Genomic DNA, 72089 nt, shown 5'->3' on the forward strand with positions numbered 1-72089 from the left:
GTGCGATCGGAGAGGATGGGGCTGGAGGAAGCCCCAGGTATTTATAAAATATTTTAAGTTTTCAGCTTTGAGTCCCTTTAAAGAGAATCTGTATTGTTAAAATCGCACAAAAGTAAACATACCAGTGTGTTAGGGGACATCTCCTATTACCCTCTGTCACAATTTCGCAGCTCCCCGCCGCATTAAAAGTGGTTAAAAACAGTTTTAAAAAGTTTGTTTATAAACAAACAAAATGGCCACCAAAACAGGAAGTAGGTTGATGTACAGTATGTCCACACATAGAAAATACATCCATACACAAGCAGGCTGTATACAGCCTTCCTTTTGAATCTCAAGAGATCATTTGTGTGTTTCTTTCCCCCTGCATCTCTCATGCACTGAAGTTTCAGGCTGTTCTTTTCTTCCTGCAAACAGCTTTGCCCTTGTCTGTAATTCTTCAATATGTGAAAGCCCAGCCAGCTCAGAGGACAATTTATCCAGCTTGTAAAAGATAAGAGAGAAGAGAGAAGCTGCTCTAATCTAAATAACACACAGGCAGTGTGCAGAGAGGGGCCTGGAAGGGGGAGTTCATAGCAGAACCACAACACTGAAGAACTTGGCAGCCTTCCAGACACAGGCTGACAAGTCTGACAAGAGAAAGATACATTGATTTATTACAGAGACAGTGATGGTATAAAGTGCTGCAGTAAGCCAGAACAAATTAGAATAGCTTTTGGAACTTGTAGGATGATAAAAAACAGGATGCAATTTTTGTTACGGAGTCTCTTTAAGCTGCCCCGACTTTTTTTGTTGTGGTTTTTTTTAATTTTTTTTGCTGACATCAAATTCAAGATGAAAACAGCATTTTCAAAATACAGCATCTTTCACTTTCAACATTTGCTATGTTGTCTTTTTAGTATTTTCAATATAAGTGAGGGTTTGATGATTTGTAAACTATTCTATTACATTTTTATTAATATTTCTCAGTGTCACAACTTTTTTGGAAACTAGGTTGTGTCATAGCGCCCTTATAAGCGAGTGCAGCCTCCACTTCCTGCCATACACAGTGATGCAGGGAGCGCTAAGAACAAAGTATAATTACCTGTTTGCATTATCCAGGTCTTCTCCTTTTAAATGATTTCTCTGCTTCTTAGCAAGTCTACTGTTATCATCACATGACCAGTGGCATAACCTACCGATGAACATGCTGATGAGTAGAACAGACACTAAACAGTAGAAGAAAATCTGAATTAAAAGGACCCTGAGCTGTGATTAAAAAAATGAAATCGGGACTTACCTGTTTCTTCCTCCAGCCCACCGTAGCCCACGAGGTCCCTCTGTGTCCTCTGAGTGCCCTCTGGCGGCTCCGGTAGGTGCGCGAAAGTCGAGCATGTGCAGAACAGGGACCCGAGTGTCCATCACCTGTGGCCCACACGTCGCCATAAGGTCATGCGCATGCGCAGTACTAGAAACAGTGTACCGCACATGTGCACACGCATGATGACGCCACAGGTGATGGATGGCCGGGTCCCTGTACTGTGCATGCGTGACTTTTGCCGAAGTTGCATACCTACCAGAGCCGCCAGCGGGACCACGGAGGGGACCAAGAGGACACAGAGGGACCTTCTGGGCTACGGCGGGCTGGAGGAAGCCCCAGGTAAGACCCGATTTATTTTTAATCCCTGCTCAGGGTCCCTTTAACTGTAAGGCATCCTGTGCACCCCTCCAAGCCCTATAGCAGCTGCTAGGGCAATTTCTACACTACTGAGCATCTACTATTCACTTGAATAAATATTTTGCTGTTAGTTTATCCAGTGGGATGTTCACCTTCAAATGTGATTATTTTTAATTTCAGATCCCAAAATCTATGTGCAGTGATTACTGTGAACCTGGATTTCGGAAGTCATTTGGCCAGTCATTGCATACTTGCTGCTTTGACTGTTTACCTTGTCCAGAAGGACTAGTCTCCCCATTCCCTGGTGAGTGGTTTTGTTTCTAGATAAATATACCAAAACACAAGATTAAAGGTGGCCACACATCAAGCGACTTGGCGGGCGATCGACCATCCGATTTGATTATTATAATCGTATCAGATAGAAATCGGTGCCACCAAATGAATGACCGATCGACAATGCAACCAATTTCATGCTGAAATTGGTCGCTTGAATCAATCGGACATGCTGCAAGATGTCGGGTGATGGTAGTAACAGCAAACAATGGGTACCAGCGATGAACACGACGAAACCCCCGATGCTGTCCCCCCCAATGGACAATGTGCTCCCTCAGTGCCCAGTGCACTATATATTACCTGTTTGCTGCTGCCTCCGGGAGCCATCCTCAATCCATACACGTGCCCCAGGCGGTTGTCGGTGTACACATGGGCACGTGTGTGATGTCACACATGCGCCCATGTTACTCCGGCAACAACGTAGGGTGTGTGTATGGACGGAGGAGCCAGCGGCAGACAGGGACAGATAATGTACAGTGCACTGGGCAGCGGGGGGGGGGGGGGGGGGATATTGACCATTGGGGGCAGCGGCAAGGCAGCATGGCAGCATCACAAGGCTGATTCCAGATCAATTTCAGCATGAAATTAATCGGGAATCGGCCTGCGGTGTATGGCCTGGCAACAGATCTCTCTCCAATCAGATTCGTTCAGAGAGAGATCTGTTTCCTGGTCGATCTGCCCATACATCGTCTGAAGTATGGGAACCTTATAAGAGCCTGAAAGTACTTTGACTCACATCAGGAAAATTTGTATAGTTTCTTGCTTGCAATTTTCCTTTACTGGTACATAATTTTTGGCAGCATAATACTGGGTTGATTCTTTCCCCTTTCAACTCCTTGGAACTTTATAAATTCAGATCACAAGCAGAGACCATCATTCTTAATGACTAAAATTACTGAGAATTAATGGTGGGAAATACGTCTACTGCGTCCTTATGCAGAGGAAAACAGCCATCTGACTGGATTGTGTTCTTCCCTTCCCTTGCTTTGTAGAAAATGGACCAAATCAAGTCCCATCCCGGTTTAAATTGATTAGTCCGCATGAGTAGCTATGCGTTAAATATTCAATGCGAAAAATGCATTCATATGCAAAATAATTGCGTTCACCAGCCAGTATACTGCACACGTGCTGCTATTCATTAAATATTAACCACTTAATGACAACCAGACTTAACAAAAAATGTCCTGCTAGAGCCTCTTAATGGCTCCAGGACGTTTTCATAAGTCAAACAGTGCTGCTGCCGCTGTGCTATTAGCAAGGTCCGTTCACACGCTCTACAAAAGTCACCGCAAACAAATAACCAACCAAATTTACCGGCGGCAAAGACAAACAATGAGCATTCCCAACAACATTGTCCGCACAACAATATTGCAGGTGACCAACTCATTAAAAAGTGGAGATGACACAAGGCACGACATGCATCTGTTGAGCAATGTTGTTTAAACGACATTGTACACAGTAATCTGAATTGACCTGCTGGATTGATTGGGCAAAAATGCCCGATATTGGTTGCTTGTCATTGGGCTACTTTTTTAACACAATTATTATCCGATTATTAGGCAAAATCTGTTGTTTACATAGCTTTAGAAACAATGCTGGTCTAACCAGAAGGTGAAGGATGAGAAAAACAAAAACAAATTCATTATTCATTTGATGTTCCTAATTAAAAACAAAAATACAAATAAAAATCTATTTTTCAGTACTATGCCTAAAAAAGATAACAATTTTAATAAAAAAAAAATTTGATCACTTGACCTTACTTTTTTTTTTTTTTTTCAGATTCTGAACTCTGTATCCCATGTAGTTCCAGTGAATGGCCTAATGAAGATAAAACACGATGTATTACAAAGAGCATAACCTTTTTCTCCTTCAAAGACACACTAGGCATTATCTTTGTAATCAACACCATTGGTTTATCTTTGGCATCCATGACCACTCTAGGAATATTTATAAAATATCGGGAAACAGCAATTGTCAAAGCCAACAACAGGTCCCTAAGTTACGTTCTCCTCGTTTCACTTACATTTTCTATCCTTGGAAGCCTTCTATTCATTGGCGAGCCAAATAAGTGGACTTGTCGTCTGAGACAGGTCATTTTTGGAATCACTTTTGCAACCTCCATGTCCTCCATCCTTGCGAAGACATTAACAATGGTGGGGGAATTTCTTGCCAGCCGAATAGAATACATTAGAAGATGGATTGGCGTCAAAACTCCCTACTTTATTACCGCTATTTGTCCTGGTGTTCAGATTCTTATCTGTGTTTGCTGGTTACTCTGCTCCCCTCCTTTCCCAGACTCTCTGAATTCTGCCAAAAACGAGATTATTCTTCACTGTAATGAAGGGACAACTTCTTTTTTCTATTTGGTTTTATCGTATTTGTTCGTTTTAGCCAATATATGCTTTATTTTCGCCTTTTCAGCCAGTTTGTTGCCCAACACCTTTAACGAAGCCAAATACATCACTTTCGGCGTGTTGTCTTTCTTCATCGTCTGGATATTGTTCCTGCTATGCTACATGGGTTCCAAAAACAAGGCAGCAGATATTTTGGAGATATTTGCAATACAAGTTTCAAGTAGTGCATTGCTAGCCTGTGTTTTTGCTCCAAAACTGAAAATAATGATCTTGCAGCCCCAGGTGTTCAAAAGACAAATCCCAATTATAATAATACAAGAATACAATCAGTAATCCACAAAATTAAGGAAGTGGACGATGAATACATATTTCAGTTATTACATGCTGAAGATTGGGCCATCAAGACTGGAAATGATCAAATGCTGTATGATCATAAGTGACTTGCCATTAAAAATGCATGTAAAAGAATCAATATTTCCTGAGCTGTTGCAAAAATATGGACTTTTTACCAGGGGCGTAGCAATAGCCATAGAAGCTGCTATAGGGCCTTGGAGCAGAGGGGGCCCAGGTGGTACTTGATGAATTGACTATTATCTTTCTTGTGTTCCTCCAGGCTCTGACCATCAGTGCCCATGGACTATATGCAGTATGGATTGCACAAGAATGTAAATTGCCAATTAAATCATATCAATAGGGTAGGGCAGGTGTTATAGCTAAAGATTGCCTCTATCTGAGGGCCCCATGAAAGTTTTGCTATGGGGCCCTATAATCTCTAGCTATGCCAATGCTTTCTACTAAGCTCATTTGTTTTTCATTAAACTTTTCGTCTAGATTTCAGTAGCCCATATTTCGACAGGCACCATTTACAGAAGTCATATTCCTGTGTTTTCTCTTATTTTATGATCAGTTTCTAGGTTCAGGTTTGCTTAAGGCTGCATACACACTAAGACGTTACAGGCGCACGTTAGTAACGCTCCCCCAACGCACAGCAATGTAACACAAGTGGGCTGTTCACACTGCCCACGTTGCATTACATGTAACGCTGCACGTTCTCCCGAAAGTGCAGCATACTGTAGCGTTACAGCGGCTTAAGCCGCGTTAGACTGTTTGCACATGCTCAGTCATGTTGGGGAGGAGCGGAGAGCGGCCAGGCACATGGCTAATTAATATTCACTGCACGTAGTGTTTACTTCCTGGTGCGGCCGCTCTGTGCGGCGATTGGCCGGCGGGACCACGTGATGCCGCATGCGTCCAAGAGTACACATCACGGCATCACGGATGCCAGAGTGAGCTGCACAACGCGGCTCACTCTGACGTCCACATCGAAGAGCACCAGGCCTTGCGTTAGGTGCACATTATGCGACCTTAACATAGCACCTAACGCAACATCTTAGTGTACAAGTAGCCTAAAGGGACATCACACTACAGCGAAAAATTGTAAAATTTAAAATATGTGTAAACATAGATAAATAAGAAGTACATTTTTTCCAGAGTAAAATGAGCCATAAATTACTTTTCTCCTATGTTGCTGTCACTTACAGTAGGCAGTAGAAATCTGACATAAGTGACAGGTTTTGGACTAGTCCATCTCTACATAGGGGATTCTAAGCAAGGCGTTTATTCTTTATAAAGATATTCCCTAAAAAGGATTCATACAAAGATGCTGGCTGGCTTCCCGGCTCCCTACATAGTTTTTTGGCAGTTGGATAGAGCAACTGCCATTCACTAAGTGCTTCTGAAAATAAATATATCCCTGAGAATCCCCTATAAAGAGATAGACTAGTCCAAAACCTGTCACTTCTGTCAGATTTCTACAACCTACTGTAAGTGACAGCAACATAGTAGAAAAGCAATTTATGGCTCATTTTACTCTGGAAAAAATGTACTTCTTATTTGTATATGTTTGTACATATTTTAAATTTTACAGTTTTTCACTGTAGTGCCCCTTTAAGTGAGATAAATCCACAATGTATAGAAGCAGAATCATTCACTGAGTCACCACAGCAGCGGTTCTCCAATGCTGGTCCTGATGACTGCTAACTCATATATTACCTTTTTGCTGGGATAAGCTGCACTATAAGAACATGAACCATTTTGGTGTTTTTGTTTGCACAGTTCATTTCACATCTATCAATTTCAGCTGCATCAGTCACGGCTTTGTTTTCAAAACATAGCCACTTTAGCACTGCTAGGAGGTCCAGTTTAAAATGCTACTTTGAATATGCAGCACAGCCACCCGCATCCATGTAGTCCTACTGACACTGCAATTCTGGTCCAGGAGACAGTCATACATCTGGTCATGTAATTGCAGTGTCTACCAATATTTTTCTAGTGGACGTTTATAATCAGCACAGCAAGAGTTGTTTTTGAAAGTATACGGATAATACAGTTTATAGTGGTTTTGTACACTATTCAAATGAATTGTAAAAAAATGGTATAGCTTCAAAGTGGTTTCAGAGCTAATGGTATGAAGATTACATCATGTCTTAATAAATCAGAAGAAACAGCAAATGTATGGGAAAGTATTGCTTACCCGGGAAGGGTTTGGGTATCCTCAGGTTACCTGAAATTGTTTGTTTTTGGGTTACAGGTTGGGTCAGGTATTGAAAGCCGTTGTAAGAGTTATTTCTCCTTGGCCAGATAATTAAAAGGGCATTAGTGTAGCTACCTGGTTTATATTATAGTGTTCACTTAGGCTTTAAGGGCCTGCTTCCACTAAGTATGAATATGCAGCGTTTCCCCACATCCAAGCCAGATGGGGAAACGCTGCATATTCCGTACAATCACATGCAGTCCAAAATCCCATGAAGGTGCCTGAATGCCATGCGGCAGTTTTTCGTAGCACGCATCTGAGTCCCTATAGCCACGCATGGCACAGCTAAGGTAATTCAGCTTTGCAGCAGCATTGATAACGTGCCCGATTCGGAAACAGACACACCATTCAGTGGAAATAAGCCCTTAATGTGCTCTGCACAGCCTAATGCTACGTACACACATGCGACAACGATCGTTCGTTGTGAACGACGAACGAGCTTTTAATTGATGAAAGAACGACCTAAGTAAAGTTAGTTTTTAAATGTGTGTAATGATCTGATCGTTAGAACGAACGTTACATCACGTAAGGCAACTATTGCGCTTGCGCATAAAAATGAGAAGTTCCATGGAGAAATAGCGAAATGCGCATGTCAAGCCTAGTACGAACGACCGTTTCCAACGATGTACTACTTTTGCAAACGATCGCCGTTGGAAAAAATCCGCCAAGCTAGATAGTTCGTTTTTAACGATCTAGCTCGTCCGTCGTTAGACTTAATGATCATTGGTTGCTTTTTTTTAAACGATCGTTGTTTGAAACGATCGGGGAACGATCGTTTCAAACGACTATAGTCGCATGTGTGTACGCACCTTAACACACAGGAATGGTCATTGAGATGGCAATAATACTAAGCTGGTGCAAATTTTGCATCTTAGATGCAGCAGCTGCAGTCATCTGGTCCATTTTCACGCTGCATATATTTCTATAAAATTAGCATAACCTCTGAATCACCTCCGCATTATCTGAATCTCACTGACCATCCCTAGTGAAGTAGAAGAGACAGGGATTGCAAGTTCTTTGTCTAGTTGTAAATTAATTGTGGACTATTATATCTGTTTCAATTGAAGTTAAAAAGAAATTACAAAAAATAAATAAAACATTAACACTTCTTTATGTGTACAAGTAAGTTTGATTTACTTTTTGGCCTTCCCATAGGACTTATTGTGTATTTTAGCAGAAGGATGAACAAGGTTTGCGGCAGATTGACAGTTTAAAGAGGATCTGTAACCAAGGATTGAACTTCATCCCAGTCAGTAGCCGATACCCCTTTCCCATACCTTTTCTGAATAGCTCATCAGGGGCTCTGCATGGCTAATATTGAGGTGAAACTCCTCCCCCCCTCCCCAGTGTGATGTCAGGACCTATGTCCTGACAGTTTCCTGTCTGTGAGCCTTGTTGCATTGTGGGAAATAACAGCTGTTTTCAACTGCTGTTGCAACCAGTATCTCCCTCTATGCATATGTATGTCTATAAAACACAACAACCTTTTAGCCTAGCACAATGTGGCGGTTTGGTTATAGATAATGGCAGTTGGTGCTTTCCCTGTTTCTTTCATGTCTGCCAGTAGTAAAGAAGATTACATGCAAGCTGATTGTGGATCAAACAATATGAACAAATTACATGGCAAATATCAATCATTTCTAGATCTCGGTTTTATTTTTTGACCTTCTCACTTTGCAATGTATTGATTTATCCCCCCCCCCCCCCCTTTACGCTACAGTTGCTCTTTAAACCCCTTGCAGGTTGGGTGCGAATATGAGATTCGCCAGTAAAACAGGAGGCAGGTCCGATCGAACGATTCAGACTGGTACAGGTCTCTACATTATCTTTTGATGCCTTACTTTTAAGAAACTCAGAATATGCCACAAAAAAAAAAAAAAATTGTCTAAACCCTACTCTTTCCCAGCCTAATCTTATCCTCACGCCATGCATTAACTGCAAGCTCCCCTCTACCAGAACTATTAGTACAGTTAACTTTCCTTAAAGGGACAATAAGAGCAAAAATTAGGCTACTTGGATAATCATGGTAGCATGTAACTAATAGTAGTCTTTTTAAAATGTTGGCTAGCTGTAGGCTAGCAAACATTGCGGTGAGTCCAGAGCGGCAAGATCAGCGGGGACACGTCGTTCATCAGGACATTGAATCAGAGTGGCAGCACAACCTGCTGGACGTAGATTCAAATTGTGTCGCTCCGGAACCAGTTTAAGGGCATGGAGATTCCTTGTTTGTACTGTTACATGTGCAAAGTTAGAATCCTGTGCATTCCCCACTGACAAGCATCACTGTGCACCATACAAAAGTAAAACAAACATGTCTCAATGTCAGCATAAACTTTTTAATGATAAAATACACATATGTAAAACTTGCTCCTAATTGAGAGGATTCATGCGTGAAAGACCAAAGTGAAGCACCGTGGACAGCAATTCCTCGAGATCCAACTGTCACAAACGGGGACAGCTGCCTTGGCAAAGATGGAGCCCCTCAAAGTGCAGTTTGATGTTTTTAAGCCTGGGAGTGGTGGTCCAACAGGTTAAGCCTACAGGTGTTCGGCCCAATTTGTGACAGTTTGGTCTTGTGGAACCAGTGGTCATGGTGTTCCGCTTCGATCTTTCATCCTGGCTTTCACGCATGACTCCACTCTTTAATTGGTTTTACTGAATGTGTGTATATTATCATTAAGATGTTATCACGCCATTAAAGCACGTTTGTATACTTTTGTGCCCTTCAGTTCTCTTTCCAGGTTTATCCTTTGCCTCTAAAGATGTAAAGTTTGTTTGGGCTTCACCGATTTGTATTTACATTACAATTCAGCTTATAGGGTCTGAGAGCAATTTGCATCTGGGGTATCTTTTGTGTTTGTGGAGCACTGGGTTTGCTTTTATTGTGATTGTCTCATTACTATGCAACATAATAAACGGAAAATAAGCATTTCAGTCATTACAATCTTTATAAATGAACTTAGCAGCAGCCTGAGGGCCCTTTTCCACTGTCAGCATTTTGCAATCTGATCGATTGCAAAACGCTGGGTACAGCACAAACAATGGAAACCATGGCCACAGATTTCCATAAGTGAGCTGTTTTGCGATGCAATTTTCCCCCAGGCGCAATTGTCTTCCTGACATGTTTTCTGCATGATTCAGCTCCTATACTCTGTACAGGAGCACAGGAAATTCACTTAGCAATCGCAATGCTATGCGATTTCTCCCCCCCTCTCCCTCCCCCCGACACTAATGCACCATAGTTGCACTGTACACCTGAAGGATTGCGTCAGAAACCCAGTGGTGGACACTGGAAAGAAACACGATCGCATCACAGCGTGATTGCATTTCCTAGTGGAAAAGAGCCCTCAGAGGTCATTGGACTTCCAAGTCCAGAATAGTAAGCATGCCATCCTCATCATGTACTCAATGCTTGAGCCCTGAACCAATACGGAGGACATAGCATTGTCACACTGAGGGAGATATCACACTTGCATCTGTGGGATTTGCACATGATTCCACTCAAGCATTTTGCTGCACAATAGTGCATTTTCCAAAGCAATTTTTTTTTTCTGTAGCCATTGATGTCTATGTAAAACCGCACGCATTGTGTAGTAGTGTATAGTGCAGGTCGCATTTTTTTTAATGGAATGCGGAATCGCATCCTGTATGCCTCCGGAAAAGTACAGGCACCACAGTCTATCATTATATGCAATTCCGCAACCATTTTTGTATGCGCCAAAACGAAGTGGATGTGCTCAAGTGTGACCCCTGCCAAACATAGGGGAACAGTTGGATCCTCCTCAGATCTAAAGGGGCTTTCGGAATCAGCAGCGGTTCATTGGAGACTGGTCTCAGAAAACAACAAAGAGGTATGAAGACTTTTTTATTTTTTTTACATTTGGAAGCATGGGTGTATGAATCCAACCCATTTATAAAAAAAAACAAAACATCAATAAAACAGTTGATTCCAGTTTATAGTAACACTGTATCTCAGCTTGCATCGCTTATATGTAGTACATACAAATGTAACAAATATGAAAAATATATCAAATCAGCATGTCAACAACAAAATTTGACATTCTCCGCAATCCTCTCTTGCAGAGATGAGCAGTAAAATGAAGGTAACAGCACCGAGCAGGTAATCAGTGTATGGGCCACTCAGAGAGGATCCATTTGGCAGGCTAAGTAAAATTACAGTAATGGCAAAAACAACACAAAAACAATAAATTACTTACAGAACCATAATGAAGTACCTTTGGCTAAAGCAAATCAAGTCAACAGAGATCAATAGAAATGTTGAAATCCATAGAAATCATGCATTTCCTTTCATGAGTTCTAAATCAAAAGTTCACTTGTTTTGGCAAATCTGGCAATGGAATGAAACAATGTAAATAGTATTTACCGGTATATAGGCTTTTGAAATAAGCCTTTCAGTCAGCCACCAAGGTTTCAGATTTGCATATTGTTCCTGAAGGGATTGTGCATACAGTATGTAATGTTTTGTCTATAATGCGCCCTTTCTGTACACTACGTGACATAAACCAGCAACAGTGGAAACTGTGGACTCGAGAGACAGTACAAAACAAGCTGAGCGACCTGAAGGAATAAAGCTGATCATAGGATCCTGCTTACCTGCCACAAAAATCTAGTCAACTGGTAATGGTAAAATATAGAAAGCATATTTCATGTGATAGACCTCTCCCTAAGGTGCTGTTTTGTTACCAGAGGTCACATTTATTTTCTTTTAAACAACACCAGTTGCCTGGCAGCCCTGCTGATCTATTTGGCTGCAATAGAGTCTGAATCAGACACCAGAAACAAGCATGCAGCTAATCTTGTCAGTCAGAAACATCTGATCTGCATATGCTTGTTCAGGGTCTACGGCTAAACGTATTAGGGCTGGTGCACACCAAAAGCACTTCTGAGCACTTTTAAAATCGCCAGCGTTTTGAAAAGCGATTGGCTAATGTATTTGAATGGGATGGAGCACTCCAGAGCAGTGAGCTTTTTTCCCCAGACGCAAACGCTGGTCCTGCAGCATTTTTGCCCGATTTCTGAGGTGATTCAGCCTCAATGTTAGGTATAGGAAAGTGGAAAATCGCTCTGAAAAGCGATTTTCCAAGCGTTTTTTTTTGTTACAGAAGCTGTTCAGTGACCAATATAAAAACGCTAAACCAAAACGCTCCAAAAATATCTAGACACGTTTAGAAAATCGCTCTGCACGTGCCTAAAAATCGCTCTGAAAAAAAAAAAAAAATACAAAAAAAAAAAAAAAAAAAATCACTGAGCGTTTGTGATTACGCTAACGCTTTTTGGTGTGCACTGGCCCTTAGAGGCAGAGGATCAGCAGGATAGCCAGGAAACTGGTATTGCTTAAAAGGAAATAAACATGGCAGCCTCCATATACCTCTCACTTCAGTTGTCCTTTAAGCCATAGTATACAGACCTACTTCCACTTAATGTTGTCTTCTTAATTATATGTAGTCTCTCACTTTAGGAGTAAAATACAAATTCAGGTTGTGCTGGTCAAGACCAAAGTATCATTGGTACTACTGTGACTCTAAATGCTCAGCCTGTTTTGGAACTCAAAGATACCGTAACTTGTCAAAACTCCACTTTGGAATCTTACCACATTATTACATTGACAGCTGTACAGCTTATTCCCACACGACTTATGCAATCTTGGTAAGTACATAATAAAAGATGACACATAGCAAATCACACCTCTTGCCAGCAGCATACACAATACTAGATTAGTATGATCAAGAACTACAGAATGGATCCCTTACATAAACCGTGGATCGGTGGCTCTGTCCATACAGACGTGGTAGGATTAGTAAATTACTCTATGGTAATGGTGCCAGGTGGAACCAGAGATAGCCATACACTGCACAAAGTTTGAAATCAATTAGATGTTCAAGTTGATAAGACCATTAAATCAAATAAAAAAATAGTTCAATACCTAGGCCCATCACCCCTAGGGACATGTGTGAACGGATCCAATAGTCAACATAGGATCCATTGACGTCTGTCATAGAAAGTGACCCAATTTGAATCCAGGTGTGAACCTTGCCTAACTGAGGGTTTGCTAGGACTGATCACTATGGCGTGCACAGACAACATCAGTCTGACCTATAAACACTGGCATGAAACACTGAAACAGTAGTGATGACACTGCTTAAATAAACTAGCCAGGATTCATCAGAAATCTGGAATGTTCTATGGTAACAGAGTTCATTATTTGGTCCAGTATCCCTAAATAAGGCTCTTGAACTTGAACTCTTGAACAGTCTGCTTAAAAGCCATCCAATTAAGAACCGGAATGCTTAACCTGAACACACGTTCACCATCAGAATTTATATGTGATGCTTATCTATAGATGAGAAAAAAAAATGGTGACAGGCTACCTGCACAAGGTTATTAAAACCTCCCTGGCGGTTAATTTTTTTTTTCAAATGGTGTAAAAAACTTTTTTTTAATTTTTTTTTTTTTGTTTCATGTAAAGCTACCAGAGTGGTAGCTACATGAAACACCACTAGAGGGCGCATGTGGCCCTCTAGTCCGATCGCCGCCGGCAACAATAGCAAACAGGGGAACGCGTTTATAACGCGTTCCCCTGTTTGGCTTCTCCTGTTGCCATGGCGACGATCGGCATGACGTCATGGACGTCAGCCGACGTCCTGACGTCAGGCGCACTCGATCCAGCCCATAGCGCTGCCCGGAACTCATTGGTCCGGGCAGCGCAGGGCTCTGGCGGGGGCCCTCTTCTGCCGCTGCATGCGGGCGATCGCCGCAGAGCGGCGACGATCAAGCTGTGCGCGCAGCTAGCAAAGTGCTAGCTGCGCGCACAGCACTTTACATTGTGAAAATCGCCCCACCAGGGGCTGAGATATCTCCCTGTGCGGCATAGCCTGAGCTCAGCTCGGGCTTACCGCCAGGGAGGTTAACTCCTAACTGCATAGTGCACAATGAGTAGCAGTTATAGATGTGAGATCTCAAAACAAACCTCTCAGAATAGCAACACTGAAGCTATTGAGAGATGTCCATACACAACAAATGTTAAAAAAAAAAATACAAGTAGCATTCCAAAACACCCTCATGATTATAACATGGAAACCGCTTTCACCTGCATAAGGCAGGCATGTGGTCTTTTTACTGAGAAAAGAAAAAGCAGTGTGCAGAGATCAGTAACTCACAGCAGCCAATTGTTGACTGGACTATGAGCCACTGATAAATACCCTAGTTGCTATGGGTTACTGGACTTTGCATACCACTGCTGACTTACAGCAATTACCCTGTGTATGAAGAATGAAAGCCTATTGATACTATAGGAGCTATTTAATAAAATGCCTTTCTATACTTCAACTTTTATTGTTCAAAGCTACAGGAAGATTAAAAAAAAAAAAAAAAAAACAGCTGTAAGATATCTACAGCAGTAATCATATCATTTTGCAGAACCATTTTTAGTAGTGTTACAGGAAAAAAAAAAATTATATATATTTTCACTACAGTAATTCCCCAGTGCATTGTGCATATGCTTCTCCAGGTGGGGGGGGGGGGTCGCAGTCGTTGCTATCGGCACAGTCACTGACTCTCCGGTGCCAATGAAATACCTGACAATCTTACGGAATGATCAAACCATGTCCATGTAGCATGGGTGCAATAATGTCCAAATTTTAGCCTATGTGGTTACCAACTTGGCTGGTTAATGCGGTTTTCAGTGGCAATTTTGGTAGTCCTAACACTGCTGCTCGACTAACGCTTACCATGGCATTTCCTTTTGTGAAATCCGCTCGCCTGATGCCCATCCTTAACGGATTCCCCTGCCTGACATATCACCTTAAGTTACCTCTCCCCCCCCCCCCCCCCTAAAAGCGGTGCAATTATTTCACAAGCTTGTAGACCCAAAAGCAAGTTTTAAAAAAAATCATACCGCAGAGAGCTCTGCGGCAGCCCTGCAAGTAACTCACCTACCCTGGATACAGAACTGCAATTCTCCCTCTGTCCACCGGGCAGCACTCTAGCCTTTTATCGAGATCATTGCCATGACGACAGATGGCGATCTCACCAGATGCATCAAGAGCCTCCAAGGTTCGGAAGAAGAATGGCTGCCAGCGTCTGGATCCCCAAGGAGGTGAGTTACAAACGCTGGCAGCGTGCACGCTCTGCATATACCTCCCAGTGGCTACTCTGGGAGTCAGGTTCAGGATTACCGCTCCTGGCTTCTTTTTCCACCCAGAGTCTGACTCAGGGTTACTGCCAAGGAGATTAACAAACCAAACCCTCCTCCCGCTACCCCCCTTCCTGTCATTAAACCTAAACCTCCAATGTGCCCTATTTATTTCCTTTTTCCTTGCACTTTCATTTTGAACAGAGGCCCGTTATAAGAACGCCACTGAAGCAAAAAAATAAAAAAAAAATAAAAAAAATAATAAAAAAAATGATATAATGAATTGGTAGAAAATATTCTCATTTCTATTTTCTGTTATATAGTGTTTTTTTATTTTATAACATTGCAACCTTCTTTAAAGAGAACCCGAGGTGGCTTTGTATAACGTTAGTGGGGCACAGAGGCTGGTTGGGCACACTAACACCAGCCTCTGTTGCCCCATCGTGTGTGTCAAAGACCCCCCTGCTCGCCGCTATACCCCCGCAATGCTGGCGACACGCAGCGTGTCGCCAGCACAATGTTTACCCTAGCGCTGTCTGTCAGCGCCGCTCCGCCGCCTCCTCCACATCGCCGCTACCCGCCCTCGTCCCTTCCCTCACGCTGATTGGAGGGAAGGGACGAGGGCGGGTAGCGGCGATGCGGAGGAGGCGGGGGAGCGGCGCTGACAGACAGCGCTAGGGTAAACATTGTGCTGGCGACGCGCTGCGTGTCGCCAGCACTGCGGGGAGGATAGCGGCGAGCAGGGGGGTCTTTGACACACACAATGGGGCAACAGAGGCTGGTGTTAGTGTGCCCAACCAGCCTCTGTGCCCCACTAACGTTATACAAAGCCACCTCGGGTTCTCTTTAATAATTGCAGTTTCCACACTACTCAGCATTCTAAATGTTTTTACAGAGCAGCCTTGTGAACTATTGACCTGTCCCCTGGCAGAGAAAAAGAAAATCCTTGACTGACAGTTGAGATAATAAACTTCAGAAGACAGACCTCTCTGTGACTTTGAAAGTTGTGGAGCTTAAAGGGATACTGTAGGGGGGTTGGGGGAAAATGAGTTGAACTTACCCGGGGCTTCTAATGGTCCCCCGCAGATACCAATTCCCCAATGCTCTGACCCCGCCCCCAGTTCACTTCTGGAATTTCAGACTTTAAAGAGAAACTCCGACCAAGAATTTAACTTTATCCCAATCAGTAGCTGATACCCCCTTTTACATGACAAATCTATTGCATTTTACAAACAGACCATCAGGGGGCGCTGTATGACTGATATTGTGGTGAAACCCCTCCCACAAGAAGCTCTGAGTGCCGCGGTACTCTGGGCAAACTGCCACAATGTAACAATGTTCACAGACAGGAAATGGCTGTTTACAGCTGTCTGTAACAGCCAGAACAGCTAGAAACATCTACATAACCTGCCCACAGTAACAATGTCACCATGTAATACATGTCAGAATGTGAATCTGGGAGAGGAAAGATTACTTATTACATTATTTTCACTGGAGTTCCTCTTTAAAGTCTGAAAACCACTGCGACTGCGTTGCCCTGTCCTCGCTTCCCCTGATGTCACCAGGAGCGCACGGCACAGGGACAGACCATACTGGGCCTGCGCAGTACGCTCCTGGTGACATCAGCGGGAGCGAGGACACTGCAACGCAGGCGCAGTGGTTTTCAGACTTTAAAGTCTGAAATTCCAGAAGTAAAGCGGAGGCGGGGCCAGAGTATCGGTGAGTGGCTGCGTGGGCACAGGATGTCTGTGGGGGACCATTAGAAGCCCCGGGTAACTTCAACCCATTTTCCCCCGAGCCCCCTACAGTGAAGTCAGAATAAAAATGGCTTTTTAGCTTATATTCAGCAGTGGCATGTTTGCCCCCTGCTAAACCGCCGCTATCCCGCGGCAAAACGAGGGGTCTTTACCCCCAAATCCCCCCTGCTACCCTGGGGAGCGCTTCCGTGAGGCAGGGCTATGAGCTGCAGCCCTGCCTCACACGCGTCTATCAGCGGCGGATCTCCGCCTCTCCCCCGCCCCTCAGTCTGCCTTCGCTGAGAGGGGCGGGGGAGAGGCAGAGATCCGCTGCTGACAAGACGCGTGTGAGGCAGGGCTGCAGCTCATAGCCCTGCCTCACACGGAAACGCACAAGCAGCAAAATCCGCTACCAAGTTGGTCGTTGATTTTGCAGGGGGGATTTGGGGGTAAAGACCCCTCATTATGCCGTGGGATAGTGGCGTTTTAGCAGGGGCAAACATGCCCCTGCTGAATATATGCTTTAAAAGACATTTTTAATCTGGCTTCAGACTCTTTGATGGCTTTTTTTTGCATAGAAATATCAACTGGAGTTTCTTAACTCTTCCTGTACTGGAAACAGTTAGGACTTATGTCTCTGCTCATAATGTTTTATTTCTAGCTGTACTAGACATAGAAATCATCATAATTTTTTTTTCGCTTCAGTGCCTAACACCAGTGTCTCTTTAATACAGACACATCAGAGTCAATTAATGCAACTAACTTCCTATGCAATGAGCCATAAAACAAGCACCATCTGTATTTCTGGATTCCCCACCATTACACGCCATATACCAGATATGGAAACGCCATTAAAGAACCAGCACCTGCCTGCAAAACCACTACAGGTCCCAGCTGCAGACTGGCTAGGAACGCTAGGCTGAGTTCCTGAACACAGTCATGTGGATGACCTTTCTGAGCTATATTCGGCCCGCGAACATGTACAATTATAATACTTTTACTTTTCCAAAAATGTGAACACTGAATAAAAGCAAGAAAAAATGCAAGAAAAATATGTACAACGTTTACATATACTGTCCATTTAAATGCAAAACACAAAAAAAAGAATTAGCTAGGATTCTGATACTCAGCTTGGTAAGAGACAAGCAGAAATAAGCAATTTTCATTAAAGTCAACCTGTCATGAGAAAGCCATGGAATCTGCCATTGCCAGCTCCCTAAGGACAGATGCTAGTGACTGGGCTGTTATAGGGATCCTCTGAATTAACCATACGAAACACGTTCCTGATCAAGAAAATGTATTTTAGATAGAGGACTAGATTAACAGAATAACAGCTTGCATTTCCTGAAAGACATCTGCAAAAGAAGTCTTAGGCCCATATGCAATTACGGTAAGGTTCTAAATTATAGAATACTATAGTATTGAATTATATTCAGTTAAATCTAACTGAATATAAGGGATTATTTAAACACTTTCAAGCAATTGTTTTGTGTTTTGTTTAAACCCTAGGTTAGGAATATTGCAATCTATACATTTGTAGCCAGCACTAGCACCTGGGAATCCAGCAGGACAGCCATGGCTTTCATGGGAAGAGGCCTCTGAACAGGACACATGAAGTGCTAGAGAAATAAACAAAACTTGATGCAACCTTAACCACTTAAGTACCAGTGGTCTCTGCCCCCTTGAGCTGCTTTCATTGGCTCCTGACCCTGTCTTTCAATGTAAGCCAATGAGAGTTGCTTGCATTGAAAGACAGGGCGAGGAGCCAATGAAATCGGCTCTTGACCCGCTCACAGGGCTCTGCCATCGTAGAGACAGGCAGAGCCAGTGAGCTGCGGCGAGAGACGGCGGGGAATAAGCAGCGAGATCGGCGGGAGGTACAGAAACACGCAGCGGCAGCTGATTGAAATCTACGCCCTGCCAGCCGGGTAACCACCAAAACAGGGCGTAGATTTAAATCAGCTCGGTCCTAAAGTAGTGCAAGCAAATCTGAAGTGAAAATTCACTTATGAGAATGAATTGTATGTGTAGTACAGCTAAGAAAGAGAAAATTAGTAGCAAAGAAAAGGGTCTCCTATTGTTTTCCAGTACAGGAAGAATGTAAGTGTACCAGAGACTGTGTAAATGAAAGAATTGATACTCACCCGGGGCTTTCTCCCGCCCCATAAACATGAGTCCCACGTCGTCCTTCCACAGTCTGCCATTCAGCCCTAGTAACAGGTTCAGTTGGGCCAGGCTGGATCTTATGCACATGCGCAGACCTCCCACTCATGCGCAGTAGGCCCAGACTGATGCGACTGAGCCAGTTACCGGGGCTGATCACAGCTGAACCGAAGACCAAGGGAGGATGGCATGGAACTCATACGTGTTTATGGGGCGGGGGGGGGGGAAGCCCCGGGTAAGTATCAAATATTTCATTTACGAAGTCTTTGGTTTACTTTAAAAACTTCAGAGATCTATGCAAAATAGCTTCTCTAAACTTTTTGACCCAACGTGGGTCAAACACAGACCTGTTTTCTGAAGCACTTAAACAGCCAAGAAATAGTGAGAGACAGTTTGAGATAAGGTTTCACCACGGGAAAGTTCAAAGGATTATTAGCTCTGCTCTGTTTTATAGCTTAAAATACAGAGTGTAATTTGTGAACTGCAAATGACGGAATGATGGAATGTTATAAAGAAAGCTATATAACTGAAAATAAAAATATGGCCTGGAACACACCAGAGGAGTTTTTCTGAGCGTTTTGAGTTTTTAAATCTGCTGCTAATGTTATCCTATGTGTCTGTGCACACTGGAGCAATGAGGTTTTGTAAAAAAAAACAACATAGCATTACATTGGGAAGAGCTTTTGAAACCTCTAAAAGCTCTTCCCAATGTAATGCTATGGGGTTATTTTTACAAAACCTCATTGCTCCAGTGTGCACAGACACATAGGATAACATTAGCAGCAGATTTAAAAACTCAAAACGCTCAGAAAAACTCCTCTGGTGTGCACCAGGCCTAAGAGACTCTTTTCTTTGCTACTAATGTTCTATTCATTACCTGTACTACCCGTAGAATTCATTATATCATCAGGGTTTTTTTCGCTTCATGTCTGCTTTAACTGTCCTGCCAATGCCGATGGTTTAGAATATTGACAGAAATTGAGTGCAGTTAATCCTCAACCTGACTGCAACATACATTGACCTATGGAATATTTTTAAACACGTAAAAAGCTGCAAGTGGCTGTAAGCACATTCTAACACTTCAGGCCTGCTGGTGACTGAAGCAGCTGACAACCAATCAGGGCTCAGGTTTTGTTCTCACCGCTTCAAGTCCAAGTAACAGTAATCACCTATTATCCGCATAGAGATGCTTTGTTTCACTTGTTATCTAAGTAATCTACCCTCTGGCAGGAGGACAGCCTGCAAGTATAAGAACTCAGCATTTGTCTAGAACAATAGCAAAACATAATAGAAAATGTATGTCTTCACATTGTAATAATACATGTGGAGTATACTGAAAACAAAAATCCTTAAAACCGCTTACCAAACATTACAAATATACAAAAAGCAACAACGTGGAGTAAAAAATAAAGTAACAAGAAAATGTATTTCCTAGGATGAAAAAGCATTACTAACTTATAAGGATGCATTGGACTGCATACAAGGACTTACTTCGAGGCTAAGTTCACAGTGGGATGTTAAAGTCGCGCGTTAAAACAGCATTTAACGCAGAATAACTCACTGCAATGAAAAATCAATGCGCCGTTCACAGTGCACACGTTGCGTTGGTGTCTAACGCTGCACGTTAAGTAAAAGTACTGCATGCAGTGCGTTATACACGTTATTAGCTGCGTTGGACTGTTTGCACATGCTCAGTAATGACTTGGAAGCATACTTTTCATTGCCTGTATTTTTTACTGTATCTGCTGTATGCGACGGTAACGCTGCGTTGCCACTTTTTGGGCGCGTTGCGTTGTAAGTTTGCGGTGCGACTTTAACGTGGCATCAAACCGCAACGTCCCACTGTGAATCTAGCCTGAGTGCTTTAAAGTGAACCGGAGGTGAAAATAAACTAAAGAAATAAACAATATACTTATCCTCCTACTCCTAAAAATAACTTTTCATTTTTAATTTTTTTTTTTAAGTATCCCATGGTTTTCTTTTATATTTAAGCATTCACGTAGTAGGTTGAATGTTTTACGGTCTCTAATCAGTGAAAGCCTATAAGTGTCCCAGAGTAATGCTGGGCATACACGTGCGCTCGGGAATCTATCCGGCAGGTTATCGGACCTGTCGGATATTATCAATCGAGCCATCAGCGGCTCGATTGATAAGAGGAATCTGGGCCATGTATGCCCAGCATTAGAAAAAGGTCAATAGTTCATGTATTTTATCTCTCCCTGCTTCAGAAGTTGTATTCTGCCAGGAAAACTTTTATGGCTTTAATTTGCTTATCAGTGATGCTTACTATATTCCCAGAAAGGTACCAACAAGACAGAAGCTGTCACTTCCATGCCTAGAAATTAACTCTTTCGATAAGCAAAATAAAACAAAAAAAAAAAGTTTGTACTGTACATACACATGTTTATCTCATCATGACACATATCGGATAGTAACAGCTCTATTACACTATACAGTGTACATAGTAATACTAAAATACTTACAAATGTTCTTAAGTTTCCTATTAAAATTAGAGATACAAAGTTTGGCTGGAGTACAGCAATAAAACTGTAATAGTACCTACGTCTTATATGATAGCGATCTAAAGAACTGCATAATTTGTATTGTCTTTGTGAATCTACATCCTTATTACCGACGTATATGAACGAAAAACAAAAAAAAACAAACAAAAAAAACTAAGAAAAAACACATCTGGTTTGCCATTTTAAAATGTAAGTATTTGAAAGTTTATACCTACAAAGAATCTGACTTAAAGGACCACTATCATAAAAATAAAATGGTTTAAATTTTAAATGTAAACATACGAATAAAAGACAGTGGACAGTCCCATCTTCTCATGGGGGATACTCAGAATGTCCTTTTTTGGTGCTCGTCTAGTTGAGGGGACCCAGCAAGAAACCTCATAGACCAACGGAAGCTGCCTACTCAGGGTAACTTGGTCACGTCCACTCATTTGACAGAAATAGGGGATCCAGCAGGAAACACGAATGGTAAAATTACACACGAGGACCCTTGTCCATTCTGGCTGTTGGACTGAGCATCTGCTGTTCAGTAAGTGCTTTTGAAGAAAAAAAAAAACCCTAGGAATCTCCCATAAGGACATAGACTACTCCAAAACCTGTGAAATGTTTACTATCCACTGACTGAGACACAAGAAAAAAAAAAAAAAAAAGTACAACTTGGGAAGAGAGGAGGCGGAGGACTAGGTGGGGGGGTGTCTTCGTATCGGACGATAACCGGGGAGATGAGGGTGGTGAATACCTCAATTTAGGTCAATTCACATAGATTAGAGCATTCGGTAAAAAAAATGAGATGTTCCAGACCAGCCTGGAGTTTGGTAAAATGGACAAAGGAGACGGCCACAACAGTAGCACAAAAGAAAACATGCCCAACAAATGTAAAGGGAGCACAAAGCACATGAGCAACCTGCAGAAGCTGAAATGAGAAGGGAGTTCCTGCTACCATGCCTCGCATTAGCTTCATATGCAGAGAAACCATAGAAAGGTTTGGACAAGAGCAGACATTATCTGCGAGGATGAAAATACAGCATTTAGGGCCCTTTTCCACTAGCAATCGCAATCACAAATCACCAACACCAGTGATTGCGATTTTTCATTTGCATTATTACTCTTGAATATCGCTCCAGAAAGCCATTGCGATTTGCAAATCGAACCACTATAGTGGAAAATACTTATCATGATTTCTATGATAAAAGTAGCAACCCTAGCGATTCAGCTGTGCAGTAAAAAAGGGCCATAGTGTTCGCTTGGTTTCTGCCACCAAGTATTAAACAAAAAAACAATACGATTTTAGTGCTTAAATGCATAAAAGGTTTGAGATGTACAATTATAAAGCAACGCATTTTCAAGTATCACCCTTTGGGCAACATATACAAAAAGGAGAACACAAAATGTAGCACAACTTCCATGCTATTGTTCATTCCTATCACTGCCCACAACTGATAGGCAGCAGCGTCCGTGTAAACACTTAGTGAGAACGACAACAAACAGTAATGCTGTACTTCTAGTCCTTATCGATTTTTACTGAAAACGGTTTTCATACTTTGCTCCTCTAATAGTATTTCAGCTTGATTAAAGTGACCAAGAACAGTCCAACGAAATACCACTGCCTCCCTAAAACATAATATTCATTGTAGGCGATCCAATTAACGTATAGCGTATATTGTAAATATTATATTCCGGGGCTCTAGGAGCCTGTAGACCTGGCTTAAAGTAAACCTGTAATAATAATTAAAAAAAAAAAAAAAAAAATCGCCTCGGGGGAAGCCTCTGGACCCTAATAAGGCGTCCTCCTATCCTGTTCAGCCATTTGGATCAAGCGCTGGCTCCCCCGGACACAGAGTGGCAGTGATGCGAACAGAATGGGGCTCGGCCATTTCCACCAAAGCCTGTGCGGAGAGCTGCTACTGCGCATGCCGACAATTGACCATCAAGGAGATCCTGGGGGGTCCCAGCGCTGGATTCCCTCTACTCAGGAGGAAAGGGGAAGCCTCTTCAGGATCCAGAGGCTCATCCCTCCTGAGGCAAGTACCCCTCAGGGGCACTTTTTGTTACGTTTGCTCTAAAATATCCCCCAATGCCAAATATAGCTTAAGGTGACCATATTCACTCCATACTATTTTACCACATCTGTGTAGTATAACAGCAAACAAAATGCATTCAACCGGTACTTGAAGTAAGCCGTGGTACTACATGAAAGTGGCAAGTTTGTACAAAGAAGACTGTATTGCGTATGGCCAGAGATAGATAGATAGATAGATAGATAGATAGAGATATATATATAGATAGAGATATATAGATATATATATATAGATATAGATATATATATATATATATATAGATATATATATATATATATATAGATATATATATATAGATATATATATATATATATATAGATATATATATATATATATATATATATATATATATATAGATATAGATATAGATATAGATATAGATATAGATATAGATATAGATATAGATATATATATATATATATATATATATATATATATATATATATATATATATATATATATATATATATATATATATATATATATATATATATATATATATATATATATATATATATATATATCAATATAGGATATGAATTTTGCAGAAGTCAGAACATCTGCAGTATAGATAGTCTATAGCATCAGAAAATCTCTGCAGGAGACTCGAGAGGATCCCAGGATTTCTGGAATGATTTTCTATCACAGAGGGTACCACTTAGCACCTGGTTAAGGAGATGCAAATTATCTGAGTTGATGCAGTTATGCAAATATTGTATGCAAATTTATGCAGCTTGAAAATTGACCAGTCTACCTTGAAATACACCACCTGGCGACTCAGGGTTTTTAGCGGGAAAACCTCTTTTTAAACCAGCTTCAAAATATGATCACACAGCTCAGCTGAAAGGTTGAACGAAGGCGTAGTCAGCGGGACTGCCTATTACTGCTGTTGCTTTGCCCAACATACCCATTTTCTTTTCTACACATACACACACAGGCAATAACTAAGATCACTGCCCGCAGTATCTGTGTGCAGGAAATGGCTGGCAGTGCAGCTCCTAACCAGGTACCTTAGAAATTAAAATACTGGCATCAACTAATCAAGGAAATTATACACAGATGAATCATTTCTGCTTCAGGGTGCCCATAAAGCACTTGGACCATTAGTGCCTGAACTTGGCTTTTGACACATCACTTGTTAGTAGCCAGGATGCTACTGGATAATACTACCATATGTGCACAGCCATGGGTTTCCAGCCAAAGTTACTACAATAACGCTCACAAATGATGTATCAGGTCCAAGCAAGGTAACATTTCTGATTTAAACCAACACAACTGGCAAGATCTTAACCAACATGATTGGCCCATGGAGTTTCAGGCAAGATTTCAACTATCAAAACTGGCCTATGGCATTCCATGAAAGCTCTCAGCCATCACAACTGGCAAGTCGGGTTCCAGGCAGGATCTCAGCCATTACAATTGGACTCTGAGGTTCCGGATAAGATACCAGCCATCACAACTGGCCTATGGAATTCCAGTGTTCTCCCCAGGCTCTTTTAGCACCCGGCTGTCATCGGCTCACCTCCTCCTTAGCTGTAAGCATAGTTGCTCTCAGAAGCTCCAGGCCTGCATTCTCTCATCTCACCCCACCCAGCTACTTTTTCATGCCACCTGGCTACTATTTCATGCCACACGGCTGGAAAAAAATTCTGGGGAGAACACTGAATTCCATCACAACTGGCCTATGGCATTTCAAGCAAGATCTCAGCCAGCTCGACTGGCCTATGGGATTGAAGGCAAAATAAGATTTCTGCTTAAGCATGATTGGCTTGCAGGGTTTCAGGCTAGTTCTCTTCTACAAACCAGCATAACTAGCCTGTGATTATAAAATGTATACTTTCCATGACTCCAGGAGGGTCTCTAATTGAGGAATAAACCAATTATTTTATGAATAGGAGATGGAAGTGAGGTGTAGGTCATTCTGTTTTTAGGAGGCAAAGCTGCACTTAAAATGGTAAGAACATCTTGAAATTATAGCTATTCTAGAGTGCTAGAATGATAATAATAAATAATAAAAAAAAAAAAATTAGAAATGATATCGTAGACCTTTAAGATATCCTGCCCCATGGTTGTACTAAGTGTATTGTACAGGGCCCATTCACACACATACATGAATATCGCATCTTTTATGTCAGTTTTTTCATTAGTGTTGTATTTAGCTTACTTCCTGTTAACAAGCTGGAGGTCCTACAACTGCTCACCAACCACTTCACCCAACTGCTCTGGACAAAACATGGTTTCTACTGCAGTGCAGAGTCTGGGAAATGTAGTCTGGCATCAACTATTTGTCCTTCTTCGTTACATAGTCACGCCTGATTGTTCCACCCACCAGATGAATCCTGAGAGGAGGGGGAAGCAAGATGGGTTGCACACTGATGAGCATCATCTGGCCTCTAAAAAAAAAAAGGTATTCCCTCTATCACTTTGCTGTTTCACAACAGACAATCCCATCAAGTAAGATTTTTTTCAGACAGTGGAAAGCGGTGCCATTCACCCAATGAATGACGCTTCAGAATTGCAGTGGACCCTACAATGGAACACAATGCATGACTGGAGTGGTACAGCCCATCTATACAACACAGATGCAGTACTGCTTCATCTTACATGCGAGGCAAGCCTTAGACTGTAAGGTACAACACTGTAAGCCAATCCGGTTCTAGTGCATTACATGGTGCTGCTAGTCTAAAGGCCCATACACATGCTAGATTAAAGTGAGCTGAGGCGGCAAACAATACGTACATCAGCTCCTGACCAATGCCCGGTCAATGACCCGCCAAGTGGATCAATTCCAACTAGCCATGGTCCATAGCTTTCTTCTCCCCACTCGCTCCACCTGAAGCCACGTTTGCGCCTGCAGGATAACTACATGTCTGTACAGCCTTGACCCAGCCCCATTGGGGCGACATCCATCTAGCATGTGTACGGGCCTTTCAGGCAAATAGGGGAATACTAAGAGAAAAAAATGTAATTGAATCACAGTACTGAGAATACTTTTTCAGTGAGCACTGAGGAGGCAGAGAACGTATCCCAAGGAAATACTGGCATCATCCTATTGGCTACGTAGTGCAATAGATGTGAGTGTGAAACAAAAATAATCTGGGAAATATACTGACACATAAAACAGGATATTCCTAAATGCAATTCAGCATTGTATTTACCTGAAGTTCTGCTTCATCAGGTCTTTTTCTGCATATGTCTTACAGATCGGGAAAAAAAAAAGTATGGTTTTTAGAAACCCATCAGAGGTGCCACATATAGCTGGTGTACTGACAAAATATGTTTTTCAGTTTGTATGTATTGAAGAATGCGTACAAACCAGAGACAAAGCCACACGTGAGAATGGGGCCTTCACATGCAGCTAAACAATAACCAGTCATGAATGGGTATTTGTAATAACCAGACTGCTCTCTTCAGTGTTTTGTATGCACCCTTATTAGTGATGGATAACTGTTCACCCATATCGTATACCACTTTTGTTTTTTTACCACTGATTGGAGTTAGAGAGTTAAAAGGGATACTGTAGGGGGGTCGGGGGAAAAGGAGTTGAAGTTACCCGGGGCTTCTAATGGTCCCCCGCAGGCATCCTGTGCCCGCGCAGCCACTCACCGATGCTCCGGCCCCGCCTTCGGTTCACTCCTGGAATTTCAGACTTTGAAGTCTGAAAATCACTGCGCCTGCGTTTCCGTGTCCTCGCTCCCGCTGATGTCACCAGGAGTGTACTGCGCAGGCACAGACCATACTGGGTTTTGTGCTATACACTCCTGGTGACATCAGCGGGAGCGAGGACACGGCAACGCAGGCGCAATGGTTTTCAGACTTTAAAGTCTGAAATTCCAGAAGTGAAATAGAGGCGGGGCCAGAGCATTGGGGAGTGGCTGCGCAGGCACAGCATGTCTGTGGGGGACCATTAGAAGCCCTGGGTAACTTCAACTCATTTTTCCCCGACCCTCCTACAGTATCCCTTTAAGTCCCCCACATAGTGCAGCTGAGAACAGTGCAGCTAACAGGCATGCTTTTCAGCTCGAGATAACAAACATCTTGATAGGGTTAATTTAGTCTTTTCTGGGGAGTTCCTATTACATGTAGAGTGGATTTAAACTCTGAACTTCCTCTCTGCTCTAAATAATTAGCCACAGCATGATAACCTTTATGAAAAAATCTCTTCATTACAATTTATGGAAATCCTTAAAAAAAGAACCTGAAATTTTGCTTGGTTTCAGGTTTTTCATTTTTGCAGAAGGCACTAAAAAGAGTTAAGCCTCAGTGGTTCCTATATGGAGAGCTGCCTTGGCAGAGCTCTTCTGCACCCAGTTAACAGTTACTGATAAGACCTAATTAGACAGGTTGCTCTGCCTAAACAAACACAAAGAAGGCAATATCTTCAGCAACTGTATGTGGGATAAAGACTTTTCATTGTGTGCTGTACAAGAGTTCGGTCCCACCTTAACAGTGGACAATAGTTATCCTGGACCAATAAGGCTACGCCATTAGAAAAGTTAGAATAACATTCTGGTTATTGTAAATGCTCATTTGTGACTGGTTATCTTTATATCTCATGGAGATTTCAGGCCTAGTGGAAAGGGAACAGACCCTTGTTATTGCTTTACTTCTACCATTTTGTTTCGGCTACATCCTATGACGTCGACACACTTATTCATGTAGAAATAATCCCTGTTTTCCGCACACACTGTGTACTCTGGCCAGCACTTTATCTTTTGTGAGTTCTTTGGTGACGGATGAGGCAGGACTTCTGGCTGAAGCGCTTATTGCATTCGTCACATTTAAAGGGACGCTCCCCAGTATGGATCCTTTGGTGTTGGATTAACACTGAGTTCTGGATAAAGCTTTTGTCGCACTCATTGCACTTATAAGGTCGCTCTCCAGTGTGCGTTCGCTGGTGGGTGATCAGGTGGGAGTTCCGGCTGAAACTTTTGGAGCAGAGAGTGCACTTGTAAGGACGTTCCCCTGTGTGGATCCGGTGATGTTTGATCAGGTTGGATTTGACAGTAAAGCTTTTATCACACTCTGAGCACTTGTATGGTCTGAGCTCCCCTGACTTGCCTTGCCTGGGCTCAATGCTCGGGCTCAAGAAGGACTTATCGAAAAAGAACCAGCTGTAAGGACTGTCTATTTGCTGCACCGCTGTGATGGGGTTCAGCGCCCTACCGTCAGAGTTAGATAATAAAAAACCATTGGATGATGCATCTCTTGCTGTCCATGTGGATGATGGGTATAATTCACCGTTTATATTTTTACTGAAACACTGAGACAGGCTGTACGTTCTACAAACAGGCTCTTGAAGGGTCACTTGGTCATTCCATTTGTCGAGGTTGTCCTCTACAAGGTTACTGCTTCGGGGAATATTATCTGAAAAGAAAACCCAAAGTGTTACGACTAACTAAACGTACACTTCAGATACTGAGCTCCAGCATGCAGGCACTCACATGAGCTGGGGTATTCATTCATCTCTCCTTCCTCTGACTCTGGGCTGGATGATAAATACTGATGATCCTCGTCAGGGGTTGACAACACATCATTATCTACCCGTCCATAATCTAAAAAATAAATAAGAAACATGGGTGCATAAATGCCACTCTTATGAATTTCCAAAGGCTCGTACACACGTGCAACTTTTCCCCCCCAACGATCGTCCAAATTTGGTCTGCTGGACAATAGTTGGGCGTGTGTATATGTGAAAAATGACTAGACGAGCGACTGATAACAGGAGCTTTACCTAATCAAATGCAATTGTCATAAAGATTCACCTTTCCACACGCTCTTCCGATGCAGCCCCACTGTGTCGTTCTCTCCACTGGCTACCCATTACCCAGAGGATCCAGTTCAAACTCCTGACTCTAATGTTGGGAATACAAGGGTCGATCTGGCGACCGATTAGCCGCCGGGTCGACCCCAGCCACGTCCCCGCTCGTCTGCGCGGATCGATTACCGCTCGTCCCCGCCGGCGTTCCTTATCAGCCACTCGATTCCCTGCCATTGTCCGCTGGCGGGGTTCGAGCGGGCGGGGTTCGAGCAGCGTGATCGGACCAGCTGAATATTATCAGCTGGCCGGATCAGCTGCTCGATACACGGTACAGAAACGTACCGTGTATCCCCAGCATAACATACAAAGCCCTTCATGAGTTGTCCCCTCCATACATCTCCTCACTAATCTTTAGAAATTGTCCCTCCCGCAACCTTCGCTCCTCCCAAGAAATTCCCCTGGCCTCTAAGCTGATCACCTCCTCTCATGCTCGCATCCAGGACTTTACACAAGCATCATCCCTTATCTGGAACTCTCTTCCACAGCCTGTACGTCATGCTCCAAACCTGGACATCTTCAAACTCACTCTTAAAGAGGAACTCGAGCCTAAACATACTGTCATTAAGTTACATTAGTTAGGTTAATTAAAATAGATCGGTAATATAATCTCTTACCCACCCTGCTTTAAAAGAACAGGCAAATGTTTAATTTCATGATGGCAGTTATCTTTTTGGTTGAAAGGAGGTGACAGGGAGCATGAAACACAGTTCCAACTGTCCTGTGTCCTGAGCACCTCTCCCAGTTGCTAGGCAACGTGAACAACAACATAAGAAATCCCATCATGCTCTGCACAGCATCAGGGAAAAAAAGCCTGAGCTTTTTTCTTTGATGGGTGGAGCTTAGCTAAAAATGCAGCAAAAAATGATGCTTTGGTAAGAAAAACAAAGTTCTGATGCTGTGAAACTGTTAAAGAAACACCACGCCTTTTCAGTGCTGCTGAGTAGATTTTTAGTCCGGAGGTTCACTTTAAAACACACCTTTTCAGACAAGCTTATAACATTCTATAGCCCTTATTTACTTATCTGTTCACAATGTAATCAGAGGCAAAATGTCACTGCTTCATCCATCCTCCTCCCCCTTACCTAGTGTGTCATCTACTACCCTTTAGATTGTAAGCTCGCAAGGGCAGGGTCATCCTCCTAAAGTTTACAACAATTACAGCACCCTGATACTGCGCTCATATGCTGAGTCAGGTGTTAAGTAGGTCACCTCTAAAATATATAAAATATAATGACTCAAACATTCATCAAACATTCATATTACAGGTGCTAAATTCTAAATAAAACACATTGGCAGGTAGTAACCACATGTATAATGTCCTTGCTCATATAATGGTTATCATGTGGGAGCGCTCTTCCTAGATGCATGCAACCATCAAAATAAAGTTCTTCAGTGAAATGGTTAAGCGCTCTTCTCTGCCTGCTCCTTCTTAAACACAGCGAATATGTCATATAATGAAAAAGCCCCCCCTTCGGGGAAAGACTCACCAGACTTCTAGGCCTCCAAGGCCAATGCTCGCATTCGGGGTATTGGCCACCCCGCAGCCTCTCTGGCAGTCCTCTCTCGGCTATTCCCAGTCTGTGTAATCAAAAAACGAATTCCACATCGCGTAAAAGCGTACCAGTTTATTTAAAAAATGGTTAAAAACAAATCAGTGGTGTATAACCACTCATTGGGTCAAAAAACTTCATCAAGAAATGAAAAACAGCCAGCCCCTTGTTTGACAAACTACCTGATTCCAGGTACAGTGGTATGCAGAGATGAGATGCACTAAGCTTGTGACAAGGCGCACGCCTCTGTCATCTAGCGTCCCTCTGCGCAATATCTTACTGACTAGTGCTCTAAAAGATACTGAGCCTACTGCACACAGACAATCCCGCCGCGTCCAGCGAGCGTCGTGCGCTATGACGTCACTCTGTGGCTCCGCCCAACGTTTCGTTGCCCTAGCAACTCCTCAGGGGCTCAGCTCAGAGTGCATCTCATCTCTGCATACCCCTGTACCTGGAATCAGGTAGTTTGTCAAACAAGGGGCTGGCTGTTTTTCATTTCTTGATGAAGTTTTTTGACCCAATGAGTGGTTATACACCACTGATTTGTTTTTAACCATTTTTTAAATAACCCGGTACGTTTTTACGCGAGCAGGCAGAGAAGAGCGCTTAACCATTTCACTGAAGAACTCCTAAAGTTTACGTTTTTTGTCACAATATTTGTGCTGCTTGGGACTCTGCTGTACATTTTTTAATTGTATCTTCAGTAGCGTTCCTACCGAAGGGCGCAGGGGGGCGTGGCGCACCGGGTGCCAGACAGCCAGGGGGGTGTCGCCACGACCCCCCTACAGCTGACTAAGGAGGGGAAGAGCAGCGCTAGGAGGAGGGGTGACAGCAGGGATAGCGGCGGGGAGGGGGGAAATATCCCCCCCTCACCTGGGTCCCCTCCTTCTGCCTCTCTTCTCCCCCAAAAAATGCGGGCAGCGGGCCGGGGGCAGTGGGCAGCGAGCAGGCTGGCGCGGAGAATACTCACGTTACTTCCGCGTATCAGCCTGGAACGCTGCGTCGCCGTCACGTGCCTCTACTGCGCCTCCAATGATTGGAGGCGCAGAAGAGGCACGTGATGGCGAAGCAGCGTTCCAGGCTGATACGCGGAAGTAACGTGAGTATTCTCCACGCCAGCCTGCTCGCTGCCCACTGCCCCCGGCCCGCATTTTTGGGGGGAGAAGAGAGGCAGAAGGAGGGGGACCCAGGTGAGGGAGGGGGGGGATATTTCCCCCCTCCCCGCCGCTATCCCTGCTGTCACCCCTCCTTCTAGCTACACGGGGGGCGGGGGGGGGGGAGGGAAGCACTATACCACCTAAACTGGGGGCCACTATTCCACCTAAACTGGGGGCCACTATATTACCTATACTGGGGGGGGGGGCACCATACCAGCTACAATGGAGGCAACTATACTATCTAAACTGTGGGCCACTATACTAGCTATACTGGAGGGCAGCTGTACAGGGGCCACTATACTAGCTACACTGGGGGCAGCAACACTACCTACATTGGGGGCAGCAGCTATGCTGCCTATCCTGGGGGCAACTATACTAGCTATATTGGGGCAACTATACTACCTTCACTGGGGGCAACTAGCTACTTATACTGGGGGCAACTGCTAGCTACCTATACTGGTGGCAGTGGCGGCACGGGGGGGGGGGGGGGGGGGGGGGTGCACCCCCCAGCGTGAACTGACTTTCGGCATCTAATAGATGCCGTATCAGTTCACCGCAACGGCAGAGCAGGGCTATAGTAAAATGTCCGAAGCCCTGCTCTGGAGACTTTGGGAGTTGCCGGCTGCAGAGGATCGTGGGAGCTGCGCACTGGACAAAGGCCGGAACAGGAGCTCTGCTGCAGGTGAGTAAATGTTTTTTTTTTTTTATTTATATTAGCAGCCAGGGGTAGCGTTTATGTTCTGGGCAAATCTGCCGACATGATTGCATGTATTTTCTGGGCAAATCTGCCGACATGATTGCATGTATTTTCTGGGCAAATCTGCCGACATGATTGCATGTATTTTCTGGGCAAATCTGCCGACATGATTGAACGTATTCTCTGGGCAAATCTGCAGACAGGATTGCATGTATTTTCTGGGCAAATCTGCCGACATGATTGCATGTATTTTCTGGGCAAATCTGCCGACATGATTGAACGTATTCTCTGGGCAAATCTGCAGACATGATTGCATGTATTTTCTGGGCAAATCTGCCGACATGATTAAACGTACTCTCTGGGCAAACCTGCAGACATGATTAAACATATTCTCTGGGCAAATCTGCAGACATGATTGAACGTATTCTCTGGGCAAATATGCAGACATGACGTGTATTTTCTTGAGAAAACCTGCACAATTATGTGAATTTTCTGGGGAAAGGGTCACCAAAACTTGGGTCCACTGTCTTTGCGTTGCACTTTTAAAGGGAACCCGAGGTGAGAATAATATTGAGGCTGCCATATTTATCTCCTTTTAAGCAATACCAGTTGCCTGGCTGCCGTGCTGGTCCTCTGCCTCTAATTCTTCCAACCACAGACCCTGAACAAGCATGCTTGTTTCTGGTGTGATTCAGTTCACTACTGCAGCCAAATAGATCAGCAGGGCAACTAGTATTGTTTAAAAGGAAATAAATATGGCAGCCTCCATATCACTCTCACCCAGGTTCACGTCAAATTACAGTTCGCTCTACCCTCATCCGGTCATGGCCACGCCCATTTTTTGCCGTGGCTATAGCGCCACCCATTTTTTGCCCCTTTACTTTTTTTTTTGGGGGGGGGGGGGGGGGGGGTGTCTTATAATACCCAGCACCGGGTGTCAAATGCCCTAGGTACGCCACTGTATCCATGTTCCCCTTGTCGTCTTATTGTGCTTTGTAAAGCGCTGCAGAATATGTTGGCGCTATATAAATAAAAAAAAAAAAAAATAATAATAATAAAAAAGATTTAATTAAAGAGAGTCTGAAGCGAGAATAAATCTCGCTTCAGAGCTCATAGTTAGCAGGGGCATGTGTGCCCCTGCTAAACCGCCGCTATCGCGCCGCTAAACGGGGGTCCCTTCACCCCCAAATCCCCTCGGTGCAGCGGGGGAGCGCTATTGCGCCGCTAAACGGGGGTCCCTTCACCCCCAAACCCACCCCCGCAAGGCTCTGTCGCAGACTTGGTCGTTCATGCTTCCATCTGCTGAAAAGCTTTATGGAGATGAAGATTTCATTTTTCAGCACGACCTGGCACCTGCTCACAGTGCCAAAACCACTGGTAATTGGTTTACTGACCATGGTATTACTGTGCTCAATTGGCCTGCCAACTCTCCTGACCTGAACCCTATAGAGAATCTGTCGGATATTGTGAAGAGAAAGTTGAGAGACGCAAGACCCAACACTCTGGATGAGCTTAAGGCCGCTATCGAAGCATACTGGGCCTCCATAACACCTGAGCAGTGCCACAGGCTGATTGCCTCCATGCCACGCCACATTGAAGCAGTCATTTCTGCAAAAGGATCCCCGACCAAGTATTGAGTGCATAACTGAACATAATTATTTGAAGGTTGACTTTTTGTTTTAAAAACGCTTTTCTTTTATTGGTCGGATGAAATATGCAAATTTTTTGAGATAGGAATTTTGGGTTTTCATGAGCTGTATGCCAAAATCATCAATATTAAAACAATAAAAGGCTTGAACTACTTCAGTTGTGTGTATTTGAATCTAAAATATATGAAAGTCTAATGTTTATTAGTAAATTACAAAAAATAATGAACTTATCACAATATGCTAATTTTTTGAGAAGATCCTGTATAATAAATAGGAAAAAGACACCGAGAACCCAATATGGTGTAGTATGCTCAGGACAATAGTGGATAATGTAATGTGAGAAGGTTATACTCACAAACAAGGGTTACCGCTGAGGCAACCACTGTGAATGCAGGTGAGGAGATTAGACCTGTCCTCACTCAGGGTTAAGAAGTCGCTCTCTGTAGATAGAAGAAAGGTAGGGGTGGGTCCCCCTTCCACCAAGGGTGGACACTATAATGACTTTGATGAACAGAGGCGCCAGCAGAATAAAAACAACAATTAAAATTTTTAAATATGCTGGGGAGGCAGTGGTGGACTTACCTCCGAAAGCAGACTAGACTACTTGTCTGACATAAACAAACACTTTATTAGTACCCCAATAGATGCAACGCGTTTTGCAGGACCAAGCCCGCTTCATCAGGCAATAAAACAGGGGACAAAACAGTAGCTCTCAGGTAGCACATATAGCGCCTCTGTACCTCAGGTAGCACATATAGCGCCTCTGGTACAGAGGCGCTATATGTGCTACCTGAGAGCTACTGTTTTGTCCCCTGTTTTATTGCCTGATGAAGCGGGCTTGGTCCTGCGAAACGCGTTGCATCTATTGGGGTACTAATAAAGTGTTTATGTATGTCAGACAAGTAGTCTAGTCTGCTTTCGGAGGTAAGTCCACCACTGCCTCCCCAGCATATTTTAAAACTTTTAATTGTTGTTTTTATTCTGCTGGCGCCTCTGTTCATCAAAGTCTGTATAATAAATAATTGGCATAAAGGTGAATCAAGGGGAGTATTAAGTGTTTATATTGCTGCTTTAACCACTTCAGGACCACAAGCTTACACCCCCCCCCTAGTGACCAGGTCATTTTTCACAATACAGGGCTGTGCAGCTTTGTCAGCATGCTGCACAGCCATAACACTTACCACACAAATTATTTTTTCTTCCTTTTCTTCTCCTTAATAAGACACTCTTTAAGAGGTCTCTGATCACTGCTGTAATTTTTTTTCCCCCAAAAAAAATAAAATAAAATAAAAAGAGGCTTTTCCCTCCCTCCCTCCCTCCTTCCCCGTCCTAAACTGGCTCTGGACAGCGATCCGTTCTCTTTCCCGCCTCTCGTAGGCATCAGCCCATGAGAGGGTTTCATTCCCCAGCCGCTCTGAGGGACAGCCAAGTGTCCCCCGTACAGCGCTGCAGGAGATTGCAGGCTTTGCAATCTCCTGCAGTAGTAGATCCATGTGTGAAAAGGAAAAGAGAGATTGTGAGATTTCCGTTTGTGAAAAGGAAAAAAGATTTCTCATGGAAAAAGGGGGTATCAGCTACTGATTTGGAGAAGCTCAATTCTTGGTTATGGTTTCTTTTTAAATAGGATCATTATATATCACAATAAACATGGCATTCACAGTAGGCAGCAGGCAGCAAGCGTGACAGTTGTTATATCCACACACAAAAGGCTACCGGGAAGCAAAATATTATCAGATAACAATGTACCTGTGGCAGGACTGTCAGGCTGCACCAAATCATCTGAAGAACAAGCTGTGTAGCGCATTACTTCCTCCTGTTTGATCTTCTTTAAAATGTTCAGATTGACTGTAGGGTAACCTGAAAACATAGAAGCAGATAGCATGGATGTTATTTGACAAGACATGGGCTTTTTCAGGGAGCAAAATTACTGTGAAAGATTACCAGTATCCCTACGTAAAGGTAAGCGGATTAAGAATTCTTTGTAAAGTAAAAAGGGGGAAAAAAAACCAGCAGGAGACTTGGGCGCAGCCGGCGCCACCATAGACCGTAATAGGAATTAGGGCTATAGCGGCACACAGTGAGTAAATTCAGTGCCGTCAGAAGATGGAGCTGAAGTTACTTTTAAAATACTGCAATTCGGCCTCCAGCAATAGCTAGAAGTCGAATTACATCATCCCCCACTATCCACGTGTACCTGGAGGGGGAATAGTAATTAACGCCGCCAGGACTTGTGCAGCAGCAGGATAAGCCATACCGGCTGTATCCTGCGCCCAAGTCTCCCAGAGGAGAATTCTCTTGTACGCGAAGACTGGGCTCTCCTGAAAAAAAAAAAATAACATGGTTTAATTAATCTTAAGGTACCCACTAATACTACAATCTTGATCATACAGTCTTACCAAATCTATGTAGTAAGAAGGGTAAATTGAGTTGGATACACTTTGAATGGACACAGTATCCAGGGCTACAGTATTCCTTTCATAATACTGTATAATCTGCTGCCTCCTGGTGGCTTGTCTAGGTTTAGACTGCTCCCAATTACAATGCCATGCAGACAAACTAATTTTTACCAAGTGATATTAAGGCTTCGTAGTTTTCTTTCATGATATTCTTGTATAGATCTTTCTGCCATTCCTCTAGCATCTCCCACTCCTCGTCTGAGAAATACACGGCTTTCCGGTTCAGAGTGGTTGGAGTCTGGAAGACACAATATTGCTACATCAGTTTCCCTTCACGGACAAACCAAACAGAACTGTCACAGACCTTCACAGAATTTCAATGGCACATAGAAATGTGCAAAAATCGTACAGCAATGTAAAAGGAACATACAAAAAGTGTTCCCCGGAACAATTTCTTACCACCTCCAGCAGTACATTAATCAGGCAGTCTATCCGCTGATACGCCGTCCATATGAAATCAGACAGCAAAAATAATCCTATGCTCTAGCTAATAGTGTTATGCTGGTAATACACTTGCATTCAATTGGTGTCTTCAACGGTTATATATTTAGACTAAAAACAGTAATTACGCTTTAAAATGTGCCGAACTGATCTTGTGCTACATCATCCAATGCATGGTTGCCAATAGTCTAAAATTAAAGTCAAGGGAAAAAAAATATTTTGACAGAATAGGGGGAATAGTAGCTTCCTCAAGATATTCCTGCCAGTTACATACTCCTTAACGGAGTTATCAACGCTTTTTAAAAGAAAATAAGTGCTTCTTACCCAGGGCTTCATCCAGCCCCAAGCTCCCAGCATGTCCCTCGCCGCAGCTCTGCCCGCTGCCTGTACTGCTCCTGTGCGAGTGGCGCTATCACCGCCACATGGACCGGAGCGTACTGCGCAGGCGCAGAACTACTGTGCCTGCGCAGTACGCTCTGGTCCATGTGGCGGAGATTGACAGCGCCGCTTGCGCAGGCGCATGTACAGGCCGACCTCCAGGTTGGCCTGACATCATCGTGGGGATCGGGAGGAAGCGGCGGTGAACAGCTGCGGGCAGAGCTGCGGCGAGGGACATGCTGGGAGGTTGGGGCTGGACGAAGCCCGGGTAAGTAGCACTTATTTTATTTTAAAAGCCTGTTAACTCCTTTAAAGTAAACCTGAACCGAGTAAAATTATATAAAATAAACACATGATGTACCTGCAAATGAATATTACATACTTACCTCACCGTCAGTTCCTCTCAAAAGCTCACCATTTTTTTTTATAAAGGTGCCCATTAGCGGTACAATTTTTCACTAAATGTGATGTGACTTCACTTGAATGATCGTAAGTAATCTGAAGGCAACTATCGAAAGTTCACATTTTCTGAATGATTCTTTCTTCAAATGCGATCATATTTTCCAACTTTCGGATTGATTTTATGCTAAAAAGTAAATCGACCAAAGAATCGTTCAAGATTGGCGCCAATTGCGGCAGTGAGAATGCTGCCATAGGTTAGAATAGCACTAGCGCTTTGGTGATTAGCAGGAATCGCGCACTAAGTGTAAATGGGTCCTAAAAGTAACCCGAGGTGTGAGACCAATGGAGGCTGCCATATTTATTTCATTTTAAAGAATACCAGCAGCCTGGCAGCCCTGCTGATCTCTCGGGTCAGTAGGGACTAAATAACGAAGCAGGGCTTTTTGGCAACCCCGCAGCTTGGTGCGGCTATAAAAGTAATGCTCTCGTCCGTGTCCCATGCGTGGGTAATTCAGGAATCCAGCGATTGCCGGACCCAGAATTACTTCTCCCTCCGAGTTGCGACGACTCGGAGGGGAAATGGAATTTAAGACTCCTGAATCTGTGTGGCAGCAGGGAGAGCAGTCATTCGGCTCACCCTGCGCCAAAAAGCCCGATAACCAAACGGCCGTGTGAGCCTAAATCACACACCTGAAACTAGCATGCAGCTAATCTCAAATATGTCAGACAACTGATCCACATGCTTGTTCAGGGTCTATGGATCTTAGTATTAGTGGCAGAGAATCAGCAGAACAGCCAGGCAATGGGCATTATTTAAAAGGAAATAAACATGTCAGCCTCCATATGCATCTCGGGCTCCCTTTAACCCCCTTGGCGTTGATTCTTTCCGGATTTTAGGGTCTGAAAGCAGTGCAATTTTTTTGCATCCTTCAGACCCTAAAACCTGGAAAAAAAATCATGCTGCACAGCCCCAGCAATCACTCACCTCCCTGGCTCCAGCGCTGCAATTATGCCTCCATCCTCCGGGTGGCGCTGCAGCTCTAAAGTGAAATTGCAGACTGTCGTCATGATGACAGCCAGCGATCTCACCAGCAGGAAGCAGAGCCCCGGAGGAGAGGAAGAAGAATGCCAGCCGACGTCAGGATCCCTTTGGGAGGTATGTAGAAACGCTCCCGCTGCGCGCATTGCTCTGCATTCAGCCTCCGGCGGCTACCCCGAGCAGAGGTCGGGATTACCGCTCTTAGCTGCGGTTTTCCGCCCCGACCCTAGCTCGGGATTACCGCCAAGGAGGTTAAAGGATATGCTACTAACATACTGGTGATAGTTACCACAGGACGGAGCAGTGCTTTTCAGCGCTGCTAGATTTGGGCGCAGCCGGCGCCACTATAGACTATCATAGGAATCACATCACACAGCGCTCAGTGAGTAACGTCGGCGCCGTTAGAAGACAGAGCCGAAGTTGCTTAAAATCACAATAATTCGGCCTCCAGCAATCACTGGAAGCCGAATTATATCTTTTCCCCACTATCCATGGCGGCCTGGAGGGGGAATAGTAATTAACACGGCCCAGACTTGTGCAGAAGCAGGATCAGCCATATAACAGCTGTGTCCTGCGCCCAAGTCTACCAGCGCCGTTTTCAAATGTATGCACCACAGGACACCTTCAAAGTCTTGTAAAGTCCACATCTTGATGGGTCAGAGCAGAGAGACATGAGGGGGACATACACAGCATTTAGGAGGTGTGGTTTTAAGGTTTTGACTGATCAATGCATGTTTAGGGTTAAATACCACCTCCTGGGAGTTCTCTTACTTTTGATTTCACTGCAGTAAAGTGACTGGCTTGCTTCGTACATGTTTTTATACAGCTTAAATCTGAGCTGTGCTGCAGTAAATGAGGTTTCCAGAAGTTACATGCCAGGTATTTGGCACGGAAAGAGAAGGAGGGATTTACCAGTCCCCTGTTACTGCTTGTACAATGCACACACGCTCACTACAGAGACACTAAGCTATCTATTCTGACCCGATCAAGGAAGTATCATGGGGAAAGTGGCCACAAGCCAAAGAACACACGCTGTCAGTACACACTGTATAGTGGGGGAAAGGCAAACACAAGCTGCTATTCATACCTTTCTTTGTAATGCCCGGGGCACATGGGTGAAGCTTTCCTTCAGATACTGGGACTTCAGAGGAAGCAAACTTCTTCTCCACAGCTGGGGTTTCCTCGGATGGGCAGTTAGACCATCTTTCCCCTGTGATGATGGATTTATTTGAAAACAAATATAATTATCCATAAAAATGAATTTTGAGAATGCACTGCACATAGTGTCCAATTTATAGGGACATCAGAAACTGCACAGAATATCATTATTACTTATTGGTTTTATACAGGGGCAACATTTTTACACAGCGCTGCACAATAGATACATGGGTTAAAACATACAAGGTAGGACATACAAGTAGCTCACAACAAAACAAGATCATGCACATGATTTCATAACAGTAGTTCAGTGTCTTTGGTCACAATAGAGACTGTTCTAGTCCACAAGAAGGGTGTCAGACAGTGAGATTGCATACTCAAGCTGGAAACACAAGGGAGGAGGGTCCTGCCAGAGGCTTACAATCTAAAAGGTAGGGGTAGAGACAATAGGTGCATTTGTTGAGAGGGTGCCCAGCAGAATGTATTATGGTACTGAAGTAGGGGGCTATGCAAGCATGAAAAGGTGAGTCTTGAGAACTTATTAGAAGGTGGGCGCAAGTCTGATGACTGGTGGGAGCGAGTTCCACAAACCGGGGGCAGCCCTAGTGAAGTCCTGCAATCGTGCATTGGAGGGAGATATGCACAGTGTGAACAGGCCCAGAACATTGGAGGATCGGAGGGGGTGGGACAGTATGTGCTTGTGGACAAGATCAGATATCACCACTAATGCGGTGCACTGCAGTACAATGTGAAAACCCCCACTGCTGCATGTATTGTTTTTGTGCTGCCACAGTCACAGTAATGAATGGGACCAGCATCACAACCGTCATCATGACAGATGGCTATGCAGATAGAACAAGGCTAGTTACCTATCCCTTCTTCTGTCGTTTGTTTTTGCTAGTTACTAGGAATGGGTCAGAATTACCAAAGTCTGCCTTTTTTACATTAAAGTGAACCTCCGAACTAAAAATCGACTCAGCAGCACTGAAAAGGCCTGGTGTTTCTTTAACAGTTTCACAGCATCAGAACTTTGTTTTTCTTATACAAGCCTCATTTTTAGCTGCATAGAAGAAAAGTGCCCGGGCTTTTTTCCCCTGATGCTGTGCAAAGCATAATGGGATTTCTGATGTTGTTGTTCTCTTTCTGCTGTTTTGGTGCATTTTTTTTTTTTTTTTTTTTTACATTTTGAATTTGACATTTGAAGCCAAGCGTGTGCAGCTGGGAGGGGTGATCAGGACACAGGACAGTTGGAACTGTGTCTCCTGCTCCCTGTCACCTCCTTTCAACCAAAAAGATGGCTGCCCCCATGACAAAGATGGCACCCCCCATGAATCACAAACATTTGCCTGTTCTTTTAAAACCGGGTGGGTAAGAGATTATATTACCTATCTATTCTAATTAACATAACTAATGTAACTTGATGACAGTATGTTTGTTTAGGCTGAAGTTCCCCTTTAAAGTCAATACCGCCAACTTTAGCAGTTAAAGTGCACCTGTACCGTGCTCAATAATAAAAGGAAAGTCTAACATTACATTTAAAGAGAAACTAGAAAGTTGCTGGGTATTGCACAGGCTGTAGGACAGGCTGCAGCGGAGGGGATTAGTACTTGCTTTTTTTACAATTGAAAAAGGACAGAGCAGGGTCATCTACAAGGCAACCGCCTGAGGCCTAGTGGGCATCAAAGGGCCCAGCTGTTACTTACTAAATAGACTATAGGAGGAAGCAAAGGCTAGTACCTTGGCTTGAGCCCCATTTCCTCTTAACCCTTTTTCTGATGGGGGGGGGGGGGGGGTGCTGAGGTCAATTTGCAGTGCTAGTCCACTGGAGAACTGCAGTTCTGCTTTACCATGGGAGATAGCAAAAATATCAGCAACACGTTATTCAGCGGTGAAGAGGAAACTCACTTGTACCATGTGTTCTGTGGAGTCCTGTGATGTGGACTGGCTGGCAGCCTGCTCTGCTTCTAGCTTGGGACGTTTTTGCTGCTCGAGAAGATTGTCCAATAGCTAGATCAAAGGAACAAGAAAACAGTATGTTGTATAAAATGATGTTCTACTTATTTTACCGATTCCACTGTTACAATGTTCTGCCTTTCATCAGGTAACTACAAATTCTGCAAAATTCCAGTTTCCAATCAGAAATTGGCTGTCCACAGCAGAAATCAGAATTCCGTATTACCAAGACTCTGAAATTTTAGGCCAATCACAAGACACCAAAGTATTGGGACAATCAGAGAATCAGTATTGTACCACGGAAATCAGAGTTCAGCGGAATACCAATACTCAACATTTTTAGGCCAATCACAAGACTTGGAATTATTAGCAAAAAAAACCCTTTTTTTTTTTTTTTTTTTTTTTTTTATTAACCAACTTTATTTCCATTTATTTTATCGCCATTGGTGATTTTTTAGCGATCGTGTTTAGCGCTTCTATAGCAATGAAACGTGATTGCCGGGAAATCGCTTGAAAATGGTGCAGGCTATGTTTGCATTTTGCGCCCAAGTGAGAACGGGCCCATAGGATATTATTGCACTAGCGCTTTAAAAAAGTGCTAGCGCCTGAGCGTTTTGCCAAAAATCGCCGGCAAAAAGCTATAGTGTGAATGGGCCCTTAGACTGCCAGCTATTTTTTTTTGAAAAGCTACACGTCAGGGCCAGCTATGCTTATATTGTGTTTAAAAATGGTTTGCCCAAATCTACATGTACTAAAGTCTGCATTAGCCAGTAGGGGTGTTATGGAGGGGAAAATAATTTGAGCTGATTGAGAATTATGCCAATTATTATGATACAGAATTATTTCAATTATGATACAAATCTAAAATGTTAATTGGGTAATCAAATCTTGCAGTAAAACCATTGAATTGATCCATTTTCAAGCTAGGTAAATTTGCATAATCCTACATCAATTTAGAATTACTGTATTTGCATACTTCAAGTCAAGTAGAAAGTTGGCACTGAGCCACAACTTCGTACCTAATGTCTTTATACATCCATGGCAAAGAGATATGGGGAAGAAAAAACGTCCATGGTAGACAGAAGTAGTTTTGAACTAGTGTCCATGGTTTATGCATACAGAAACACAAAAGCCTATAGATGTTCATGGCAGTCTAAAGGAACGCATTTGTGTACACTGAAACCTTTGAAGGGGTTCTGTGGGGTGTATAAAAAAAAAAAAAAAAAGCGTCACTTACCTGGGGCTTCTACCGCCCCACTGCAGCTATTAATTCCCACGCCGTCACTGAAGCCTCCGCCGTTCACCGCTGCCCTGCTAATTATTTGTCTAACTAGACAAATAGTACTGCGGCTGCATGCGTCCTCGCGAGCTTACTGCGCAGATGCAGTACAAAGAGAGTTCATAGTTCAGCCGCAGTACTATTCGTCTAGTTAGATGAATAATTAGCAGGGCGGCGGCAAACGGTGGAGGCTTCAGTGACGGCGTGGGACTTAATAGCTGCAGGGGGCTGGTAGAAGCCCCAGGTAAGTGACGCTTTTTCTCCAAGACTGCTCTCTTTCACTTCTGGAGGGCTGCAGGAGTCTTCAGAAGCACTCGGACTTCCGAAGACGGGCCGCTCTGTACTGCACACGCGCGAGTGCCCTCTCTCACGCACTCACAGGTGCGCAGTGCAGAGCCGACCCCATCTTCAGTAGCCTTAGTGCTTTCGAAGACTTCTGAAGCCTCCTGCAGCGAGATATGAACCGGGGATCCCAGACTGGAATGCGGAGGCCGTGAGGAGACCGGGAAGGCTCTATAGGACCAGGGATCCCGGACTGGAATGCGGAGGCCGTGAGGAGACCGGGAAGGCTCTATAGGACCGGGGATCCCGGACTGGAATGCGGAGGCCGTGAGGAGACCGGGAAGGCTCTATAGGACCGGGGATCCCGGACTGGAATGCGGAGGCCGTGAGGAGACCGGGAAGGCTCTATAGGACCGGGGACCCCGGACTGGAATGCGGAGGCCGTGAGGAGACCGGGAAAGCTCTATAGGACCGGGGATCCCGGACTGGAATGCGGAGACTGTGAGGAGACTGGGAAGACTCTATAGGTCTCAGAGCCTTCCCTCTCCTTAGGCGAGTATTTTTTTTTTTAATTTTTAGTTTAACTTCATATTCTCTTTAACTTTTTATTGCAAAATTAGTAAAAAGGCAAAGGACAATCAAATGTTATATTTGCATAAAGATAAAAGATATTGAATATCATGTGCTATACAAATATACACTCAATCCTAAAGCGATATTAGTTAAGAATAACTCTTCAGCAAAGTTTTACCTGCTTTCTTTCATGGATTTTCAAGTGGTGTACTGCCTGTCGGCGCAGCTTAGGAGCACCAGTAGCGAATAGCGTAGGTACAGCATTCACCTTCAGTTTTCGCCTCGTTCGCTTGTGATTTGGTTCTGATGAGATCAGGGGGGAATCGCAGCCCAACTCAAACATCTCCTCTTCAAAGTGCTCCGAGCACAACACGTAGTGCCCGGAGTTCTTCATCAGGATGTCCCGCACAAAGTCCTGCACGTTGCCCACATCGGTGCGGCTGTGATGGACCCAGGTCTCTGCCAGGAGTAGCTCCCTGGGAAAGGAGTGCATGGAGACTGCAGAGGGAAGCTTGCCGCTGTGATTGGTGCAGCCATAGGCAAAGCAGTGAGGCATTTCCAACCTATGGTGAGAGAGACACATTTTGATGGAAAATTACTACAGTACAGTGTGTTTTAACTAGTTAAAGACCCCCCATCATCCCAATTGGCGTGGACGCGGCGGCAACCCCAGAACCGCCTAGCCCGCCTAGCGCCAATTGGCGTGCAGTCCTGGGGTGGGGTTTTGCAGGAGATCGCATCTCCGCTTGAATGACGGCAGTCTCCCAGCAGCGATCACCGCTAGGAGACTGTTACATGACGTCTATTTACTGTGTACAGTGCTGCGATCTACGGCATCACTGTACTGGGGACAGCCCCTGGGCGGCAGGGAAGCGATCCGCTGTCATAGGCTGAAGGCCTATGACAGCCAATCGCGCTGATTGGCTGGCGGGGAGAGGTAGGAAGGGCTGAGGAAATAAATAAATAATGTAAAAAAATGTAAAATGTAGAACACAAAAATATTAAAAAAGAAACAACATCCTGGGAGCAATCACAGCCCACCAACAGAAATCTCTGTTGGTGGGCAGAAGAGGTGGGGGGGGGGGTAATCACTTATGTGCTGAGTTGTATGGCCCTGCATCATGGCCTTAAAGCTGCAGTGGCCTATTTTGAAAAAATAGTCTTGTCACTAGGGGATTTAAGACCATGGTCCCCAAGAGGTTCAGCTAAGCATTCGGATTCTGACCCACTCAAGAGATCAGAGAACCACTTGGTTGTTATTGTTTAGAAACACATCTGCAGTTTGTACATCCTGGTGTTGTGGCTGCCGCTGCCAGCATCCTTCACCCGTAAGCAAACTCATCGATGAGAGCATCTGTGATCGGCATGTCAGCTGTATCTAGGCTCAGGTATGGAGGGAGTGGCTAACAGAGAGCATGGATGCAAATTACCTGGCTGCCCTGTTGATATTCTGCGTCTGTTTAGCCATAAACCATGAGCAAGCATGCAGATGTTACTGACTGAAGTCTAACTGGATTAGCCACATGTTTGTTTCAGGTGTGTGATTCAGACACTACCACAGTCAAAGATCAGCAGAACTATTAGGCAACTGGTATTTTTGAAAAGCAAATAAATATGCCAGCCTCTATATCCTGAACACACTTTGGCTTTTTGGACCAGATGAGCATTTTTTGGGCGAGATTAAAAAAAAAACCTGAAAGGTGTATGTAGTTTTGGAAACTCTGTGGTGGGGAGTTTGGAGGGTAGAAAGAGAGGCAGGAGAAGCTGACAGTAGTCATAACACTGCTGTATACAGAGTATTCACTGCTCATAATGGGTGGAGTGTTGGCAAACGGGCAGCCAAGGAGTTTCTTCCGTAATTACTCAGCAGAGTGCAATCTTGGTATTATTTAAAGTGGACCTCCACTGTTAATTCCAAAGTGAAAAAAAGAGCCAGAATGACACTTACTAGTACTGTTCCCACTTGTTTTTTTTTACCCAATGCAGCAACAGCAGACAACTTCATTCAGGGCTTGTTTCCACTGTTGCGACGCGATTTCGCCGGCATTCCGACGCTTGTAAAAACGCATGCGGATGCGTTTCCGCATGCGTTTTTACCCGCGATTTCGCGTGCGATTTCGCATGGCAGGGTGCTATGCGAAATTAACCATGACACTGCCAGGGCAAAATAAAATTGAAAAAGGTGCGAAATCGCACGCGAAATCGCGGGTAAAAACGCATGTAACAAACGCATGCGTTTTTACTATTAAATACATTAGCGGCGATTCGCATGCATTCCACTCGCAGGCGAATTAGTTGGATCTTTTGTGCGTTTTTTGACCGCTGAAAAAAAACGCACCTCAACAACGCTACAGTGGAAACAGGCCCATCCACTTGCATTACATGTGCGAATCTGCATGCGTTGGACGCATGCAGATTCGCGATAGTGAAAACGAGCCCTCAAGGATACCAGAGCCCAAACACAGATAAGAAACAGGGGAAGCAGGCATATATGGTGAGCTGTCCTGATGTTCACGCAACCTCTGCCAACAAACATACATCAGTGCAGTACCCCCGGCCTGAAGCGCTCTGTGCCACATGCATGCGCAGAGCGCTCCCGGTCCAGGGTTCCGTACCGATGTACACGTGCCGGCAGCGGTCGCGTGCAGCCAGGCCAGAAAGCCGCCATGCTCCCGACTCGGCCGTCCAGAAGATGGGACCACTGGGCTATTGCAAGTTACAAGCTGGCAGAAAGACCAGGGGAGCGGTGAGCATCAGTACAGCTCACCATACATGCCTGCACCTATTTCTCATCTGTGTTTGGGCTCTGGTATCCTTTAAGCAGCAGCGAAACAACATACTGTGATTGGTATTGCACTACTTCTTACCTTCTCTCTTCACCGCTCTGAGATAGGCTGGCTCAGTGGCACAGGTAGAAGCAGAGTACCGCTCTGAGATAGGCTGGCTCAGTGGCACAGGTAGAAGCAGAGTACCGCTCTGAGATAGGCTGGCTCAGTGGCACAGGTAGAAGCAGAGTACTGCTCTGAGATAGGCTGGCTCAGTGGCACAGGTAGAAGCAGAGTACTGCTCTGAGATAGGCTGGCTCAGTGGCACAGGTAGAAGCAGAGTACTGCTCTGAGATAGGCTGGCTCAGTGGCACAGGTAGAAGCAGAGTACTGCTCTGAGATAGGCTGGCTCAGTGGCACAGGTAGAAGCAGAGTACTGCTCTGAGATAGGCTGGCTCAGTGGCACAGGTAGAAGCAGAGGTTCCCTCAGGCCACACTTTGAGGCTCCTCTCACCCACTGATGACACAATCTCTTAGAAGTCTTTGCAGGCAGTTTTTTAGAAAGTGTGATTGGCTAACCAACAAAACCAGGATTGTGTGGCACAAAGGGGCAGTTATTAGATTTTTTTTTTCCTTCTACTCTGTTATAACGTCTTCTGTCTGAGCGGATTTATTTTCTACACCAGAGCTCCGCTTTAATGCCTGAAATACACGGGTCGACTGGTGGCTCGATTAGCCGCCGGATCGACCCCAGCCGCATCCCCGCTAGTCCGCGCAGATCGATTACCGCTCGCCCCCGCCGGCGCTTCCTTATCAGCGCTCGATTCCCTGCCATTGTCCGCAGGCGGGGGGGGGGGGGGGGTCGAGCGGCTTGATCGGGCCACCTGAATATTATCAGCTGGCCGGATCAGCTGGTCGATACACGGTACAGAAACATACCATGTATCCCCAGCATAACATGTTTGTTCACTTATTCTTCAAAGCGCAAAGAAAAAAAAAAAAAACATACGAGTCCTGGATTAGACACTTAAAGCAAACAAAGTCATAATTACTTCAGCCTTCCCCATATTCTATAAAATGAATGATTTGTACCTAGCACCAGGGGCGTTGCTAGACCCAAAGATCAGTGGCACGTGCCCCCGATCTCCCCCAAGCTGTTAAGTTTATGTAAATTTGGCTCCACCCACGACCACACCCACATTCTGGTGTGTGGCCACACATTTTCCGGCTGGAGTGTCTAAAAGTGCCCTGGATCTCTGAGGCAACCGGAACAGTCTGCAGTGTGATTGCAAGGAGTTATTTTTTCTGCAAGATTGTTGATTCAGACTGGCTTTGCTTTAAGTAGAAATTACTGATTTCAATGCCAACAAAATAACCACCCTTGCTTCATGCTTGAAGTTTTAGGTTTCACTTGCTATGCTTTTGTATCTGCCAGTGCCAGTTTTTACATTCCAGACATATTAACCACCCAAGCCTTGCTTTCTGGCACATAACAACCTGCATGCTAAACTTGAGACAGTGTTGAGGTTATCCAGAGAAATGGGCGATAATAAAATTATTTTTTATAAAGAGAGTTTCACATGTCTGAACTCCTGACACTGGATCTTGTGCTGCTGCCAACTGTGAAGTCATCACAATGCTTTAAGTCCGAGACTAATTAAGCCATCAGAAATGCCTTGTGACCAAGAGCAGGAAGTCCTTTCACTCATAACCAGAGGAACTGCAGGCAGGAGACTGCTTAGTCTAGCTGTAACCCTGCTGATGAGACCCTACCAGGATTGAAATATTCAAAAAAAAAAAAAATCAGAAATATCAAAATGTCTTAACCAAACGAAATAGGTTCTGCACATGCATATTATTATTGCGTGCAAAGCCCAGGGAATAATTCATGCATAAAAGTAGAAAGACACAGAATCCCTGACAAAAAAGGCTGCACCGCCAATGTAATCAGTTCAGTTCTTTAGACGATTACTGGTACAAAATTTAAAACCATATACAGTACATATAAACTTGCAAAACTAAATGGTGGAGGCCAAGCAAACAAGGCTGTCTCCTTGATGTTAAACAATGAATTCCTCTGACCAGCCCCTGGTGCAAAATGGATTCGGGTCCTGGGGTGGATGTGGGCAATACATTTGTAATGCTAAAGCTGGACGACACCAAGGTTGTGACAATTAGTGACACTACTAATTGAGTTTCCAAGACTGGATTCTAAAAAGGAGCCATGTCAGTGTGACATATAATCTGATTTATTCAGTTACAAAAGAGAGCAATTTATATTTTTCTGCCTTAATTGGTGATCAGTAGTGTGTCCTCAGCCAGATATAAAAAAGTGTTCTTGTTTTTATTTTTTCCAAGACAACCTGGCTGCATTCCACTTATATTTGACTCAGGGCTGTGGAGTCGGAGTCGTGGAGTCGGGCAATTTTGGGTGCCTGGAGTCGGAGTCGGAGTGGGGAAAAAATGCACCGACTCCGACTCCTAATGAATTTGTAACTGTAATTAAAATAGAAAATATGATAAAATGTTCTATTTCTCAGATAATAGTCATTAAAAATAATGTATATATACAGTATATATACAGTAATAGCTGTGCTTAGTCCACAAAAATGAAATAAACCAGTCAAAATTAGTTACTTGTGCTGCTTCAATAAAGCAGTCCCCGTATTTTTAAGGTCAGATATACATATCTGATTGTGACTGTATATATGATGTGTACACAGGAATCTCTTATATATACTAAATAACATCTATGCTGTAAGAATAAAGCCTGATGTGTAGCTGTGTCACTAATAGAGATGGTCAACGAGATGGAAATAATTCTGCATTGATGCTGATTTATGCAAATGTATGCACTCCCTTTGCTGATGAAATCAAATAATGTGATATGTTATTAAAATTTGGTTTGGTGACTACAAATTAAAGGGTAACTGAAACGGATGAAAAGTAAAGTTTTATACATACCTGGGGCTTCCTCCAGCCCCCTTCAGGCTAATCAGTCCCTCGCTGTCCTCCACCACCCGGATCTTCTGCTATGAGTCCTGGTAATTCAGCCAGTCAGCGCTGTCCGGCCACATGCCGCTCCCACAGCCAGGAACATTCTGCACCTGCGCAATAGTGCTGCACAGGTGTAGTATGCTCCTGGCGGCGGAGTGTGTGCATGCGCACTACGCCTGACTGGCTCAAGTACCTGGACTCATAGCAGAAGATCCAGGTGGTGGAGGAGGACATACAGGGACTGATTATCCTGAAGGTGGCTGGAGGAAGCCCCAGGTATGTATAGTACTATACTCTACATATGCACTCCCCACAGAGCTGCAGGAATCCACTGAGAATGCTGTCCACATTGAACACAGAGGTGTTGTCTGTTTACAATCTCCTCATTCCCCTGCAGAGTACCTGCACATCATTCTTACATGTACCCACACTTACATTGCCTAGGGCCTGATAGATGTTCTTTGTTCCGGTTTGTACCTTTTACAAGTACTCTTACCAAGGACTAGTTTTAGTCTAAAGGGAATAAATATAGTAGTCTACATATCCTTCTCACTTCAGTTGTCTTGTAAAATTCCTAAGCGTTGGCACTTAAGAGACGAATTTCATGTTACATACTTTTAATCAACAAAATTGTAATACGCAAATTAGAGGAGTCGGAGTCGTGGAGTCGGAGTCGGTGGAATCCTAAACTGAGGAGTCGGAGTCGGTGGATTTTTGGACCGACTCCACAGCCCTGATTTGACTACCTCGATTTAGTATTGGATTATTAACCCTTGTAATGTAAAAAAAAGGGGGGGTCCTCAATCAAGTTCTTAGTAGGACTAGGGTACTCATGTTTATCTCATGTCACATATCAGTTCAGGTACACTTTAAGATGAAATTCAACCACACAACTGTCACAGAAAGGTCAAGTATTAGAGCCCGTCAAGCTTTTATTGTTCTTATTGCCAATTCTTGTCCCAGTAATAACAGTTGGAGAGAACTCATCGCACACAAAGAAATTTCCGGTAGCATCGTGGGTACATGCCTTTACAGGTGGTACTTCCCTCCATTTGGAGAGATTTCACCCAAAGTCTCTCTCTGCCACATGGACAGGGAAATCTCTACAGTAAAGACGCCAGCATCCAATCAAGCAAGGTGGCTGACTGCAGAGGATGTAGGCGTGACAGGATATGGGACCCACCTAGCGCGCGCGCGTGCGTGTGTTATTGTACCCACACAAGGCTAGTTGTGGGCAGGGGGCACACTTGGCTCTGTATTACCAGCGTAATAAAGCAAGAAGAATAGCATATATAGTTTTTGTCTTGTCAAAGCAAACAAATGCCCTCAGAAGACCACAGCAGCTGCTGACCTTCTTGGTGTCCACCTCCAGCTGTGATAAGCAGGGCTCAGACTTACTATGCCCATCTGCCAGGGCTTCAACTTATTCCACCCAAGGAACACCTCTAGCACTCTTACTGCCCACACTGACATGTACGACTATACCTTATTTAAAATAAAATAAGTTAATACAGTTCAGTAATCTCTATATTCCTAAATCTTCAGACACAAAGCAATAAACTGGGGGGTGATGGGACACAAGTAAGGCTTCAGTCAGCATAGATTCTTCAGAGGATAAAGAATTCTTGCTGGAACCCATTAATCTCCTAGGAGCAGAGATTAGTCACTTGCTGCACTTGTAATCAGAATGACAGGGAAGGCACACAGCATTTTCTCCTGCACGTCTCAGATGAGTGTTCAAACACACATGCAAGTCTGAACATTTGGGCATTGTTCACTGTATATGTGGAAACTGTATTTTTCCACATACGGTACACACAGTCGTGGGAACACAATGCTCAGGTTTATCCACTGGGCTCATTTTTACCAAATGTATTGTTCTGTTAACAAAAAAAATAAATAAGAAAAAAAAAAATATGGTGACAGGCTGTTTTTTTTAATTCACAATGTACAATTTAGTATTATATAGTGGTGACATCCAGGGCTGTGGAGCCAAAGTAATTTTTGGGTACCTGGAGTCAGAGGTTTCATAAACAGAGTCGTCGGATGACATTTGTAGCAACTCCACAGCCCTCGGAAGTATTAGACTAAGGAGTCTGAGAAATGTTTGGTACCTGGAGTCTGTTTCATAAACTGAGGAGTCAGATGAATTTTGTACTAACTCCACATACACAATATACAGTCGTCAGTTCCATTATTAAATATATTTATAATAGACACAGGCGTGCAAATGCTTAAGATCATCCTCAAAGCAACTTAATAGGTGCCTTGGGGCTGCAAAGAGACTAAGGGCGTAGTTGACGCTAGCCCACGCAAAATCTTACTATTAAAAAAAACAAGTCGGGTGGCCATCAAGGGTGGGTCAAACGTTGGTTACTTGCTTAGGGCCCCATTTCACCATAATCTGTCAATGTGCAAAAACAAAGGTGTAACAAATTGTAATTCAAGCCAACAATACCAACCCTGAGAGGGTGAAATAAATTCTGGTAGTGATCAACGTACTGAATTATTTAATTTTGTGGCTTGAAGTTTTCACCTAGTGATGCATGGTAAGCAGCGCTAGACAAATTCAATGTCCTACCTGTGCCGCCCAGGAGACAGCAGCACTGACAGAGAAAAACTGAAAACTTAGGTGCTAGTTTTTGTTCTTAAAGGGAACCTGAAGCGAGTAAAATTATTTAAAATAAACACATGACGTAGCTGCAAATGAATATTACATACTAACCTCACCGCCAGTTCCTCTCAGAAGCTCACCATTTTCTTCTTACAGTGATCCCTTCCAGTTCTGACAATATTTTGTCAGAACTGAAATATGCCAGTTGCTGTCAGTTATATATATCAGCAGCTGTCAGTTACAACTGAATGTGCAAGGTAATGTCCATGTTTCCCTATGGCTCAAGTGGGCAATATTTCAGTTTAACAGTGTGCTGACCAGGAAGTGGTTTTGGGGTAATGCCATTTTTAAAATGAAGGACAGAGAATTCCATTGATCACAGTGGACAAATAGGAGCAGGAGAGGAGAAAGATTGAGGAGTAGACTACACAGGAGGCAAGTATGACCTGTGTATGTTTATTTTGACTTTTTATTCTCAGTTCAGGTTCTCTTTAAAGTGGTACGAAACTAAAATGTAATTACTGGTTTAAAACATTAAAGTGTAACTGTCGGGCATAAAATTAAAAATCAATTCTTTATTATTATCTGGTAAACAAGTAATACGGATGCTAATCAGGCAACCCAAACGTTAAAATCTCTATGACTTTTCTTGTTTATAAATGATCATTCCCCAGTTTACCTGACTCTTATTTGGTACGTTGCCGCACAAAGGAAGTTGCAGGGCATGCTGGGTTGTCTTTTTTTGCTTCTTTATTTCCCCTCAGACTTTAATGTACAGAAGCAAAAAATGACAACCCAGCATGCCCTGCAACTTCCTCTGTGTGGCGACATACCAAATAAGAGTCAGGTAAACTGGGGAATGATCATTTATAAACAAGAAAAGTATTAGAGATTGTAACTTTTGGATTGCCTGGTTAGCATCCTTATTACTTGTTTACCAGATAAAAATAAAGAATTGATTTTTGATTTTATGCCCGACAGTTACTCTTTAAATACAACATAAAACCAAAAAGGGAATAAAAACCTATGACTAGTGCTCAAGTTACAGGAAGGGTTAACAATTCAAACTTTCACTTCACTTTAGAAGGGATTTGATAAGATTGCCCTTGTCAGATTGTGTTGGGCTGAGTAAACAATGCAGATAAGCTTCTGCTGTATCCAGGGGGAAACAGGGGTGTACGTACTGTATATGTACACCACTGGTTAGATCCGCGCACAGCTCACCCTGCTGCCAATCAAATCCCTGCTGGCATAAAACACTATTCCCCCTCCAAGTCGTAGCAACTCGGAGGGAGGAGTATATCGGGGTCCAGCTATCACCCTTACGCACAATATAACATTACTGATCTGGGGCCCCTAGTTTTGGCGCTCAAAACTTTCTCTACCTTTATTTGCCCAGAAATTACTTAAATTATGAGATACAGTAATCTGATAACCTATTTTACAAGTTGAAATCTCAATGAAATCTTTGACACACAAAAGACAACCATATTTCTCCAGTTTTTTTTTTTATACTTTACTGTTATGTGCATATTAAGCATAACCATTCTTTCGAAAAGAAACTGACACAGACAGAAGTGTCAAAATGTTCTGCCACTAAATGGATTGCAGTCTCTTGCCCGAGACTTGTTTTTAATCGATTGCCCTGGCAGAATTTACGCCATCATGTGTACACAGCTTGCTATCTACAAAAACTTTTTTTTTTCCCAATAAGAAGAAAAACCACCAAAAGGCATTTAATTCACTTTGAGGCCTGGGATCTACTAGCAGCCTTTTCTAAGTGCGTGTAATTTGAAAAGCTCTTGCTAATGTAATGCTATGGGTGTGATCCCACTTGAGGGATGTGATTTTTAAAAAATCCCCCATAGCATTACATTAGCAAAAGCTTTACAAATCACAAGAGCTTTCAAAAACAGTGTCCCAGGCCTTACACAAACTTTTATTAGACTGCAGTCATGGACAGTCACAGCCTGATATTCCTCAGGTGCTGTGGAAGTACAACGACGCTCTAGCAGGTGTAGGAAGAGCACGTTCTGCTCAGTAGACCAGATCTTCATTGGTTTATCAGCAGGAAACCATAAAGAGAAATTCTGCTAAAGTGATTGGCTGCTACAACTTTAATTGCTGTAATTGGCCAAATAGTGGGGATATACTGTAGTCATTATTTCTACCTATGTCAACCAACCATTGTACTGTAATTTGAGAACTTCTGAAAAAGCAACCAATCACGTTAGCAGAAGATCCCTATGATGTTTCCCTCTGGGTCACCCCAACCATTAGGTTTTTTTTAAAGTATACTTAGATACAGTAGAAGGAGGCACTCAACAGGCAGGAACTTGCGTTCAATGTTATTGCATGTCGATACACACTACATGTTTCGGGCTCCGCCCTTCATCAGGTGCCCGAAACATGTAGTGTGTATCGACATGCAATAAAATTGAACGCAAGTACCTGCCTGTGGAGTGCCTCCTTCTACTGTATCTAAGTATCACTGTGTGGAGCAGGGGCGGTGTACCTGCCTGGAGGAGTTGCAACGGCACAGCCAAGAGCTGCCCAGCACAGTGTGGTTCACGTATGGGAGTGCAGCCAGGTGCTTTCAGAGGATCCCGATGAGAAGCTGCAGGAGGACCTGGGAAGCACCCAGAGGATCCAGAAGCTTTCCTCTGCAGAAGTATCTTAGGCCTGGGGCACACCAGAAGAGTTTTTCTGAGCGTTTTGAGTTTTTAAATCTGCTGCTAATGTTATCCTGTGTCTGTGCACACTGGAGCAATGAGGTTTTGTAAAAAAACCCCATAGCATTACATTGGGAAGAGCTTTTAGAGGTTTCAAAAGCTCTTCCCAATGTAATGCTATGGGTTTTTTTACAAAACCTCATTGCTCCAGTGTGCACAGACACATAGGATAACATTAGCAGCAGATTTAAAAACTCAAAACGCTCAGAAAAACTCCTCTGGTGTGCCCCAGGCCTTACTTTTGCTTTCATTGAACTCACAGGGTTGCTTTAAATCTGATTATCCCTCTGATAAGATCCAGTTCAGCCACTGCTAATTCAGTGCTAGTCTAATTTAGGGAACCTTGCAGAAAACCTCATAAGGAAGAGTTCTCCAAAGCACCCCCTACAGCATTTAGCATTGTGACTGGTCAAATAGTGTGGGCGTAGTTTACTACAACCTTTCTGAAACCTATCAGTTTGAGGGGGTGCTGTCTATCCAATCACATTAGTGGGATTTCCCTAAATTGCCGTAAAATCGGATCATTTCATTGTATTGTGTGTGGCTACCTTTAGAGGATTCCTGCAGGGTCCCCTAAAACAGACTAGTGCCAATTCCAGAAACTGCAGATGGAAAAGGTGCGATTTCAGGTCACAGTTCCATTCATAAGTATTCCACAGTTAGGAGGAGAGACCGCGTCATAGCAATATGGGTTGCAGAGGTCTTGACCACGCCGGAGGGGCCAAAGGGGCCCTTCCTGTGCTTGCAATGATCACTTTTAAAGATGCTTTGAATGATAATAATCGTTAACACACTGTTTCCAATCCCCTTCTTGCACCTCTGACACTGTGGTTGTCCTTGGCAGGTTTCAGTGTGCCATATCAATTGCTATGTAGAGTGCTGGGGGGGGGGGGCATGCAAACTTTCACCGGGGCCCATAGCTCCTTAGCTACGCCACTGAGGAGAGATCATAGATCTGGTCACCTCATCAGGAGAAACATTAGTGTTCAGCCACAAAACATTCACCCTGATTCATTCAACACACTCCCCATTAACTTGGATAGCAATCTGAGATCTGCAGCAGCCTACAGGCACAGCAGCCACTGCCAGGCGTGGTGGGGGCTGTCTGGATGAGGTCACTCATGTCTCTGGTAACATAGGCATGCCTCAGCTCAGAAGCAGGCAATGTGTGGCTCTATGCTAGCAGTGTAGAAGTTGCAGAGCATGCTGGAGCCTGTAGTTCCTCCCCAGCTAGGTGGCAGCATAGTGGCTCAGGATCTCACCTTGTTGCTGAAGACTTTCCTGTATAGCTGGCAGATGGCAGGGAATGGTCAGTCAGCAGGTCCTGTTACTCTGCAGCACTGCAGGTGGCCATGGCTTCCAGTCCATAGGATGTCTGTACAGAAGACCTTCCCACAGCCAGGCACATACTACAGCCTGCCTAGAGCTCACTGTCACTTCCCAGTCCTCATTGCTCCATGTCTGCGGCACAGATTTGCTGTCTCCTGCCACCTCTGTATTGTTGTTGCAAAGAGACTCCAGACAGGAAACGGAATCGAGGATTACACCGCTAGCCAATAGGAGCGCAGCTTTTCTCGAGTGACACGGAGGTTAGCCAATCAGAGACAACGCTGCCCGGGTCTGTGGAAAAGATGCTGCTCTGTCTGTGAAAGAAAGCTCGCATGGCACTCTCAAAATTGCTAGCCTCAGGGGGAAAGCGACGCTGGAGGGATGAGCCAATGGGCAAGAAGAAGGAGGACGACGTCACAATAGGAGGGTGTGGCTTAGATAGAAAGAATGAATGCAAGAGCAAAAGGGGCGGGCTTTCAAGCTCGAACTGTCACTCACAAGTTGGATCTGTATTTGCATGTTGCATTTTAGGAATTTACAGTAGTATGCAGAAAAGTACGCCACATTTCATCAGATTATCATTAGGGACTGAATAAGAATTACTTTTAAAATTGATATCTTTTAAAACTCAGTTACAGACAGTGCAGTTTGCAGTTAAAGGGAACCTGAGACGAGTTTAAAAAAAAAAAAGGTTTTATACATACCTGGGGCTTCCTCCAGTCCCCTTTAAGCTGCTTGGTCCCTCGCTGTACTCAGCTACCTGGATCCTCTGCTAGGTGGCTTGGTAATTTAATTGTCCAATTGCGCTCCCGTCGTCTGGAGAGTTCTGCGTCTGCACACTATGCAAAACACTCATAGCCGCGGGAGCGCAAAGGCCGGAATGTGCCTGCACCAGCTTGCAAAATTGTCCTAGTGGAGGATCCAGGTGGCGGAGGACAGTGAGGGACCAATCATGTTGGAGGAAGCCCCAGATATGTATAATTTTTCTTTTTTGTCACCTCAGGTACACTTTTAGGCTGGTTTCACAGTGGGACGTTACAGGCGCACGTTAGAGCAGCCTGTAACGCACCCCCACCGCACAGCAATGATAAATCAATGGGCTGTTCACAGTGTCCACGTTGCGTTACACAGTAACGCTTCACGTCAAGATCAACGTACTTTATATGCGGCTAAGCCGCGTTAGTCTGTTTGCACATGCTCAGTACGGGTGGTTTTTATTTTAGGGGCGGAGATGAGGCGGGGAGAGGCCGCTACATAGCCAGGCATGGCTACTTATTATTCACTGCACTTGCAGTGTATACTTCCTGGAGTGGCCGCTGATTGGCTGGCGGGACCATGTGATGCGGAGAGCTCCGCTCACGTGGTCTCCGCAGCGCCTCCGACAGAGCAGGCGCACCAAGAGCTGCTTGTAACGCGGCTCTTGGTAGCGTCCTGCTCCAACACCACCAGGCGTTGCGTTAGGGGCACGTTATTTGCCCTATAACGTCCCCTAAACGCAACGTCCTGGTGTGTTAGTAGCCTTAGGCTGTGTTCAAATCTGAACGGGAATCGCGCAGTTCCCACTCACCGCAAACCGCTAGCGTTTTTTAAAACCACTTAGCACATGGTCTGCTATGGCACAACACAGCACATGAGTGATTCCCCCCTCCATCTTCCCCCCACCAACAGAGCTCTCTGTTGGTGGGGTCTGATCGCCCCCATATTGTTTATTTATTTTTATAAATATTTATATCATTAATTTTTAAATAAAATTTACAATTTTATTTTTTTTTACATTACCCTCCCTCCCTCTCCTCAGCCAGCCAATGAGGCGATCATCAGCGATCAGCCTACTCGCGATCTCCTGCTAGCCCCATAGACAGCCGTTCACGCCAATCGGTGTGGAGCGGTCCTGAGGCTGCCACACTGCTCACGCCAATTGGCGTGGAGCAGTCGGCAAGCAGTTAAAGGGATACTAAGCAGCTTTTAAAAACACAATTTGCACTTACCTGGGGCTTCCTCCAGCCCACCATAGCCTGCGAGGTCTCCCATCGTCCTCCTGGCTCCTCTCTCGGTCCTGCAGGGGCCTCTGTTAATCGGCAACTTCGGCCTGAAGTCAGCAGTACGAGTCCCAGCCGCGTACGATACCCATCATCTCACCGGCGGTTGCGCGACATCACACCGGCCCAACATCAGAGTCTCCTGCACATGCGCGGTTCAAAGTGGTGTGAAAAAATGCAGCCGACCCGCAGTTTTTTTCACTGCACTTGAATTCAGAAGCAGCCTATTGATTTTAATAGGGTGTGATTTAGTGATGAGCGTAATTACCTAATTACGATTACACAAAATTTCATGTAATCCGCAAAATTACGATTATGGGCGTAACTGAAAATTCATAGTTTCGCGAAATTATGTGAAATTTCACGTTTATGAGGAATTTCATAATTACGATCATTTTTCGGAACTATGATCATTTTTGTAATGGAAACAAATCGGAGTTTTGTGTTTAACGTGGAAATTCAGCCGTTCTCGAAATTGTGTTCCAGTCCAGAGCCTCCTGATACATTTAAAGTGACAACACATGCAGGGACCTTTGCATTATCAGATATTGCAAGGCTTAAAACCAAGTGTCTCAGCATGCATGACCGCTAAGTACACCTTGACAAAGAGCACCTGTCTTAGAAGGGGCTGGTGGTAGAGCCTCCTGATACATTTAAAGCCACAGCACGTGCAGGGGACTTTGCATTATCAGTAATTGCAATTAGGAATTGCAATCAATGAGTGACTTTCCTGAGTTTAGTGATTACTTACATTTGCATAATTACTGTTAAAAATGTAATTATGTCCATTTTGGAAAGCAAAATGACTATTTCTATAGAAAACACGAAAATACGAAACTTCGCGCTAAACACGAATTTGCGCAGAAATTTTGCTTACATAATTCTGAATTACTGTTTGTATGACAATTACGAAATTACGAATTCGCAACGTAGCTGCAAAATTCGTGTCCGTAATTAAGGAAACACAAAATTACGCAAATTGCGGCTCAACACTAGTGTGATTGCCCATCTGAATTTTGGGGGCTTCCCTTCGCATTGCCCCTAGAGGAAAACGAGCCCTTGCAATCAACCTAACAGTATAGCTAAGTGATTCCCATTATGCAGATCATAGGCATCTTGAAGCAGAGCCAGGACAAGGTTCTCCAGCACCCAAGGCTGGTCTTCTTGATACATTTAAACAAAAGTGGGGACACTGAGAGCTCAATATAGTGTAGTAAGCAAAACAATAGGTTGGAATTGAAAAGTATATAGTGTATATACTCACAAAAGTGGGTTACCGCCTAGGTAACCACTGTATAGGCAGGTGAGGAGATTAGACCTGTCCTCAGGAGGTGGTGGTGGACTCGCCTCCTTGAAGTAGACAAGATACTGTCAGCTTTTTAACAACAACAAGTTTATTTATATACTCCAGACAACCATGCAACGCGTTTCGCAGGTATATTCCTGCTTTCTCAGGCAATAACAAGTAGGAGTACACGCAGTACAGTCTCAAGGTCACGATAAGCGCCTCTGGGAAGATGAGGTGTCCTGTGTTAAATAGTCAACTGCGTCCTGACTAGAGATGTAGCGAACGGTTCGCCGGCGAACGGTTCCAGGCGAACTTTGGGGGTTCGCGTTCGCCTGGACCAAGCGAACTTTTGCGGAAGTTCGATTCGCCCCATAATGCACTATGAGGGTCAACTTTGACCCTCTGCATCACAGTCAGCAGGCACATTGTAGCCATTCAGGCTACACTAAGCCCTGGAGCCCCACCCACCCCTTATATAAGGCAGGTTTGCCGGCCATTACACCCACTCGTGTGCCTACTAGAGACAGACTAGGGACAGCTGCTGCAGACTTGTTCTCCTAGGGAAAGATTAGTTAGGCTCTTGGCTTGCTCCTGGCTGATTGTTATTGCTAAAATAGCACCCCTCAACAGCTCTTTTGAGAGCTCTAATGTTTTCCTGAATTATACAGCCCTATCTGTTGCAGCTGGACCTTGGTAATTGTTATTACTGTGCCAGCCAGGCCCTTCCTAACTATCTATACTGGGACACCTACCTATGCCTACCTGACTACTGGGGCACCTACTTACCTATACGGGGACACCTACCTATACTAGGGGACCTACCTATGCCTACCTACCTATACTGGGTCTCCTACCTATGCCTAGCTAACTACTGGGTCTCCTACCTATGTCTAGCTAACTACTGAGGCACTTACCTATGCCTACCTACCTATACTGGGACTTCTAACTATGCCTACCTACCTATACTGGGACTCCTACCTACGCCTACCTACCTATACTGGGACTCCTACCTATGCCTAGCTAACTACTGGGACACCTACCTATGCCTACCTACATACAAGAAGATAATAAGGTTGTTGCTTCATTGTGCACAGACCAAATTTGATCAGCTGGACAGTCACTGTTGTTCTATCATTGAGCTACCACAGCCCGGCGACCATATGGGCTTAAAAACCGCCACGGCCTACACTCTCGCCATGGTGCGCACCAGTCCAGCATGGCCGTCACGACGCAAACAGCTGTTTGCGGTGCGTTACATAGTGGGTTTGGTGCGTCAGTGTGAAGCAGAACTCTAATTACACTCCCTGATTGATGTATACACATGCAAGATGTTTTTAAGCACTTTAGGCCTGCAATTTAGCATTCAATGTCATTTCTGCCCTTAAAACGTTGCTTTGCGTCACATCCAGATTTTTCCCCGGGACTTTGGGCATGTATCCCACTGCGCCATGCCCCCTCCAGGTGTTAGACCCCTTGAAACATCTTTTCCATCACTTTTGTGGCCAGCATAATTTTTTCTATTTTTCAAAGTTCGCATCCCCATTGAAGTCTATTGCGGTTTGGTGAACCGAACCTTCTGCGGCGGTTCGCGACATCTCTAGTCCTGACAATATTGGGGGTTGATGGCACGTGCCTTCTTCTGAACTTTGGTCGAGGGCCGCACGAAATCACGACAGCGCAACCTCGAACAGACCTGCCAGGTGGCCTGCCTCTAGCTTTGCCTCTTGTTTTGTCCATATTGGGGGGGATGAAGTAAAAGGTATGCACTGACTTGACTAATACAATGGACGGCTACACAGGTGCAGTGAACAGGTTGCAGTGACTGGTATTACAAATGTGCACAGGTATATAACACTGCGTGCACTCACGTAGGTAGGTAGGTAGGTGCACTGAACAGGTGGTTATGCAGTGATTGGTATTACAAATGTGCAGCTGTCACACACACACAGGTACCGTGAAGAGGTGCAGCGACTGGTGGTATATAAAACTGTGTGCGCTCACATAGGTAGGTAGGTGCGCTGAACAGGTGGGTATGCAGTGATTGGTATTACAAATGTGGTAACCACATGCCTTGATAAAGTAAATAAGTTTCCGTGCGTACCATTTGGGCCACCTCTACTGACAATGCTGCTTGCACGTTCTGCTCCGCATGCCAGGGGACGCAGGTTGTCTTGAGCAGTGCACTTCTACACACCATGTTGCAGGGGATGTGGGGCACGGACACATCAGGAAGCCAGCTGGCAAGAGCAGGATCACTAGTGCATGATCTTTACGCTTGTCAGCCAGTAACAAAACCTGCTCCACTGACTCGCATACAAGCCGAGGAGGTAACTTTTCAGTACATTTTTTGTGCTGAAAAATTAGGCATATATGCGAGTATATAAGGTATTCCAAAAACAAAAATATGTACAGTACAGTTCTGATACAGTTCTGTATGATGCCCAAAGAAGAAACTTAGGCCCGGTTCACACTTGCAGAGAAAAACAGTCAGTTCGCGGATCCTAACGGAACGGATCATAGCGGATGCAAACACATGCATTGTTGAAGAGACCCTGAAGTGAATCTAAATTCACTTTTTTAACTTGTAGCCATGTTAAGCACTATTAGCCCTGCTAAACCGCCGCTATCCCGCGGCAAAATGAGGGGTTTATACCCCCAAATCCCCTCTGCTGTGTCCGGGGAGCGCTTCCTCATACAGCCTTATGGCTGTAGCTCTGCCTCTTGGCGCGTCAATTCCTGCTGATCGCCGCCTCTCCCCACCCCTCTCAATCTTTCTTCACAGAGAGGGGCGGGGGAGAGGCGGAGATCCTCGTGGCGATTGACGCGCATGGAGGCAGAGCTGCAGCTCAAAGCTCTGCGTCCCCGGGCAGCAAAATCCCAAACCAAGAAAGTCGTGGATTTTTCAGGGGGGATTTGGGAGGTATAAACCCCTCGTTTTGCCGTGGGATAGCAGCGATTTAGCAGGGCTTAAAGTGCTTAACATGGCTACAAGTTAAAAAAGTGAATTTAGACCCGCTTCAGAGTCTCTTTAACCTATGGATCCGTTCACATTGGTCTGTTAGAACGGATCCGTTCCGCACGATCCGCTGAACGTACTGCAAATTAGGTTCTACAGCATTTTTTCTGGACCGCTGGGCCCAGCGAAATGGAAACAGAAGCTGAAGCACTGCATTGGGGGCAATGAGAAAACGGAACGTTTCTTCACACTAGTAAAGAAACAGACCGTTCTAGCAATGGAGTGAAAACGGGTTCGATTGACCGGTAATCAGATCCGTTTTCACGGATCCATTTGCACTTAATTTCTAGTGTGAACCGAGCCTAAAAGTAATACCGGTAGTAAAGTAAAGTTGAGAAAAAAAGTTAGATACTTATCTATGGCAAGGAAAGACTCTAGATACCAAAGCCTTCTTGGTCCACTCTCCATGCCCTTAGTGCACCACTGTGCCCCTGTGAAAGTCAACAGACCAACTAGTCACCTGTGGGAGTCCTCCTTAAGATTTTGAACGTACTGGCATCCTGAGTATTGTGCCCAGGTGAGTGAATGCTTGTGCATGTGCAGTACTGATGCCTCTGCCTTCAAAGTGCTCAGGGACACAAGTCTGAAGCCTTCCAAGGACTCCCGAAGGTGTGGACTTTCACAGGGGGTCAGCAGTGAACACAAGGCACTATGGGATCCAGAGCCTTCCCTGTCCATAGGTGAGTTTCTAACTTTTTTCAAGTTCACTTTAGATTTGTTTTAAAGTTTGAAACCTTACAAGAAAACTATGCACAGTTATTTATGGTAGTATCTGAATCAAAAATTCATATTTGAAGTGTGAATGATTAACCTTAGAGGGACCAGAAATGCCAAAGTGGAGAAAACTACTTTTACAGTATCTGTGATAGGTATGGTCCTGGTTTATAAGAACCCCTTTTCTTTAACCACTTGAGGACCACGGGCTTAAACCCCCCTAAATACCAAACCATTTTTTGCAAGATAGGCCACTGCAGCTTTAAGGCCTTGCTGCAGGGCCGTACAAGTCAGCACACAAGTGATTCCCCCCTTTTTCTTCCCACCAACAGAGCTCTCTGTTGGTGGGCTCTGATCCCTCCTGAGATGTTTGTTTGTTTATTTATTTATACATACTGTATTTATTGTTTTGTTTTTTTTAATAATAAATAAACCCTTTTTTTTTATTATTTTACTAATCCCCCCTCCCTCCCTCCCTCCACAGCCAGCCAATCAGTGCAATCGGCTGTCTGTCATCGGCTTCAGCCTATGACAGCGGCTCGCTTCTGTCTCCCCCAGTAGGACAGCCGTGTCACACGGCTGTCCCCAGTACAGTGCTGCCGTGGATCGCAGCGCTGCACAGACTAATTAGACAGCGGTTTCGCCGTCTAACAGTCTCCTAGCGGAGCTCCATCATTCAAGCAGGGATGCGCACGCATCAGCACACGCAATCTCCTGCAAAACAGGCCCACAGGCGTTAGGCGGCCCCGGGGCTGCCGCCGCGGCCACGCCCATCGGCGTGACACGAACAGCTAGAAGTTAATTGCTTTTACATCTGAATTTCCTGACTTATACATTATAGTGTTACAAGGCTGGGTCATTTCTATTTTTGAGGTTTGAGATCTAACTATCTTTCCTTGTTATTGGATATTTCAATAATACAGCCTAAAATAGGATTACAAAAATCACCTGTGAAGAGTAGTTGTTGCACCATATCCCCAACAGATAAGTATGAATTGACCTGCATACCTCCCAACTTTTTGAGATAAGAAAGAGGGACACTTAAGCCCTGCCCCTGCCACTCCCCTAATCACGCCCCCGTCACCGCCTTAGTTATGCATACCATAAAGATTTCATAAGAAAAATGTGTTGTTTTATAATTCAAACCACACTGGTCCTTTCTAGCCTGGTTTATTTTCCTTCATATTAACACTTGAAAAAATAAGAAATATATCAATTTAATTGATAGGAATAAAATTTAGTGTCAACTAAACAAATTTTAAAGTAGAAAAATACATATATTTACACAGATCTGTACATCAGTCGTGAAAGGACAGAGGGACAGAGGGATTTGGTTCTCAAAGATGGACTGTCCCTCCAAAAGAGGGACAGTTGGGAGCTATGGACCTGGCTTTCCTGTTGAGAGATGAGGGTGTTACAATACAGTAATTAATGAGGGTCTCTGTACAAACATTCCACTCACGTGACATGTCATGAAAGAATATAAAAACATAATGATGAGAGTGATGGCAAATGACAGCTAACCAATGAAAATGATCACCAACAGATGCCAAAAGCAGAAAAGAGAAACAAATTGATGCTGAGAGAACCTGATGAACTGGTTGTTTCAAATGAGTAGCTTAAAGCAAACTTGACCTAAAGTTTCCTTCACCTGATTTCATCACCAAGTACTACTTGTACAGGCACATTTAAAGGCACTGTACATTTTTCATTCCAGCACAATCACAGCAAGAACCAGAACCCGACCTCCTGACTCCGATGTAAATAATAGACATTGGTTCTTCACTTTTAAAAATGTGTTTTGAAGGGGGATGGGAGGGACACCACACTATAGGCAGATATGCACTTTCAACGTATGTCAATCTAAAATGGGTTTGGGCTGTAGTCACATCCCATACTACTGTAAAAATTCAGCTGGAAACTGTTCTATGGAAAGGAGAGAAGAGTGAAGAGAAGAGTGAATGCATGAGTGGAACCTTGATGCATCAGGTGAGGCCAGTGACATGGGGGAAATCTACACACATTGTGAATTTCCAGTCGTAATGATCAGGATCAATCCATTAGATTAGTGAAAACGTGTGTATGTAGCTTCAGGCCGGTTTCACACTGTAAACTGGTGGCAGCGATGAGGTGCGCCCGCCGCACCACATCGCACCGGCAGAAACAAGCCTTCAGGGGACATCGCATTAGTGCGCGGTTTTCCCTGTCTGGCCACCAGCCAAGCAGGAAGCGATGCGCACTTGCCGTCTTTGGGGTATGCGGAAGTGCACGCAGGGCTGGATTTAGGCCAAGGCCACCTAGGCCATGGCCTAGGGCACCACAGGAGCAAGGGCACCAAAGCAGCTGACTAAACTGGTGCAGCATTGACAAGCTTGCAAATGCTGCAATGCAAGGAGATCAGGCGAGCACCTGATCTCCCTGCTGCCAGCCACCAGTGCAGCTGCCACCTTGCTCTCTGTGCACGTTGGTGTTGGTATGAGCAGCTATGGACTTGGGCAGCATTGGAGACTGAGGGAAAGAGGAATCTTCTGCACTGGAGACAAGCAGAAAACTGAGTGACACTAATGGCTGCTGGGGTGTGGAGGTGAGCTGTACTGAAAGAGGGGGAGTGGGAAAGGGAGGGATTAAAGGAGTCATCAGGCTATCTATACTTGAGGGGGGGTCATCAGGCTACTTATACTAGAGGGAAAGAGGGGAGGGGTCATCTGGCTACCTATACTGGAGGGGGGGGGGGTCATCAGGCTACCTATACTAGAGGGAAGGGGGGGTTAATCTGGCAATCTATACTGTAGGGAACGTGAAAGGGGTCATCTCACTAGCTATACTGAAGGGGGGGGGGGGGGCGGCTGGTGACATTGGCCTTGGGCGGTAAAAAGTACAAATCCGGCCCTGAGTGCACGGAAGCGTATTGTAAAAATACGCTTCCAAGCATGCGCGCCGCGCCATCGGCGTTTTCAAAACCCAGCTTCCCTATACACTAACATGATTTCCCAGCTCCAGCACAGGCGCAGTAGCGGCTCTCGGCTCGGGATAAGGTGGAAATAGCCAATCCCAGTTGGGTCCGCTCTACTGCACAGACGCAAGTCGCCCGCGCAGCAGAGTGGACCCGACTGGGAGCGACTATTTCCACCTTATCCCGAGCCCAGAGCCGCTACTGCGCCTGCGCTGGACCCGGAGAAGGTAAATACTGCAGGCACTACTGCACTTGACAAATTGTCGGCTGTGGCTTCAGAGGGGCCCAGGGAGACCACCATGGGACAGAGGAGGACAGGGGAAACTTCAATAGGATCCAGAGGCCTCGCCCTCCCGAGGTAAGTAACCTCCAGGGGCACTTTTTGTTTCAGGGTTATCCACCACTAGGAAGGAGTTGACAGTGTAATTTTGAAAGTTACTTTATTATTTATACTATTCTTAATGATTTATACAGTGCTATAATTTTCCAGGCATTGTAGCTTACTGGAGGAATGTCCAGTCCTCTTGAGGGTACAGCCAGAGGAAGGCTCCATGTTTATCACTGTTACTTATGGATACCACCTACCCCTATAACTTGGCTATTCAGAAGTAGCAAGCTACCCAGATCAAAGAGCAACTGGCTCAGGAAGGGCTGTAGGATTGGGATGCTCAGCCATTTAAAGTGATCCTGAGGTTAGAGGGGTATGGAGATTGACATATTTATATCCTTTAAACAATACAAATTGCCTGGCTACCCTGCTGATCCTCTGCCTCTAATACTTTTAGCTATATACCCCAAAGAAGCATGCAGGTCCTCTGACTGAAGTCTGAGTGGATTAGCCGCATGCTTGTTCCAGGTGTGTGATTGAGACACTACCAGAAAGATCAGCAGGTTGCCAGGCAACTGGTATAGTTTAAAAGGAAATAAATATGGCAGGCTCTATATTCCTTTCACCTCAGGTTCCCTTTAAAGTGAACCCAAGGTGAGAGGGATATGGAGGCTGCCATATTTAATTTGTTTTAAGCAACACCAGTTACCTGGCAGACCTGCTGATCCTCTGCCTCTAATACTTTCAGCCACAGCCCCTGAACAAGCATGTAGCAGATCAGGCGTTTCTGACATTATTTTCAGATCTGAAAAGATTAGCTGCATGCTGGTTTCTGGAGTAATTCAGACACTAATGCAGCCAAATAGATCAGCGGGGCTGCCGGGCAACTGGTATTGTTTAACCCTCCTGGCGGTTAATTAAAACCGCCAGGGGGCAGCGCAGCACTATTTTTTTAATTTTTTTTTTTTTTAAACATGTAGCTAGCCTAGAGCTAGCTACATGACAGCCGCTCTGCAACGGCATCTGCCTACCCTCTTCGATCGCCTCCGGCGATCAAGTCCGTCCGGAAATCCCGTTCTAAACGGGATTTCCATTAGGGCTTCCCCCGTCGCCATGGCGACGGGCGGGGTGACGTCTCCGACGTCATCCACGTCGTGACGTCAAAGGGAGTCCCAATCCACCCCTCAGCGCTGCCTGGCACTGATTGGCCAGGCAGTGCACGGGGTCTGGAGGGGGAGAAGGGGGTGCGGCGCGGTGAGCGGCGGATAATCGGCGCGGAGCGGCGGCGATCGGAGTGCACACGCAGCTAGCAAAGTGCTAGCTGTGTGTAGCAAAAAAAAATGATGCAAATCGGCCCAGCAGGGCCTGAGAAATCCTCCTGCGCGGCGTAGCCCCAGCTCAGCTCGGGCTTACCGCCAGGAAGGTTAAAGGGAAATAAATATGGCAGCCTCCATATCACTTTCACCTCAGGTTCTATTCAAGAATGAACCTACAGCCCCTCATTCATTAAACGGGGACTACCTGCCTGTAAGAAAAAATAATAATCTTTGAATACATAAGGGATCAAATTTCACTACCAGCTAAATAGTCTGGCACTTACATCAGCAGGGCCTACATTTATTTTTATGAAATATTCTGCTAATGTTGGTGTGATATGACAAGCAGAACTTCAATTAAAGGGACACTTAAAGAGAAACTCCAACCAAGAATTTAACTTTATCCCAATCAGTAGCTGATACCCCCTTTTACATGAGAAATCTATTGCTTTTCACAGACCATCAGGGGGCGCTGTATGACTGATATTGTGGTGAAACCCCTCCCACAAAAAGCTCTGAGGACTGCGGTACTTTTGACAGTTTGCCACAATGTAACAAGGTTCACAGACAGGAAATAGCTGGAAATAGCTGTTTACAGCTGTCTCCAACGGCCAAAACAGCTAGCAGCAGCTACATAACCTGCCCACAGTAAAAATGTCACCATGTAATAAATGTCAGAATGTAAATCAGGGAGAGGAAAGATTTTACAATGAGCAAAGACTGACTAAATCATTTATACATAATTATTGTAAAAATGAAGCAAATTTTTTATTACACTATTTTTACTGGAGTTCCTCTTTAACCACCTAACGACCGCCTAACGCCGATAGGCGTCGGCAGGTCATTAGTGGTATAGCATGGAATGAGCGGCCTTTCTATGCCAGTTCACGGAGGAAGAAATCCCCGCTGTTTACATCATACGGCGCTGCATATGATAGGCTGACGGATCTCCGTCCTGCGCCGCCCAGGTAAAGGAGGGGAGGGAGGGAAAGCCAGGGAGGGCGGAAAACGCTGCGGAGGGGGGCTTTGAGGAGCCCCTCCGCAACACAAATATAGCCGGCGGCGGTCAGACCCCTAGCAGGACATCCCCCTAGTGGGGGAAAAAGGGGGGAAGTCTGGTCGCCCTGGCTGCGTGCTGATCTGTGCTGTGAGCTGGAGAGCCCACGCAGCACAGATCAGCACAGATCAGCCAGAATTCGGTTGGTCCTTAAGTGGTTAAGCCAGGAATAAGAAATCAGTTTTTCTTTCCTGGTGCTTCTACCAGCCCCCCGCAGCTGTCCCGTGACCTCGCAGTCACTCACGGAGCTTCCGGTCCCCCTCCGCCAGCTATTTTTATTTTCGCTGACAGGCCCGACAGGCCTGACCATGCGTATTTTTTTTCCTGTTCCCGTCCGCATTAGCATCCTACGCCTGTGCAGGACGCTATTGAGGATGGGCACATGAAGAAGGATACGCGTGGCCAGGCCTGCGTAGCCGCAGAAAGCCCGCCGACTCCCTGTCAGCGCCTGTCAGCGCAAACGAAACTATTCTGTTAGAAAGTTTTTTGGTTTTTTTTCAAAGTGATTTAAAAACAGTTTAAAACCAAACCAAAGCTTTAATTTAGTCACCTGATTTCATTATGCAATTCCATGCAGTCCTTGCTTATCGCACACCATATGCATTGCCAAAATGCACTTAGCAACATGTAGACCTGGTGCACACCAAAAACCGCTAGCAGATCCGCAAAATGCTAGCAGATTTTGAAACGCTTTTTCTTATTTTTCTGTAGCGTTTCAACTAGCATTTTGCGGTTTTGTGAAGCGTTTTTGGTGTAGTAGATTTCATGTATTGTTACAGGAAAGCTGTTACTGAACAGCTACTGTAACAAAAAACGCCTGGCAAACCGCTCTGAAGTGCCGTTTTTCAGAGCGGTTTGCGTTTTTTCCTATACTTAACATTGAGGCAGAAACGCATCCGCAATCCAAAATGTGCAGCATTTTCTGCCAAACGCCTCCCGCTCTGGTGTGCACCAGCCCATTGAAATACATTACCCTAGCGGATCCGCACCTGCAAGCGGATCGCAAACCACAGCCAAACCGCTCTGGTGTGCACTAGGCCGTAGAGTGTGAATTAGGGCTTTTGCATTATTGGTATTTCACATTTGAAAAACATCTAATGTACTATATTTTAATGGCATCACATTTGACCTGTGTTTTCCTTTTTTTGTACCTTTTGCAATTTTCTGCATTTCTAAATGATGCAGCAGAGGTGCTTTTTTTCTCATGCGATGTGCAAATCTTGTTTAATGCAGATAAGTTAACAGATAAGTGAATTGGCTTCCCCCTAAATTGGCCCTAGACTACAATACATACACTACACGATACATACACATAGGACATGTGACTATGGTAGGGACTAGATTGTGAGCTCCTCTGAGGGACAGTTAAGGTGCGTACACACATGCGACTATAGTCGTTTGAAACGATTGTTTCCCGATCATTTCAAATGACGATCGTTTAAAAAAACAGCCAACGATCATTAAGTCAAACGATGGACGAGCTAGATCGTTAAAAACGAAAGATCTGTCCTGGCGTATTTTTTTAAACGACGATCGTTAGCAAAAGTAGTACATCGTTAAGATACGGTCGTTCGTAGTAGGCAAGACATGCGCACTTCGTTTTATAGTCACAGCACATTAAATTTTCCCCTCGTGATGTAACGTTCGTTCTATGATTGTGCCCAGTGACGCGTTGTATACTACATGATTATACCATAATTTTGATTTTAACAGGACAAAGTGTATTTTTGTATGTTTTGTCAACACTATATTATCTAGAGGCTCTACTACATACCGACAGTATGAAATAGAAATTTAGTTATGTCATATGCGTAACGTTAGTTTTACAGTGTAACGTACCCTTTGAACCGTTCGTTACGTGCGGGCGGAACTTGCTATGATGTAACTTCCAGGAACAGTATGTAATGTTGTTCCGGATCGTTCGTTAACAAACAATCAGATCGTTACACACCTTTAAAAGCAAGGTCGTTCTTTCGTCAATTAAAAGATCGTTCGTCGTTCAGAACGAATGATCGTTGTTGTATGTGTGTACGTAGCTTTAGGCTGCTTTCACAGTGAGACGTTAAAGTCCCACGTTAGAGCAGCCTGTAATGCAGAGTAACGCACAGTAATGAAAAATCAATGGACTGTTCACAATGCCCACGTTGCGTTACATTGTAACGCTGCACGTTCTGGGAAAGTGCAGCATGCAGTACGTTATATGCGGCTTTAGCCGCGTTAGACTGTGTGCACATGCTCAGTAATGTTTTTTTTTATATATGCTGCCGGAGAGGAGGCGGGGAGAGTCCGCTAATGTAGCCAGGCACATGGCTACTTATTATTCACTACACTTGCAGTGTTGTCTTCCTGGAGCGGCCGCTGATTGGCTGGCGGGACCACGTGATGCGGAGTGGAACACTCCGCATCACGTGGTCCCGCCAGCCGATCAGCATCACGGAGACCACGTGATCATTCCGATCACGTGGTCTCCACGGTCTGTACTGCGCAGTGCGCACAAAGAGCTGCATAATGCAGCTCCCTC

At 44.5% G+C, this 72089-nt stretch overlaps 1 protein-coding gene across 2 annotated transcripts; it reads right to left on the reverse strand.

Annotated features, from left to right (window-relative positions):
• Positions 1-27597: 27597 nt before the first annotated feature.
• Positions 27598-57039, reverse strand: LOC137528256 (zinc finger protein 75A-like). Of its 2 annotated transcripts, none has more exons than XM_068249539.1 (8): positions 56791-57039; positions 44599-44983; positions 42245-42340; positions 40263-40385; positions 37027-37153; positions 36206-36316; positions 29030-29140; positions 27598-28952 (listed from the first exon to the last, which is right to left on the reverse strand). In XM_068249539.1, the coding sequence occupies exons 2-8, from the start codon at positions 44974-44976 to the stop codon at positions 28294-28296; spliced, it is 1605 nt and encodes a 534-aa protein (XP_068105640.1). In that variant the 5' UTR covers positions 44977-44983; positions 56791-57039; the 3' UTR covers positions 27598-28293. The 2 variants fall into 2 exon arrangements, with proteins under 2 accessions (XP_068105640.1, XP_068105639.1); XM_068249538.1 differs by having other exon boundaries at positions 42239-42340.
• Between the last annotated feature and the right edge of the window lie 15050 nt (positions 57040-72089).

Source organism: Hyperolius riggenbachi, chromosome 8 (genome assembly GCF_040937935.1).
Source record: "Hyperolius riggenbachi isolate aHypRig1 chromosome 8, aHypRig1.pri, whole genome shotgun sequence".
NCBI lineage: Eukaryota > Metazoa > Chordata > Amphibia > Anura > Hyperoliidae > Hyperolius > Hyperolius riggenbachi.

Excerpts from the sequence above, each read along its gene's own strand:
- LOC137528256 (XM_068249538.1), bottom strand. The coding sequence starts at position 44,976 with ATGCCTCACTGCTTTGCCTATGGCTGCACCAATCACAGCGGCAAGCTT. Across the intron at positions 42,341-44,598 it reads AAATCCATGAAAGAAAGCAG|CTATTGGACAATCTTCTCGA; the intron begins GTAAAACTTTGC and ends CCTTTGATCTAG. Across the intron at positions 28,953-29,029 it reads GAATGAATACCCCAGCTCAT|ATAATATTCCCCGAAGCAGT; the intron begins GTGAGTGCCTGC and ends TTTTCTTTTCAG.